Below are 72,089 nucleotides of genomic sequence, written 5' to 3' on the forward strand. Positions count from 1 at the left end.
ATCCACCGGATAAATAAATTTATCCACCTCAACCAGGACATCCTCTATGACACCACGAGGTACTTTGACAGACCTATCGGCTAAATATAGGTCATTTTGGTCGGTTTCAACATATCAAGACCTAGCTGGTTGTAAACATGATATGAGAGTAAGTTAAAACTGGCTCCTAAGTCAAGTAATGCCTTATCAACTATGTGATTACCAGTTGTACAAGATATGGTGGGGCATCCAGGGTCTTTATACTTAGGGGTTGTTTGGTTTAGAAGGATTGAACTTACCTGACCAGCTAAAAAGGCTTTCTTATGGACATTAAGCTTACACTTTCGTGTACAAATATCTTTAAAGAACTTGGCATAAGCAGGAATTTTCCTAATTGCTTCTAATAAAGGGATATTAATGTTCACCTGCTTAAATGTTTCCATTATTTCGTTGAAAGTGGACTCTCTCTTTGTTTGAACTAACAACTGTGGATAAGCGGCTCTAGGCATAAAGTTTGACCTATCAGGAACTGTATTGGCATCACCAGAAACTTTGACAGTCTCTTCAGATAGTGGTTCCTTTTGGGAACTAGAATGGGAACTAGAAGGTGGATCTACAGTATATCCACTATTAGGCATGTCTACCTTATTTTCTACCGTTTTACCACCCATAAGGGCTATTATCGAATGGATTCCTCTAGGATTAGGTATTGGTTGACTAGGGAACTTACCTTTTTCTCTCTCTTGCAAAAACTGAACAATTAGACTAACCTGGGTTTTTAGCTCGGAAATAGCGTGAGAGTTTTCCTGTAAACCTTTCTCAACTGATTTCTTAAACACTACAGTGTTATGAGATAAGATGGTTAGAGACTCTTCTAAACTCATGATCTTCTTATCTGAAAGGCTCTGAAATTGTGCTGGTCCGAAAGAATTCTTAGTATAGCCAAACCCTGAGAGAGCCTGAGAATTACTAGATTGGCCTTGATTCTGGCCCTTAGACCATGAAAAATTAGGATGGTCTCTCCAACCAGGGTTATATGTCTCAAAATATGGATCAAATATATGATGGTTTTCAAACCTAGAGTTGTTATAAAGAGCATGGGCTTGGTCTTCGTATCTGGCATGGTGTGACCCTTGATTCATTTCTAAGTCCTCTAGACGCCTAAGAATATCTGACCCATAATCGACTCTATTGACCATATGGATAGGATTTCTAGGTATTTCTGGGTCACTCATTGAAGCCCATTGCCTAGTTTTCTCAGCTAACTCGATGAACTCGTCAAAACATTCATCTGGATCTTCATGGGTAAATTCTCCACCACTAATTGTTTCTACCTGCATAAGGGTTTCACTATCAAGGCCCCCATATATAATTTGGGCCAAGTGGGCTTTTTCAAAGCCATGATGTGGACACTAGTATAACAATTCACTAAACCTTTCTACATAATCATGAAGTTTTTCACCTAATTTATGCTTAAAGGTTTGGATAGACTGCCGAACAGCTGCAGTCTTATGGTGTGGGTATAATTTCTTAACAAATACCTCTACAAGACCATCCCAGGTGGTAATTGTTTTAGAAGGAATAAAATGATACCACTCTTTGGCTTTGCCATCGAGAGAGAAATGAAACAAACGTAACCTAAGCACATCTTTGGAGACATTCAGATAGTTCATTGTGTCACAAATCATTTCAAAGTCTCTTATGTGGGTATACGGGTTCTTATTCTCTAACCCCCTAAAGGTATGAAGCATGCCAATAGTCTCAGGTCTAATATGAAATTGGACCGTAGAACCTGGTAGAACTACACCTGGCTCATGCACTACTTTAGACGGGTTCAAACGATCCCTAAGGGTTTTTATCGGGACCTCATCATCATTTCCTTTAACCATTTTGACAAAAATTCAAGTATCATCTAAATCCGTGTAACAGGTTGGAGTCAAATTAAAAAGGTCATTTTCTTCAAGTCTATCTCCTACACGTTTCTAACGGTGCATACACAAGCAGAATTACAAGAAAATTGTGCACATGCAAATGAAGGGTTTACTAAATTAGGTAAGATTGGGGTACCTCAGCAAAATATACCTACAGGTACGAGGCTAAGGCTTGTGGAATTTCGGCTGGTAACTCCCATAAGGCCCAAGGCACGGGTCGTACTTTTCCACAGGTTTCCTAAATTCGGTAGTTCTGACGATGCAATTGGTGTGTGCAACATATTTTTTTTTATAAATAATAAAATACTAAAAACAAACAAACAAACAAAAATTACAAAGAAATAAAGAAACTACTAAAAATAAGATAAAAGTCTAAAAATAAAATCTTCAGTTTCTCCCTTTTTGTAAGGCAAGTTCAACTTTCCACGTTTCGCTTCAAGCCAATCTTGCACAACAAAAACAAAAATACCAAAGATGTAAAATAGAAAAAAAATTAATCTAAAAAAGAATATTTACAAAACCTAAAAAAATGCAAAACCTAAAACCTAAACCTAACTACAAATCCGCGTCGGCGGCGCAAAAAACTGATGTAGTTTTACAGTGGTAAGAAAGGGTTTGATTCTCGGACTTGTGAAGTTGTTGATTTTATACTTAATTAAAGAAAATACTAAAACTAGCAAAAATATGTAAAAGAAGGAAACAAGAGTAAGAGTTACTGGGACTCCGGATTTCACTGTTTCTCATATTCATGTGGTTCAGAAATTAATCCTAGGATAATTATGGCTCAAATAATAAAATTTATTGACTCCTAATGTTTGCCAAGATAGATTTTTGAAAGCAATGACTGTAAATCTAAAGTATGGGACATCAAATCAATTGAAATAACAATCATTCAATAAAAATCATAAAACAATTAATAAACAGTGCAAAAAGTAAATAAGAATTAATTCAAGTTACCACATATATGAAATCCAGCTTCCTCCACTGTCCCAGTGATGGGGTTTAGCTCACCATGATAGAAACACGTTCAAAAGGTTGATTCATGGCTCAAAAGGTGTTTTTATTGAAGAAATATATGAAAAGGAAGAGAGCATCTCAATCGCAACGTTTATAAGCGTTACAAACTGTCTGTTACAATGATTTCAGAGATAATAAGACTGCTACAGAAACGACTGTTGGTTCTGCCGTTGATATGCGACGGTTCTCCGCGACTGACCTTGACAGGCCTTTTTTCTCCGTCTTCTTCTTCTCCTGAAAGTGCAGCAGCAAAAATTTTTGTAGCTTTGATTCTTCGTCCCTTCGTCTCTGCCTTCTGATCGAATTTTATATAGTGGTAAGAAGGTTGTCGTTCTGTCGGACTTTGTTGAATTGATTCTAGGATTAAATATAAAAATACTAAAAATGAGAAATTATATACAAAATATGTCACGAGATGAAGAATTTACTGGGACTCGGGATTCCACTGCTTTTCATGTTCACGGGGTTCATAAATTTATCCTAGACATTTATATCTCAAAACAAAATAAACAATAACTCTATTCTTTGCCAGAGTAGATTTCATAAAACATTAGTTATAAGTTGTGAGCATGACGCATCAAAAGTAATTAAAACCAAGCATGCGACATCAAACAAAATAACAAATAATTAATAGAAATCATAAAACAATTAAATTCTATGCAAATAGTTATACAAGAATTGTTTTAATTACCATATGAACGAAACACAACCTCCTCCGTCATCCAAGTGATGGGTCTAGCTCCGCATGGTGAAAACACACTCTAAGGAATTTTTCATTGCTCAAAAAGGTGTTTACATATGATGGAAAAGGTGAGAAATAATTAAAACCGGGTTTGTAACAATTATATTTGTTATAAACCAAACTTTTACAGAGAACGATAAATATGAAGTGTCGCTGGCACTTTAGCAATACGACTGTCTTTTGTGGTCTAATGTTTTTCGTGTTCTTCTTCACCAGCAAAACTGGTTCATCTTTGCAACTTGATTTTTATCTATCCTCAACCCTCTGTTCACTCCACTCTCACTCCATATCCCTTCTGCTTCTCTACGTACACCTTAAATAGCCTCCCAGAACCGAAAATAATCCTCCATAGCTCCAGCAAATCTTCCATTACTCGGTATTGAAGAAAAATATTCTCGGTAATATTTTCTTCCCCTATTTCACGAGATTCCGTGTATCTTCATCTTTGATCGAATTGAAAGCACTTACCAACCCTGTTGTAGTATAACAGGCTGGTATATATCCAAAACAAGAGAAAATACGACCAAATATCCATGAGTTTAATGGAGAATATCTTCCCATGCACGTACGCCTCTGTCTTCTTCAACACGAGAATCTAGCCAATTTTATCCGACAAAATAAGCCATACCATGTCTGTTAAGACCAGTCACATCATCCCAACAATTCTCAGCCATTGAGTATCTCTAAAATGTCCTCAAATCTCGAACAAAAAATTCTGCAGATGAGAAACAAGTTTCCCGCCAAAATTCAGTTTCAAATGAGGAAGATGATGGTTGCACCCTATCCAGAGTATGGGCGCCTTTAACAGCGTGCATGGGGGTTCCCTTATCCAAAATGAGGGTGCCATTAGTACTTTTCCGGGGTTCCCCGAGCAACTTTTCAAGCTGAACCAAAAATGTTTATATCCCAAAAATACCTACAAACACATAAAACACCATAATAAGTACGAAATCGAGTACCAACAATACATAATATTGAGGACAAATTAGACACAAAAATGTGCCTATCAAATATCCCCAAACTTATTATTTGCTAGTCCTCGAGCAAAACTAATCTAGAAAAATAAAATCCTAACTCGCTAGGTGGCCCTAGCGACCGAGATATAGTCTCGGGAGGGTTTACCAGAGGTGTACCCAGCAAACCATTACTCCAGACCCTAGTTATCTCCGCAGAACCTTGGAAGGCACTAAAGAATCTCCTTGGTTGGCATACAAACATTGACTATAGGAGGAAGTACCCTGATGCGAAATTCAAATTGTTTTACACGAGTTTGCACTCAGCATACTATAATTCATATATAAGTGACAGAGCTCTACTCAGGTAGTTTCTAGACATCATAACCGGAGTCAACCAATCACATGGAAAGATTAAGAAGATGGATAAAGATAAAATAGATGGTTTTGATGTTGACTAAGGTGAACCTATCATAATGGACTGAGATACCAGTCTGACTAATATCAACACAGTTGGCATATACAAGGGAACCAGCGGGTGATAATCCTAACTCGGTCAATACAACTGGCATATACAAGGACTCCAGTGATCGAATTTATTGAATTTATTCCGGTTGGTCTGATGGTCTGGTCTGGTCTTTTTTTTTTTATCTCAATCACTCTATTTCACCCAATCACTTATAAGAAAATAAAAGCAAAAGGTGAAAAGGATTCAACGAGATATGGCGAAACTACCATGTTTTTTTTTTAAAATTCTAACACCTGAGCTCTGTGCTTTTATGAATAGACTCTTTAGATGTTTCCATCTAATCAGATTGGTTCCTCAACTCCTATAACCAAGATGCTTCCATCCACTTAGATTGGTTAGTGCCATCCTTAATAAACATAAAATTCTAGGCTCTGGAGTTTATTTATTGCAACTAAAAAGTTTCTCCCATACCCTCAAACTTAAATCTAACATTGTCCTCAATGTTCTAAAGATAAAATTAAAACCATATGAACAAGGAGAAAATGTTACCATTTGAAACAAAAAAGTTAAGGAAAGATATTACCGTATTGCATGAGATTGGGTTACCTCCCAAGAAGTGCTAAGTTTAAAGTCTTCAACCAGACTAAGAAAGGATTAGTCACCTTATAGAATCATAAAGTAATAGCCGGAATAACTGCGGATCACCAAAACCAAATAGAGCTATCACAAGTAAAAGGAATCTGCACCATGCCAAGAAAGTTAACAAATAAAGCACACTCTTGTCTAGTTTCATGTTTAAGACAACTACATCTAGATGTGGTTCAGGTTCAGGTTCTATAACTGGGTCTAGATAACATATTTTTCTGGGTTGCATTTCCTCAAAAGTTAGATCCAAATGTTCAGGTTTTAGAGTCCGGAAAAACTCAAATAAAAACTTAGAAGCACATAATAATAACCTAAATAATTGCGGATCCTTAAAATCAATCAAATTTGACTTACACGGCTGACCACAAAGAGAGTGGTGGTCTTCCTTAAACAAATATATCGACCCTAATCTTCTAAAGTAATTAGGTTTAGTCTCGAAACGTAATATCTGACACATTTGAATTTCATAAATTCCCACAATTGGAGAAAAAGTTTTTGGTGGGAAAACAAAGTCAATCGAGGTATCGTAGCCTGGGTTAACCACATCAACCAGAGGATGGGTTTCTAACAACTAAATTTCTTTCTGGACATCATTAGGTTCAGGAAAACGTGTATGAAGATAATCTTGTAAAATGGTTGAGGCATATATGTTAAGTTCCAAGTGAGGGACCTTTGTAAGAGTTAAAGCACATGGAAAATAAAAATCACCCCCAAACTTAGAGTTTTCAGTGTCTCTATAAAGACTAGTCACAACTTCCCTAGTTTCTAGGTCATCAGATTCCTGAAAATGGTCAATTGATTCTTCTAAGTCAGGTACATCCTCACTCATCTCTACGATTTCATTTTGTTTTTCTAAGACTAATTTTTCTAAATCGCTAGACTCGAAAATAATATTCTCAGGACAAACCCGCTCCTTTAAACTATCATCGCCTTCGTAATCAAAAGGAAATACTACATCATCAAAGGAAGTCTTATCTTTAGTCAAATCCTTGTCCTTTTGAATAGGTGAGTAATTATTAAAATTATTTGGATTTGAACTAAAAATAATATTATCATTATAAAGCTCAGTTGGAGTAACAAATTCCTGATCATTATGCCTAAATATTTCAGATTTTTCATCAGCACTATCCTCATCATAATCATAATAACATGAAAATGGTTGAACCTCATCTAAAGTATTGCTTCCAATTCTATCCTTGTCATCTTGATTATGTAAATAAATTTTTTTCTCACTTTCAAGGTTGATTTTTGAAGCAATGTATTGGCAATTCAGTGTAATTCGAGCAATTCTTTCTTCCGTCTCTAACTCAAGCCTACGTGTTGACTCAGCAAACTCACGTGTTGACTCAGTTAACTTACATGTTGACTCAGCTAACTTCCTGAGATTATCTTCTAAAGAAGGTTCACTCATTGTTACAGTTCTTTTGTCTATAACTAAGTCATCTGTATCCGCTGACTTATGTGTCGACTCATGTAACTTACGCGTTGACTCAAGTATCTTACGTGCTTCATCTATAGGAGAGGAATTATAAGAATCTTGCTCGTATGACCGGTGGGCATGTGGATAGTAATTGGGCTAACCATGGTATGACCCATAACCTTCAAAAGTTTGGTGTTCCCAACCACTATTCACACTATGGTCATAAAAAGAATAATGTTCATGTTGCTCAGTCGAATAATCATTGTATTGGCTATACTAGTTCGACATCCTAACTGCAATGGAATTCTAAACAAACACAAAGAAGGCTGACTCGACCACAACAAGCCTATTTTATCTAGCAAACAAAAAGCATGATGGCTCCCTTAGATTGTTTCTAGACCGACTTTTATTCTTTCGAAAAGGAATTCGTTACAATCTGAGCAAACCTCTCTGGAATCAATCCGAGTTAAAGTAAGTTGAATAGAGACGAGGGAAGCTTAGTGGAGCTTTGATACCCAAGGCCTCACCGGCGTTACAAAGCGGCATATTCAACTCACAGAAACCATCATGAACTTCGAAGTATGCTCAAAAGAGTAACCAATATTTTCCGAACGACTTTCCTAATAAGATCGTTACCCTATCAGTCTCGTTCTATTCCAAATTTTAAGACTTAGGTTCGCGTAGGTTACGTGTTCCTAAGGCGGGCAAGAAGAAAACGGTGATGAAATCCGAGTCCTTATCCTGATTTGGCCAGGCCTTGCCCTTTACTAGAAAATTAAATCCGATTTCAGGTCCTCAACATATATGCATACGAAATCATCCAGTAAACCCGCTGACAGGGGATTCGCGGGTGTTTAGAATTCTTACCTCCCGTTCCAGACGGGGGATGAACCGTTGAAGTCGACTCGGGCCATGACTCCTACGTCATGTACGAACCCGAGGGGCCGAGGCGATATCGTAATCGCCATCCTTTTCTGCAAAAATTGATCGAATTTTATATAGTGGTAAGAAGGTTGTCGTTCTCTCGGACTTTGTTGAATTGATTCTAGGCTTAAATATAAAAATACTAAAAATATGAAATTATATACAAAATATGTCACGGGATGAAGAATTTATTGGGACTCGGGATTCCACTGCTTTTTATGTTCATGGGGTTCATAAATTAATCCTAGACATTTATAGCTCAAAACAAAAGAAACAATAACTCTATTCTTTGCCAAAGTAGATTTCATAAAACATTAGTTATAAGTTGTGAGCATGACGCATCAAAAGTAATTAAAACCAAGCATGCGACACCAAACAAAATAATAAATAATTAATAGAAATCATAAAACAATTAAATTCTACGCAAATAGTTATAAAAGAATTATTTTACTTACCACATGAACGAAACACAGCCTCCTCCGTCGTCCCAGTGATGGGTCTAGCTCCGCATGGTGAAAACACACTCAAAGGAATTTTTCATTGCTCAAAAAGGTGTTTACAAATGATGGAAAAGGTGAGAAATAATTAAAACCGGGTTTATAACAATTATATTTGTTACAAACCAAACTGTTACAGAGAACGATAAATACGAAGTGTCGCTGGCATTGTAGCAATATGACTGTCTTCTGTGGTCTAATGTTCTTCGTGTTCTTCTTCACCAGCAAAACTGGTTCATCTCTGCAACTTGATTTTTATCCATCCTCAACCCTCTGTTCGCTCCCCTCTCACTCCATATCCCTTCTGCTTCTCTACGTACACCTTAAATAGCCTCCCGGAACCGAAAATAATCCTCCATAACTCCATCAAGTCTTCCATTACTCGGTATTGAAGAAAAATATTCTCGGGAATATTTTATTCCCTATTTCACGAGATTCCGTGTATCTTCCTCTTTGATCGAATTGAAAGCACTTACCAACCCTGTTGTAGTATAACAGGCTGGTATATATCCAAAACAAGAGAAAATCTGACCAAATATCCATGAGTTTAATGGAGAATATCTTCCCATGCACGTACGCCTCTGTCTTCTTCAACACGAGAATCTAGCCAATTTTATCCGACAAAATAAGCCATACCATGTCTGTTAAGACCAGTCACATCATCCCAACAATTCTCAGCCATTGAGTCTCTCTAAAATGTCCTCAAATCTCGAGCAAAAAATTCTGCAGGTGAGAAACAATTTTCCCGCCAAAATTCAGTTTCAAATGAGAAAGATGATGGTTGCACCCTATCCAGAGTATGGGCGCCTTTAACAGCATGCCTGGGGTGCCCTTATCCAAAATGAGGGCGCCTTTAGTACTTTTCCGGGGGTGCCTCGAGCAACTTTTCGAGCCGAATTTTCCAAAAATGTTTATATCCCAAAAATACCTATAAACACATAAAACACCATAATAAGTACAAAATCGAGTATCAACAATACAGAATATTGAGGACAAATTAGACACAAAAATGTGTCTATCACCTTCACCCCAAGGTCTCGATATCCCCCTGTTTAGGTCCTCTCCACATATATATACACAACAGGGCTGAGAAATCCCGCAAAATTCTCTCCTTTTTCTTATCTCCAAGTTACGGTTTTTCTTCCCTTTCTTTTCTCTTACGCTTCTCCCGTCGATAGAATACTATCCTAATAGAGGATATTTCTTCTTCCCAAACAACACGTAACTTCCAGAATTATATCCAATAATTCCCGTGAATATCTTCACCTTCCCTGCTTCGGTAAAACTCGAGGATACTTACCTTATTTACGTGAAAAGTTCCCTTTCCAACTCTGATTCGAAAAAGGATAATATTAATCCGTTTTGTGAAAAAGTTCGACCAAATCTCTTCACATATCTTCCAAATATAGAACAGACAATAAACAGAAACCCGAAACCACCTCCCTGTTTGGTTTGAATCAACGATCCAGCCCAATATAGTCTATTTAATCATCCATACCACTGTTGTTTGGCCCAATCCAGTTAATCCCAATCGAAAACATCGATTCAATCTCATCAAGTATCTTCCAAAATTCGCACAGAAGATACGCAGGTGACTGGTTCAGTTTTCCCGAAAAATCTATACTTCAAACGGTGAAGATGGTACCCTCTCTAACCAGAGTGGGGTGCGAATATCCGTGGGATGCCCCTTATAACTGGGATTCCCCTTATCCAAAATGGGAGTCCGGATAGAAGGTGTCCTCCGGAGGTGCCTTTATCACCTTTTCGAACGGAATTTTCCAAAAATGTTTATTTCATAAAAATACCTACAAATACACAAAACACCATAATAAGTACGAAAATGGGTATTAACAAAACAGAAAATCGAGATGAAAATAGACACATAAATGCGTCTATCCAGCAGGAATGTGGACACTAGGGGTGTTGTCAGCACTAGTAACATCGGGATTTGTCGCCGATCCAGACTTAAGATCCACCATCTTGAATTTTGAGAAAATTGAAATGAAATTGAAAATTGATCTTGAAATCGAGAGATTAATCTCCCACTGTGGTCGCCAGTTGTTTGAGGGTAAAAACTGATTCTGCTGTTTTTGGTAAATTTAGGTGTGTTGATGAGAAACAAATTCAAACCCTAAACAAATGTACTGCATAGGAGTACTTTTGAGTTCGATAGATCAATCTGTAAGACTCTGGCTTAAACCAAGAAATGGCTGTTCCACATTCAATCCAGTCACAAGGTGAAGGAGAAGGGTTGATCATAGGGAGGAAAGCGGAGAAGGTGTTTGAGATCAGGATGTTGAATTATAACGGGTTTGGCTGTTTTATGACTTGTATCAGAAGATGGTTTTTGGCTACTTTTGTTGATAACACTTGTGTTTTTTCTCTTTCGAAATAGATTGAAAATCTATTTATACAAGTCATTGAGCGCACCCTGATATCTTAGGAAGTGAAGTAGTGGAGAAGTGGGTTTGTGCGGAAGGTAGTGATCATCGTGTCTCCGTTATGAGGGATGACTGATCGCACGTTCTCCTACTACTCTCATTACTGATAACCGTTTGTTTTTCCTGACACGTTCTCGTAATGGATGCGTTGCACGCCACACGCTATAAACCGCCAGATCAATACCCCAGTAAGTATCCCCCAGTTTGTGACATGTTTGATGTCTCGAATAAGTGGGTCAAGTCGTGGGACTTTCCGCGGAGAATGGAATATGGTGTTATTAGGTGAAACAACTAAGTTGTTTATGAAGCCGAAATTAAATATCGTATGTATTTGATGCATGTGAAGCATCTCATTTAAGCATCTCAAATTAATCGATGTGTATGAAGCATCGTTTTTTTAGAGCTTGATTGAATAAGTCGCGGATAAGAGTCTTAAAGGAGGTAGCATGATCGACCACCTTTGGGTGATCGTTTGGTGGCTCTAGGGACACGCCATCACTTGGTCGATCACTACTCGTGGAGGAGGGGTGACCGGTGATCATGGCATCACCCTCTTGACTATCTAGAATCTGATCTAAATCGTCCGACAAAGCTAGCAAAGTTGGTCGGACAAGATGATTTGCATCAGTTGAACGTTGCCGCTGATTATATTTTTAGAGTTCGAATCTGCACGGCCAACCCCTCTTTGGGCGAGCGTTCGGGACATCGATCCCTAGTTCGAACAGGCTGGTCGGCCATGTGTAGAGTTGGGTCAACGGTGATCACACTGACATCTTCGGGGTCTCTCAACTAGGCCATTGAAGATGGATGGTCGCGATTGATTTTCGACAGTAGGGCGTTGCCGCAAACGCAATTTAGGGTTTTCAAAGCAGCGCGTTCACCCTACTTCGGGAAAATGATTTTGATGCGCTATGGTTTTGCAGTGGTCAGGTTGATCGACGAAGGAGTTGGGCCAACGCTGAACACGTTGGCATCTCTTTGATCGCTCGAAACGCGATCCAAGCCGTCCAACTAGGCCGGCTAAGTTGGACGGACGTGATGCGTTTTGATACAGTTTTTGTCGGTCTCAATTCTTTTGAGTTATTTTATATAGTGTGAACGCCCATGTTTGGGTCGGCGTTCGAAGCACTTGTGAATGAAGGGAATAAGCCTCGATCGACTAGGGCACTAGTGGGCCCGCCGTGGTCATTATGGTGATTTCCTAGTTTCTCTAGGAAGAGTCTAAGCTTGTTAAATCGCCTGGCCAAATCGTGTGGCCGTGATTATTTTTTGAGACTGATATTAAAAGTCTAGATTTTCTTTAAGGAATAAACATGTGTTCGATCATGCTAACTTTAATAAAAAAAAGTGTGTGAACGCGTCGATCTCTTTGTCAGAGAGCGATGTAGCCTGTATGAGTATTTTTGTGCAGATCCCAATACTCGCACTTAGGGAGATTCATACTACTCTGCTGAGAGTGAGCATTGATCGTCATGTCATGTCAATATTGAGAGTTCGACTGGGAACATAGCATATGTAAATACTAGGCAAGTTATGCATTAGTTAATAATGCTTACAGAAAATAGAATTCATAGAATATTTGGGATTGCTACTACGCGCACCATTTTGAGTGAATTTCATATTTATACTGAGTTGTTCAATATATATATTTATATATATATATATATATATATATAAGTAGAGAGGTTTGAACACTCATTACTTTTTTTTAAATAGCCTTTATTCCTTTGCAGGATGACAGCGTATTAAGTATGGGATTTTACAATTTTAGCCCTAAATCGAAAACCACCATCAACATACCTATATTTTATACTTCGTGTGAGAATATCAAAAGTTTTTTTTTATCTCCCTCTTTATGTCTTTCGCAAATTGTGAAACAGAGTCATCAAAGTACAGATCGAGAATCTCAATCACAACCAGTCAATCAACATCATCAATTTATAAGATTTGCGACAAGGTATTTTGATTTCATACTTATTATTGCAAACTAATCTGTTGTTTATGATTGTTATCATTTTGAGTAAACTTTATTAGGGTTTTGATAAATTGTAAGCCAAATTTGGGATATCTATAAATTATGATTAAAATAAAAAATTACAATTACAATTTTGGGTGTTAACTAGAATTAGAATTGTGGTGTCCTGTGGATTATGGATTGTTGGGGTTTTGTTATCTTTGATAATTCATTGATTTTTTATTTATTTTTGATCACAAGATAATTCACTGTATGATTTATTTTAGTTTGACCCTTTTGCTTGTTTATGTACAAGGTAACAAGGGCACAATAGACCGACAAGACGACAATCATGGTTAGAAAACAGAAAAGTGGACACGCCACAGCGTTAATACGGCAAACAAAGGATGACGTCGAAAGATATCAAAATGGAGATATGTATAAATATTTGGTACCAACAATCATACATCATATAAGGGACAATAAAAGCAATTAAGGCGGGGAAAATAAGACTGATAGTGATGAGAATTATGAAAATTTGGTCAATATTATGTTAGAAGAGGATGCTTTATTGAATGGTTGAGAAGATGATGAAAATGACCAGGAAGAGCCAAGTGAACAAGAACAAGAAATAAATGATGGTGAAAATGAGATTGTGCAAAGATGAGGCTCAAAATGAAGAATACGAACCAATAGATATTCATGATCCAGTGAATTGGAATAAGATTAAGATTAACCAGTATTTGAGAGATTGTTTAGTAGATAATGGACCTGTAAGAAGAAATAACACTGATTTCTTTCCTAAATATGTCAAAAATAGACAGTTTGATGCTGACCACTACACAAGTTGTTTGAGCAATTGGGAAACCGAAGACAAAAGATGGCTAATGTATTCAAATATTTCGGATCGAGTGTTCTGTTTTTGTTGCAAATTGTTCAAGCAAGATGGGCGTAATACTAAACTGGATACGAATGGTAGTAGATATTGGCATATGTTGGGTGCTAAGATTTCACTTCATGAAATGTCTACTAGGTACTTCAATGCCATGCATAAATAGAAAAAACTTGAAATCGGACTTCGCAAGAATGAAACTATTGATAAGGAGATTCATGAACAAATCAATAGGGAGAAAGAATATTGGAAACAAGTCTTCATAAAAATAGTTGGTGTTATAAGAACTCTTGCTAAAAATAATTTGGCATTCCGTGGAGTAAACGACAAGGTTGCGGTAGCAAATGACGGTAACTTCTTAAGCTTTATTGAAATGATTGCAGTGTTTGATTTGGTAATGCAAGAACATCTTCGACATATTAAAGACCATGGAGTTTATCATCATTATCTTGGTCCCTTAATAAAAAATGAATTAAATTCATTGTTGGCACGTCATGTGAAAGATTAAATTTTTCAGAAAATTCAAGAAGCAAAATATTTTTACATAATACTTGATTGTACTCCGGACATTAGTAATGTAGAGAAAATGTCTCTTATCAGAAGATGTGTATATGTTTCCGTGTCTCCGACCAAAGTTGAGGTCTTGAGGAGTATTCTTTGGATTCGTAAAGGTGGACGACTCAATGGGAAGAAGACTTTTTAATAAACTTGAAGAACTCTTGCAGAACCTAAACCTTGATATTTGAAACGTTAGAGGGCATGGGTACGATAATGGAGCTAACAGGACCAGAAAAAAATAAAGGTGCAAAAGAGACTACTGAAGGTAAATCCTAGAGATTTTTATATGCCATGTGCTTTTCATAGTCTTAACCTTGCACTTTGTGATATGGATAATTCATTTCCTAGAGCAATTTTATTTTTCCAAGTTATGCAACATGTATATAATTTCTTTTCAGCATCTACAAAACGTTGGACGATATTTAAGAAACATGTAAAAGGTCTGACGGTTAAACCATTATCTGATACTCAACGGGAAAGCCATATTGAAGCTATCAAAGCAATCTGATTTCAAGATCCAGAAATAAGAGATGCCTTACTAGAGCTGTCAACTTTGGGTGATTTTGGTGTGAAGACAAGGGGTACTGCTTATTCTATATTGACCCGCGAGATTGATAATTTTGAGCTTATACTTGGTATGGTTGTTTGGCATATAGCACTCCTTGCGGTTAACTCTGTGAGCATTAAACTTCAAACTGAAGATATGAATCTTGATGATGTTGTTTCTAAATTAAAAGATCTTTTTTCTTTCTTTAAGGATTACAGAAAGAATGGATTTGAGGAGGCATTGGAAGAAGCTAAAACACTTGCAGCATCTATGAATGTAGAGCCTGTTTTCTATAAGGTACGAGAGTACGAAAAAGAAAGAAGCACTTTAATGAAATTGAGACAGAAGAAGTACAACTACCACTGCAAGGTATGGAAGCTTTCCGAGTTGAATACATCATCTATATAATGGACCAAGCTGTTTCTTCTCTCAAACTTAGGTTTAAACAATTTCAAGTATACGAGGAAACTTTTGGGTTTTTGTTTCATATAGAAAAATTAAGGTCTCTTGATAATAATACTTTAAGGGGTCTTGTGTTAAACTTGAAAAATACCTAAGCTATGAAATAGAATTAGATATTAATGGTAATGAGTTATATACGGAGTTGAAGGTTTTACGAAGTTTTTTTCCTTAAGGAAACTGGAAAAGCTATCCAAGAGTTGAATTTCTTAACGGATATGGGCGGATGCTATTCAAATGCGTCTATTGCATATACAATTTTATTGACAATCTCTGTTATAGTTGCGTATGTAGAGAGAAGTTTTTCGAAGTTAAAGTTGATCAAACCCTATCCGCGAGCAACGATGTCTCAAGAAAGATTAAACGGACTAGCGGTGTTATCTATTGAAGCATATATGCTAAGTAGTATTGACTATGACAATATTATAAATGAGTTCGCATCGGTAAATGCTGAGAGGTCGATCTTTACATCCATTACTAGCTTTATGTCTTCTTCAAAAAAAATGATAAATGTTTGTTAATATTACAATTGGATCATCATTTATTATGAGGTAACTATTTTGTTTGTTAGTATTATATTTGAATCATCATTTGTGTCAAGTAATTTTTTTGTTGCAGTGTATCAGTGATTTTGTAATACAGAAATGATCCTATTTTATTTTGTTCACCTAGGACATCATAATATTGTAAGACGGCCCTGCCAGCGCGCATTTCAAACCAACTCAGCATTTATACCCACCAACCACCTAACTCTATCTTCCACGTGGCGGGTTTCCAGCAGAACGAGCCATAAGAGGAAGGCGTAAACCACGATAAGCGACATTCAATTCCTGGTTTGGAAGATAGGGAAGTCACTTAACGGGCCCAATCAAGACTCTATAAATATACAACTTGGGTGTTGGAAGATTTACGTGGAGAGTTAGGAACATTGCAACTTAGAGAGTCTCCCTTGCATATGCGAAAAGATCATATCTCGCTGTAACCACCTTGATCAATCAAACTGATTATCCCGGTGAATGTAGGCTTCGGCTGAACCATGTTAAACACTTGTGTCATTTACTTTCCCATCATTTACATGTTCACTTGCACTCATAGTCATCACGATTTATAGGTTATTTATTTATATTAACTTGACTTGTGCAAAAGAATTTACTTGAATGTACTGCAAACCTAGCTAGATCCACCCGTTGGGTTTTCAACGGTTATATTTATCTTGGTTTTCGCAATCCGTATGTATATGACTGGCCAGAACTAACATATGATGGTACAGGAAGGAAGAAATAAGAACTTCCAAACAGTCTTATATGGTGTAGTATCGCATATCAATCGGTTAAGTTGTCGCATACACTTTACTATCATATGGAGTGCATTTGGTCACAACTCAATAGTATTACTAGCAACAAATTTCGCAGCAATAACAATGGCAACTATTGGATTTTATATAAGAAGAAAAGACCGACAAACATGCGGTCATTATGATCAGTAATTAACACCATCAACAACAATCACCGGACACAAAACATAACCGGCTGACAATGAGATGGCTGGAAGGATTTCCCCTTCCCTTCTAAAAAGAATTGTTAACAAAAACTGTACTACTAATTTAGTGTTTGGATTGTTGGAGTTATTTTGCTGCTTGCGCAATTGGAAAGAAAACAAGAAAATGTTCCAATAAAAAACTTGGGCCCTTCCCACCCAAGTACTCTCATCAAATAAAATTGCCCAACTTGATTAGCATCACGGTTATATCGTCGTTAGAACCTCGAGATACAGCCATGTCTGCAATCTTTTTGCATGCCGATAACAATGGCCGTTTATTGCCGTCAAAGCACAGAGCACGAACAACATCTACAGCTTCCTCGTTGGTAACCTTCTCCCATAACCCGTCAGAAGCTAAAATTAAGAACTCGCAGTCAGATTCGAGCCTAAAGATTTTAGTTTCGGGGTCTGCAATAACCCATTGTTTAAGATGTTGATCCCCAATCCCTCGAGATACCGCTAAAGAACCTTGTAGTCTCCATCCACCATGAACATAATCCACATAACCACCCAGAGCTTCAATTCTTTCTTTCTCGTCTGGTCTTGAAGGTTTATGATCATCTGTAAGGGGCGCTGAAATCCCTCCTCGACTCATAACAGCACGACAATCACCGGCATTGGAGACAACAAGATGACCATTTCTAATCAACGCAGTAACCGAACAACTCCCGCCACGCACATCCTCTTTCAAAAACTCCGAGTCTGTAAGTAAGTAACCAGATTTAACCGCCTCCTCAATTTGTTCATCAGCTCCTCTACTCGACAATTCATTCATAATGTTATTCTCCATATGCTTGGATGCAAATTCCGCAGCTTTTGCACCACCATGACCATCATATACACCAAAGAATGCCTGTTTAGGATCACCAAGTAGACCAACGGAAGCAGAATACCGATCTTCCATTGCAGCTTTTCTTCCTTTCTTACAATAAACAGAGAACTCTTCTTCTTCAACCTCGATCTCCCTTCTAGTAATAATACCATTGATATCATTTCCTTTTGGTGTTTCTAAAGATAAAAAACTCGACGGAACAACTGGTATATCAATTCTGGCTGGCCTGTGTCTCTTTGGAAGCGCAGACGTAGTTGTCGAAGAAGATGAAGTTAAAGGTTTGCAAAACAACGAAGAAGAAACTCTAGAATTAGTTGGTGAAAATACTGTAGACATTAAATTGTTCGAAACTGCAACTGCACAAGACATGATTTAAATTTCCTTTCTCTGTGATTTTTTTTCGTTTGTTTGTTTTTCAGTAGAAGTTTTCTGAGAGGGAAAGAATCAAAGAGATGAGAGTATTTATAGGAATTGTAAGGTTCAGGCAAATGAATAAAGGGCGGAATAATTCCGTGTTTTATGTGCGTGAGTAGGTCAACAAGTATTAATCATTCAAAGTCAGATAAAAATTAAGTGTGGTCAATGGATTTTGCTTAGCTGGGAGTTACTTAATTTGGTCAAAACCAGGTGGTAATTTATAGTTAACGACCGTGTAAGATCATGGATTAGTCGTTAATTAACGTTAACTAAAGTTAAATTGGAAATAGGAAGTCAACGTTGCAAAATGGCCGGTGCATGTATGAACCTAAAAATTGATGGATACATTTGTAGAAGTTATTAGAAGGTATGGACTTTTTCTGTTTCTAGCAGGGTTGGCTATTTCATTTTTGCCGACTTGGGATAGTTGTTGCTATAAGTTGGGGTTTTGAATGAGTATTGATTGGGTTGATTTGAGTATGCCAAAACTGTGGGAGCTAATGTTATCCATTTGTTCTTCTTTGGTGATCTAAAAGGTGCCGACTTGTCTTTATTTGGAAGATTGTGTATAGCAAGTGTCTTAAAATTTTGAAGTAGTAAATGGAAGGATCTAATTCAATTCCTTGTGGATAATAATTTCCTAACAATGTTTTTTTTCTTTTCCTTAAAAGGTCAGGGCGGGTGCTCAAAACTTCTAAACTAAAAAAATAAAAGTTCATCCTATAGCCAACATGACTATTCTCAGAAGGGACGGATCCAGAAGGACGGATTTTTCATTTTATATCAAGGCTAATACGGATAATTTAAAATTTAGCCAAAAAAAAGAAAAATTTAGGCTTGTGGACCGGAAGGTTGACCGGGGGCTAAAACTCCGGTTAGCTCTCTCATAAATCCATCAGGAATTCTCGTTGGTTACTCAAATAATAAAAACGCACAAAAACTTTAGATAGGATGATGCTTTATAAAGATGATAACACTAATTGTGTCAAGGATTGATGCATTAAGGATAATAAAAATACATAAATACATTGATGGATTGAAAGCTCATTTCTGAAAGACTTGACTTGAGTTCGAAATTCACAAACCTGAACTCTTTATCGATCAAAAAAAAAGAATTTTTTTCTTTTTTTTTTTACTTTTGGCTTAGAACTATTTCTTCACGGTACCTATCCTAAGTAGGCCACAGCAACCATCAATTTTGTTTCAAAAAAAAATAAAAAAGCAACCATCAATGTCTAACTAGTTATATTTTTGTGATCAATTGTTTTGTGATTTTCGCCATATTTTGGAGAGCATTTGCTATTTTGTGAATTTCACATACCCCTAGATCTGTGGAGCACTGTGATTTTAATTTAAATGTGTTGTAATGTGTTAGAAAATACGAATCTAAATGTAACACAATTACTAGACTTTTGATTCGAAAAAGAAAAGATTAAAATAAAAGAGAGTAGATATACCTGAATTTTGCTAAGTGGTCTTTGAATACCAATAGCTGCTGAGATTTGACCATTCATTGTCACCTTTTCTTCTTTTTTTTCTTTCTTAACTCTAAACAAAGAAAGAATACTGTACAAACTTGGTCGCAATGCTTTGTCTTTACCCTACAAAGTCAAGTGAAAACAAAGGAGTGTAAATGGTGATAGAGAACGCGAGAAAAAAACAAGAACTGGAGAGGTCTTGTGTGGTATATATTAGTTTGACATGAGTTGGCCGTACATGTAAGACGGAACTGTATATTTAAAACATTTGATTTGAAAAATATTTGGCTCATTAATATTGTTAGGTCGGGCCATTTTTGAGGATTTCAATTAGCAAAGTCATTAAAGGCTTTTACTCATGTAGTCATCTAGATTCTTATTCTGATCAGTGCCAACTTGCGTAGAGATAATAGAGGATTGTTTTGGCAACATATCTCTTTTAGGCATTCATTGTCATTAATCTCGTCAAAAATTTTAAACAAGGTTATGCAAATAATAAAAACAGCTTAAAATTGTTGGTTGAGATGTTGTTAGATAAAAAAAAAATTCTCCCAACGATAATATTTTTCAATGTACGACAGACTCTGAAATTCTTCAAAAACAAGAATTAGGTTTTAGGATGGAAAAAGTGAACCCATCAATAAATGAATGACATGGATTAAGCATAGATGCATTTTCACCGACAACTTTAATTCTTTTAGTTATAATTTAGATTGTTTTAACTGTTAACCAACTGTCTACGTAAAAACTGTCCAATTTAACAACTATATAACTGATTAACTGTGTAAATATTTTTGAACTTAAACTGAGATGTCATTTTTTGTGAATGTGGTACATCTTAACTCGAGCATATTTCATTGTTTAATGTTAGATAATCTTTAACTGAATATCCTTCGAGCCAAAAGATTGAATTTAGATTGCTTCGTAATTTATTCCCATTGTTTCCGCATTTAATTACATGCATTATCCATTGTATAATGTAAGCTTGTGCATTCCCTGAAAACCGGGTGCACAAATATGCATATTTTCACTGGAGGATTGATGTTGAGAACCACTACGTTATTGTATTTTCTTTTATTTTCAATACAAATACAAATAAAAACACAATACTTTTTATAACTTACTAATGAGAAAAGAAAGAAAAATGTACTTGTGCACCTTAGTTTTTTTTTGGGGTGCACAAATATAGATTGTCCATAAGATTGCATACAAGGATGTTAAAACGCAAACCGGTCTTTTGAAATGTAAAAAAATAAATAAAAAATAAAAGATTCTTTTTCAAGGGGAGCCCCCTAACGAGCTCCTAACTTTTAAGAGTGATCTGGAGTTTTGTGTCTCCTTCTTCCTAGTTTTTTCTTTTTTGAGTTTTCAGCTTCAGTGATGGCGTAGCAAGCGACCATTATTGAATCGATTTGATGATGTGTATGGGGGCGTAAATAACATAGTTTTCATGAAGCTGTCATAAACCAACAAAATAAAGGTCATGATTCAAAGGTGATTTCAGTTTGTTGCCTGAAATTATAATAATGGGTGATTAGCCGTCTTTTGAGCTAACTGATGGTCTCTAATAAGAAGTTATAGGTGAATTAAAGTTTAGTGTTATTGGACTAATCGATTTCTACAAGTTGAGGTTAGAAAATGTGATTTTTTTTTTGGTGAATCCATGATCAAAGGGTGAATGCAAGTTTGTCCCGAAGTCCAAAGGTTATTTTACTATGATGTTTTTTACTGAAAAATTAGAGAATAGTTTAGGGTGACAGACCATGGAATTTGGAATCCATTGTTGAGAAAAAAAAACATCTGCAACCCTTATAACCGCTAAACTGGGTTCCAAACTTTGATCCTGAGAAAAAAAAAGTTATGCACTTTAATGGTGCAGGTGCAACTTCGAGGATTAAAGCCTTAATACTGGATGAAAATATTTTTTTAATCAATATGGAAAACCTTGGAAAAACCTATCAAGGTGGATGAAGTTATTATGTGTAAGGATTTTGGTTTCTACGCAAGTTTTTTGTGCCTAATCTTAACAAGGTTTGGGGAAATCAAAGTTTAATGCAAGTGTTTTTTTTCAACCTGTATAGATTCTTAAATCTCCTAAGTTTTTCTCTCATTACAAGAACATAGGCCCTCTGATCTCTAAATGTAAATCAGTGACAGAAACTAGAAGCTTATTGAAATTCTTGAAGATAAAATTTCTTAAGGCCCGAAGAGAAAAAGAAAACCAAGGAAACATAAAGGGAACAAACACAAGAAAACCTTATATGAGGACGAGGCAAAAATATTGGAAATGCAGAGCTTGATGCTAAAAAGGACATTAATTCGCAATTTTATCACCTATATTCAAGAGAAACATGTGGCCAATGAAATCAATCACATTGTATAGACTACTAATAAGTTGATGTCATAGAGTTTATCTCGTAGAAAGGACAGATATGGTGCTTTATATGATGAGAATGACTCAGAAGCATAAAGTAAATAAATAATGTAGATACCTTAGTTATAGTGAACTGATGCGTCCGATAATAGTGAACACGGCCAAGGATCAGTCTACTTTTATTATGAATGAAAATCTTCTGATAAGTTTTTGTATAATCTATTAGAAGAAGAGGATGAAAAGAAAAGACAAATATTAGGGGGAGAGGGAACGAAGGAGATAAAAGAGATAATACTGAAATTTATGACCTTACAGAGAGGATGCTTTAATCAAATGAAGTCCTACGTGTGTTTAAATTTTATGTTATGAAATTACAATTAAAATTACTTTCATAAGTTTGTTTCTTCCTAGTTTTTCTAGTTTCATTTAACTATTATATATATATATATATATATTGTAAAAAGAATTACTTTTTCGATTCTAAAAAAAGTTGCATACTCTTTACTTGATTTTTTTCATAGGAGTAGTGTAAATAGTAACAATAAGAACCGCCTCTTTATATATAGTAACAATGGAAAATTTGAGTCATTTGTCCTTGCGATACATGTTTATTTTATCATATCAACAAATTATGTTATGTCTTACATATGGTGAGTCATTAAATATATCTAAGTCATAAGAAAATTCTAAGATCGAGAAGATTTTGGGTCACAATGACAATTATGCATATTTTGGTTAAATGGAAGATCAAGAAGGGATCTCTTGATAGGCTCTTAATAGATAATATTTGACAATCCAATTTTGACCATTAGATGATTATATAAAGACAGTCAAGATTTTTCAACTGAATCCAAGCTACCCGATTCCAAACTCCCAACTTTCCTTTCTTTTTCTTCTCGTACGCACGTTTTTCTTGTTTTCTCCAGTGAAACCGAGAGAATTTAGATTTAAGATTGATTATTTTGAAAAATATCAACATCGAATAAAGATTGATTATTATATCAAATTTCTCTTCTCGTCTTAAGTTGAATCATTAGAGTTTTGATTGTAAACGAGCTTTTAGAACTTAGATTAAGATCATTAGTGGGATTTGAATTTTTTGGAAAAGATATAACTGAGTCAATATTATACTAATTATTCGTTTGATCTTCATTATGTAGAATACTGATATATGGTTTAAATAATGAACAAAACCCTCACTAAAATGATGTTTTACGATCTGGTTGGTTAGGAAGTAGAAGATTGAAATAATTACAATTCGTTTTAATTTTAAGGTTTTGTTATCACATATTATCAGTAGTTGGATGGGAAAATTTTTTCTCGATCAATCAAATGATGTAATTTTGAATATGACCATTGACTTGTAAATCCTAGATTTTGACATTATGTTTGGAATTAATTGATTCTTTGAACCAGAAAATGTGAAATATCCAATGCCCAAAAATCCATAAAATATAATTTATTTGAGATTCTAATGATTTTTAATGATTAAGTCTTCTTTTTTTTTTTTTGCATGATTCAAGAGCTTTCATTTTGAAGGAAGGCGAAAGAGAGAAAATCCGGGAGAGAAAAGAGAGAAGAAATTAACAAAATCACTTAAGTAGTATCATATTTTAATGTGGGTATTTGGTAACTCAGATTCGATGAGGTTCCCAATGGTTAAAGTGTGGCTATCAAATCCTATTTAGTATGAGCCTGTCAAAGAATCTTTTTTTCTGGAAGATTATGGGTCATGTGACAAATTTTAAAGTCACAATAATAGGTTTTGAGTTATATCCCACATTTATAAGTTACAAAACTAATTTTGCGTATATTGGAAACTTTTGACTATTTCATGTGAATTCGGTATCATGAGCCAAAAATCTGGTCGGTGGTATATTTTTTTGTCACGTATCAAATTTTGAGTCATTAAGGTAGATTTTGGTCACAAACTACAATAAAACTGAAGTTTTTTTTTTTTTTTTTTTACGATACAAAACTCTATCAAAGCTTTATATTCATACCTATTTTTCAAAAAAATGTAACCCGATTACTAATTAAGTGCCAATTTTCACATTTGAGAAACTAATTTTTCTTTCAGATATGCCGACATGGCGGAAGTTATGTCTATGACACACACTGTATGGATGTTTAAACATCCAGTATCTAAGGTATGAAAGACTGGATTTTTTTTTTTGCATCCAAAGGGACGAGTTTCAATTTACTTGACAAGCTAAGACTTTACGATACGCCACTTGAGGAACCAACTTTACCAATTTTCACTGAAAAGTTTGTTTTTCTGTCGAATAGACTGTCTTTCGATTTCATTTAAACTGTTTTATGAGCAGACAAGCATGATACTAGCATAGAGGGTCATCGAATCTGTCAAACTGCTTTTCATTTTTCCATTACTGATATTTATGGCAACCAACAAATGATATGAATTACCTCAAATGGTAACAATCATCGACAAGCACGATACTAGCATCGAGGGTCATCGAATCTGTCAAACTGCTTTGTAGTTTCTGATTCCACTACTGGACTTATCCCAACCAACAGATGATATGAATTATCTCAAATGGGTAACAATCATCCTCAGATGATGTGAGTCACTTCAACATGTTATAACCATCTCTTTCGCGTCATTTGGGACAAAGGATTTCAAACACCTCATAGGGTACAATCACCTTCCAAACAAATTTCAAAGATTGGATACAAAGATCTACTAAATATGAATCTCTTTGATCCAAGGATTCGAGTTATCTAAGCATATGTCCATACCATGGTACTCATAAATCCACAATGGTTCCCGACTCTGTCATGAACGTCGATTAGGACCTTCTGAGCATACATCCATATCATAAACCCATTAATCCCAAAATGGGTTCAAAATATGTTGTGAACATCAGTTAGGACCTTCAGAGCATACTCCATACTGTAATAACTCAAAGATAATTACAGCTACCTATTTCTTCAAGTTGGAAAAATTACAAGACTTATAGTGAAATATTCATACTTTTGCAAAATGTTATTTTTATTATGAAATACGTATCTCAATCACATTACCATCCAACAAGAAGTCAATAATAATAGCAACTCAGTGATTCTCTAACTTTAACATCCTTTAATATTTGTCACCAATTGCTAGAGTTTGACAGATAAACGAAAAATTACAAGGAGAGAGTAAGAGGAGAAAACAAATTCCCCCTCCCACCACCCCAAGAAAAGAGAACTTAAAAAAAAATATTTTTCTCTTCTTCCTTTTTTTTCCATTTGGTTGACAAAATAACCAAAATACCCATGGATTATTTTGTATTTACTAACATGTCTATGATGATGTGTCCTAATGCAAGCAAGTATGATAAGGAATTTATACTTTATATAAACATTGGAAACCACCATTTATGGATTATATTTCGAACATAAAAAAATTATAAATGCATTCACATGTGTATTTTTGGGATTTCCCTAATGCAAACATTAGAATACTTCCCAAATGGGTTGATTTACTCCCCAGAAAACGTTAAGGCATTACATAAGGATAGTTCCCATTTACAAGAATAACAAGAGGGTTTGTGAAAAAAATTATCAGTAGCTTCACATAACTTATGGACTCAGCTTACATCCTAGGATCACAAAAGATATAAAGGTGTCTTATTGTTATGGATGATGTACCATCTAATGAGGACTATGAAAAGATAATATCTAGAATACATAGCACAGTTTGGATAACTTTGCCTATGTAAGTGGCGGTCCAGATTTGCCTAGGAAAAAGATAAATCAACGGCCGTGGTTTGTTCAACTTTAATATTACTATAAATGTTTCATTAATTGGTGGTCTCATTGGTTGCTCACAATGAGTGGTTTATTAATTTTTTTCATTTCCCTTAATTAATTTAATAAATGCATATTGTTTGATTATTTGGTGTTGTCTCATTAATTGTCCATAATGATTGGTCTATTAATTTTTTATTTCCCTTAATTAATAAATAATATATACATATTTCATTAATAAATAATATATACAATACAAATTATATCAATAAAAATTATTTGTGGTATTGGAATAAGTAGAGGTGGTAGAAACGGTGTGGGTGTTAGTGAGTGGTGGATGCGGTCGAGTGGTATTGGAGGTAACATTTGTGTTGGTGGAAGAAATGGTGGCAATGGGTGTTTTTTGTGGTGGTGGATATGGGTGAGTAGTAGTCGACGATATTATTTATGTGTTTTTACAACATGGATAACATTATATTGTGAAAGATGTAATCGTTTATTTTTGGCATGATTGACTAAGACAGATACCAAAAGTTTCAAGGATATTAACAGATCATATAATAAACAATAATCATGACTATTGGATCACCCAAATAGTATTCTTGATATCTTTAGTACCTGATTGTATAAATCTTTGTTTTTACTGTTAAAATAAAATTGATTACAATACAAAAGAGAATATAACAAGAAAATATATAATGGAATAAATTAATTGACAGCTTAATTTTGTTCAATATAAAGTTTATACATGATGTTGGTGATTAAAATTAAATGTAAGCCCAACAGCTTACAAGAGGTAGGCGAAGCTGGTGGTGGAGAAATGAGTGGTAGCATGTGGTTTGTGGTAGTAGATTATGTTAGTTATGTTTTGCCACAAAATGGGTAACTTTATAAAGTTAAAAATGTGGTTCATCCTTCTAATAATAAAATAAACTTGGTTAAAATACATGACATTAAAAAAAATACCGGAATATCAAGTTATATAATAGCTACAGATGAGCGGCATAATTAAGTCACAAAAAATTACTTATTATTAAGTTGTACAGTTACGACACAAATAATATCTTAGCTAGGTCATCTTTTCTCCATATTTCTTTGTTATGTAGGAGGATGAACCACAAATGAAGCTTGACTAATTAGGCAAGATAAAGAGCGGTCTTGTGGTCGATTCGATGAATAAACGCTTTAATTGAAAAATAATACATTAGATATTTCCTCTTCCCACCTCAAAAGTCAAAATCAAAACGGAGAAAATTTGATGGGCTGAAAATAACAAACCTATCTTCCCATAAAACTGAACAATTGATTCTCTCTGTCGCACACAAATCTAATTCCCCAGTTTTGAATAAACAAAATCAGAAATAAAATTGGGAAGGATAGAGAGGAAAACTTCAAAAACATATTTCTGCTCAATATTCTATCCATGTTCTTTCAATCTTCTTCCACCTAAACATATATCTCTGACCAATCAAACTACTCTGGGATAACAATTTTTAAGAAAACATTTTCTTTTTCTATTACATCATGTAAGAATTCTAGGGGTTCAATCATTTTATTGAATTTCATTTGTTGTGTATTTAACTGAAAGTATAGATTTCCAAAGATAGGCTAATTGATTAGAATAATATCATTGTTAAAAATTGAGGGTGTGTTTATAATTTTTCATTTGCCAGATTATGAGAATTTGGCTATTGAAGGGCGCTGGATTTTGGGTTGCAATATATTCAGAACTTTTTGGTCTAGAATGGTGGGAATTTCTTAAGTAACAATGTTTCCTTTCTACCATGCTTAAACTTTAGTGGGAATATCATTTTTGTTTTATCTTGATAGAGACATAGAGAAAGACTTTAAAGATTATTCTGGTTACACACTATAATTTGGAAATTGGTTGGTGTTTACAAAATGATTGCGCGTGTACAGACATGCACAAATATCTGGCTAGGGTATCTGACATCGATGAATAGTAATTAACATTAAATTAGGTCAGTATTCCACAATGTTGCATATTTCCCTTTCGTAGTTGCTCTTATTGCTTAGTCGAGAAGAAAATATAATTGTAGATAAACTTCACTGCTTTTATTTTTTTCACTTTTCAATTTGGTTACTTAAGCGTTTTAAGACCTCCAATTTTTTGTTTTTGATATCGAATTATCTATTTGCATATTTATCTGCTATATTTCAGTATTCAGTGATCCAATTTGTTTTCTAGATTGAAAGCTAAATTGAGTCTTCTAATTATATCAATTTTATTGGTTCTACAGGGTTGGGAAGACTCGAATAAATTTAGTGTGGCTCTAAACGGTAACAATTTTATTGGTCTTCTTAATAACCTAATGATTTTCCTAAGATCATCCCATTCAATTATTATTACCTTTTGTTTAGGAAATCAACAATTTTAAAATGACTTTTAAATTATGTCCACCTAGAAAAACACAAAAAATAAGAATGAAAATTAAAGAAAAAAAAATGACGTATAACACAACTAATTACCATCAGTGCCATTAAAAGATTTCTTGATCTTTAGCACGCATCCAACACAATCCTTTCATTACTGTATATATTTCAGTCACTTGAGGTTTCTATATGATTTTTAAGAAACACAATATCTCTTACACATATTTCTCCTACATTATATCGAAGTATGATCATACTATTTGTTGGAGAGATGGTTTTAAAAAAAGTGAATAACTCTAATCCAGATACCATGAGTAAGCATAGATAACAACTTCATACTCAGTAATGTTATATACTTTGTGTTGGATGAGAGAAGCAATATCTGAAATGCGAAAGGGATAGGTCAGTTTAGCAATCGACCTTTAAGAATAGAGATTTTTTTTTTGTGAGAGACAAGAACCTTGAGCACCACATTGATTGGGTTCAGTAAAAATGTAACTAAAAAAGGGAACTTATACGCAGGTACTAATATTTTGATGTAGCGTAAAACCGTTGTAAAATACTTTGATTTTCTTTCCCAATTTTCTACTTTGCGAAGTATCATGATGAAGTGTCTATGTTCTCCACTATTTTTATATTCAGTAGTAGCATCACAAAGATTTGATTACAACGTAAAAACCGATAGTCAGAGTAAGAAAGTTACTTCCACTTAAAACTTTCCATTTTTTGAGCATATAATTGTGAATTTCAGTTTCCAAAACCAATATCTCCCATACGAGAAATTATATACATTAAACAATTTGTGTCAAAGAGATGTTACTTGGGTTAGGCGCGCGTATTGATCAGTTATTGATCCTTTTAGTGTATTAGATTTTTATACTTTTGAATTGCATTTGACAATTAGTATAAATATGTAAAACTAATCAATCATTAATTGATCACGATATCTTCCGTTGTAGTATTCATAGTGAAAAAATGTTAGGATTTTGAATTGCATTCACTTATATTTTGAATTCCTGTTTCAATGGACTGTCCTATTTAGACGTTAGGGGTCTACAAGTGAATTTCACAGCCAACTTCTACCACCTTTCAGTTATATGGTATGAAATTTCTGTGGCTTAATAAGGAAGTTCATAGGTGAATTGAGTTACTTCTTCGACATAACGTAAATGGCTTAAATTTGTTTTTGATTAAGTACTATTGATTCAAGCGTCAGAAAGCTCCTTTTTTCGGGCATCATTTAAAAATTCAGGAGGATTTAACTAGAATTCCAGTATTATTGGTAAATAATCTAACATATTATCTAGAATTTTGTATAACGCACGGGTTCAGACCTAGTAATTGTATAAATCTTGCCACATTTCCTGTAGGTATATCAACGTGTGTTTTGAAAAGGCCTAAAGCCAAATGTTATATTAAAGTTTAAACTCATTTTATAAGAAGTCTATTACCTACAAACACGGGTTCACCATTCAATACAGCTTCTCTAGAGCCCTCTAGTTGGTTACTGTTGAAAGCTATGAATCTATGATCGTCGGCATCAGTCTCTCAGAAAATGGATTAGCTGGTTTGAAGACTATCCACAAGACTTCATAACTGAAAGTGCGATCAGAAAAGAGTTACTGTTGCCTGGGCAATCTGGAATAAAAGATGTAAAACATTCTTTCAAAGCAAGGAAGTCAACATCTAAAGTGTTGTGATTAAAATCATAGTTTTATGAATTCTCAACCAATTTCAACTTCCAATCTTAATTATAATAGAGTGAAAATAATTAGCAGGGATAACTTGTCTAGAATTTCCCTTTTCCCTGAACTTCAACTACTAATTATAATCCTACTTTTCATTAAATGATTAACTATGATGGTAATTGGTCTAATCATTCACTATTTTGCAAGTGAACCTAACGGAGCAATATGTGCTACCTCAATAAATCAATAAACCAATAAATGCAACGCATGCTGGGTGAAGCGGTTTAGTAGACAAAATACTTGATGGATATGCGAGTTTCCTAGATGTAAAAATATCACAACTTTTAGAGAATGTAGTGACGAAGGAAAAATTTAATATCACGTGGGATATTTATCATCAAATTTCAATCAAATTTCAGAAGTTATTATTGAATTTTAAAAAAAATCTCCAAGGTGTTTTTATATACTAAAAGATAAAAATAAAGTAGCTGACACTCTCTCAAAGGTTGCTAGAATTGAAAAACTTAGCGGAGAATGGAGTAGCTCTATCTCAGCTTCGTTCTAAATCAAGTTCTTCCAGAATAAAACAATGTAATTCATTTAGTTCTTTATAAATTCTTTTTTGCATAAATAAAATAAAATAATTATGGGTAACTAGGATGGCTTGGGTTGATCTAGCTACCCCCAAATTTATAAAGCTTACTCTACATTCAATTTTTTACGTGTAATTTTGTTTCTCGAAAATAAATAAATTTCTTAGAAATTTTAGTTTTAGTTCGCACAACCATCTTATCATATTGCAGAAATTAAGTATAGATTTACACAAGTTTACCAATATACTATTAGGCACGTCTATAAGAAAGGATTTTCTTTAGCAAATGTTCAATTCTATTTCCATTGTGGCCTCTTATGGACTATAACACGATTTTCTTTGTTGTGTTTTTTTTTTGATGGTTATAACACGAATTCGTATAAGTAACTTTTTACCTAAGCAGAGGCGACGAACCATTGCAGAGCTCATCCGTTTACGAAAATCATCTACTCGCTATATAGTAGGTAGATCAAATGCACATCTAGTTTTCAAACTAACTCCCAAGTCTCAAGGAAAAGACTAATCAGATTACACCATGGTTGCAAGGAACATGTATTTTTAGTTCGGTGTGCTACCTTGGCTGAAAACAAATACTTTTTTAATCATACGTCATTCCTTACGTCATACCCACATTCAACGTGCTGTTAATATACCAACGACGACTAACTAACGGCCGTTGTTCGTAATACCGCAACACCTTGGAAAAAATGATGACTTGAATCACTATCCACAGCTTGCAGCCCTTAGCTGCCGCCATTGCAAAATTGCACTACAGCTGGGGGGAGACACAATTGAGTCACGTGGTACTTGTGAGGAATCAGAGTATCATCAGTGTGTTGAAAAATCAAGCCAGAAGATGCCAGAAAGGTTAGGTTTACTACTGAGCTCTTTACTTGTCTAGACTATTGAAGTCAAGAAGACAAGTGTCCCTCTCATGGGGTCATGAACATAAACAAACTGCACATTATATTTGTGCGTGTCATCCATGCTCTGAATCTTGAATCTAAGACGTGTTTTATGCGTGGCAGGTTCCTCGATGATTATAAATGATTATCCGATGTTTTCACACTTCACTTATATTAAATTATTATAATCATCTCTATCATTGTTTTTGGTCGGTAGAGTATTCCGAGTGAGCTAACAGTGAACTGTGAACTGTGAAAGTCTAATAGAGAGCGTCTTCAAAGGTTTTGAAATTACAGCTGAGCTGATGGCATCTGGACAGCAACAGCCGAGCAGGTCGGAACTTGATGAGAAGGAGAGACAAGGAGAGACTGTTGTTCCTGGTGGGACTGGTGGAAAGACGGTTGAAGCTCAACAGAATCTACCAAAACCGGTTGTTTGTTAAATGAGTAATAAAATTTTAATGTAGCACCTCAAGGGTCCATAGCTCAGTGGTAAAGCATTTGACTGCAGATCAAGAGGTCATCGGTTCGAACCCGGTTGGGCCCTTTTTTTATTTTTGATTTTTCTTGTCTTAACTTTGTTTGATTTTTTGATATTTGTTGATCAAGGACGAAGCCGTGGAGGGAAGACAGGGAAGGAATAACTAGGGACTGAAGGGTACCAGGAGATGGGTCGAAAGGGTGGTCGCTCCTCTCAATCCGGTGGTGCAGCTGGAGGGGCAGAGGCGCAAGTCTCTAAGAATGATCTTGATGAAGATCTAGATGTAGACGAGTCCACAATGTAAAAGAAGAGGGTAGTTTTTGCTTATGGATGTTCTAAATAAAGCCTTTGTTGGCAGCAAACTAATTTGTACCGAGTAGTTTATCCGTGTAATAGCAATGTTCTCAATTGACAACATTGCACCTGGTTAAGATAGTAGGTTGAACTCATACAAAACGAAAAATATGCACCTAAAAGGAAATTCAATTTACATAGCACCTGGTTACCCATACAAATTACAACATAGGTTGAACTCTGGAGAAGATTGTTTGATAAAAAAGCTTATTCTGAGACTACTCTTTTACAAATATCTAAACAAAATTTATTTATTAGAAACCTACCCTGAAGCTCTCCAGGACTCGGTCTTGATCTTACCTATCAGCATCTCCACACCCGAAGATTAGTGACTTGTTGCTAATGCAGTAACCAAAAGACCCAACACAAGGAAAGGTTGTGCACTAGCCTGTAAATCAAAGATTCAGTTTCGAGCAGATTTTCAAGAAAGTGTTTAGCATTTTTTACCTAGTTAACGGACTCGTATGACCCATACCCACCAAAATATAAAAGTGGCATTGAGGTTAAACACTAAACTTAAAACAAAGGCCATGGACATCTGTTATTGATTCTCGAAAATTACCTGGTATTTGACATCATATCTGATAGGGTCCTTCAAGAAGTATTGGAACTGCAACAAAGATGAAACTAGTAAGGATACACCCTATATTTGGGTTCTGTAGTGTTGAAATCTGAATTAAGCTGGCTAACTGATCACGCAGTGTTCTACATATATATCTTGAACTGAATTGGACTTGGTACAGTAGGGGCAAAAGTGGTCGATTTAGAAACATCAAACATCAGGTTATAATTGTTCGGGACCACAATAAAGATTTAGATAAAATCCAGCTGAACATAATTTACTGGTATTAGGCAGTGAGGACATAGCCTCACAGGCTAGGTATGAAAAGCCTGTTCTGGAATCATTTTGAAGTGATGAGGTCATATGCTCAAAAGTTAGTTTTCTTACCTGAAAAACCACTTGAGGAATTATCAGACCAAGTAGAGCCAATGCATAGTACAGTTTACCAGCATATAAAAGATAACCTGCAATAACCACAAAATAGTACATAAAAACAGAGTTGCGGAAGCAATATGGAGTTTCAAGCAGTCAAGTGTGACTCGGTAAAATCAGCAGATACAGATAGGCAATTGTAAAGTTCGAGCATGGTTGTAGCAGCATACCAGCAACAGATAACTGAGTTATGTCAATGGCACCAACGCAGATCCATTTGGCAGCATCAACACCAAAGGCCACAGGAAGTGACTGGTTCAAGGAGCATGGTGGTGAAATTAGTTAGTTTAAATGGCACACGAGGGGACACTCGAACTTCTACACTCAAAAAGATGGTGGGGAAGTATATGATACCTGTAATCCCATGGCTCTGTCTCCTTCAATACTTTTGAAGTCATTAATGATGGCGATACCTAGCTGACATTTGAAATCAAGAAATTACGTAATATTAGGTTTGGTACTTGGTTATGCTGGATCATAAGTGTCTGAAGTGCTAGACTGGAGAGCATACCCCAGCTGTGCTGTACAAGATTGTGAGGACAATTATGTCTGGCGTAAGAGTTCCAAATAAAGCTTGGCCAGCCCACCTGCCAAATACAATGGTTTGGTATAATCATGTCAGTCGGTTTAAACGTGCTTCTAAATCTTACGGACAAACAAGTCTACATAAAAAATCCAATGTTGCTCTCAGCCGAACAATATCTGTACTGTAGGGTTCACAGAAACCCAAGTTGGGTCATCCAATTGGTTGGTTCCAGCTTCCAAAAGGAGGATCTACTATGTATAATATGCGTAGAGAACTGACGAAGTGCAAAATAAAGTGTCTTCCTAACCCAGGTTTGGAAATAAAACAAACTTCACAAAGCAGCATGGGAGGTACAACAATTTTGGGTTTTTCAACGACGACCAAAAAAGGATTTGTGTGCCTCACTAGGTCACTTGTCTAATATGTCCTATGGCTGTGTAATATCTGCAAGTCCTGACCAGGTTCCTTAGTTAACAAAGTCGATAATATAAGTCAGATAGCGTACGCAACAACGCCAAACATCAAACATCTTAAGTGTCTGTTCTGCAAATGAAATTTCCTTAGTTAAAAAAAGACACACCATGGTAAACTGATATAGCTCGCTCCTAGTGCAAAATTTCCAATCCATCCATTCTGTTTTAGCTGCAATATTCGAAGCGTAGGTAGAATATAAGCTACTTGGATTCTTTAAAGTAAATCTTGACAATTTTAGTAATGTAGCAGCAAGAAGAAAATGACTTTACCTTCAGAGGTGGAGCAGAATATATGTATGATAACAACGATCCACCAACAGCAAGGTAAAAAATGGTAGGAAAATTGTGCCCTGCCTACAAAGAGATGGAATGTAAGACTAGTCAATTATTATAATTTATAAATATAATAAGGAAAAGCCAAGACTAGTTAAGAAACCTACCCACACGTCTAGAACACCAGCGATCCCAAGGCCTCCTAAAAGTAACACCCAAATCTGGGTAATCACCTGAAATAACAGTTGCGTGAACAAATTAGTGACCCTATTTGAGAGTCATTTGGCATGGAAACAACCAAGATGATGTGTAAAAGTTGAAGTGCTACATGAGGGAAACTGTAAAAGTTAAAAGCCTCACAAAATAAGAACAAGTCAAATGGTATGAACATATAATGGATTGCATGGTTAATAATTTAAGTACACACCTCACTTTCAGATATCGCTCCTGAAGGAATTGGACGGTAAGGTTCATTTATCGCATCAATATCTCGATCATACCAATCATTAATTGTCTTCAAGATAAAATCAGATTTAGGAAATCATTTAGTACGAGAAATTTGAATCTGACCAAGCTAATATATGAATTATACTAAGAGGAGAGACAAGTTACCTGTGTATAACCGGTGAGACATGGTCCAGACATAATCATGCATAGAATTGATTTAGCAACATCTTCCACTCCCCAGTGGAAGTTACCTGCAATGTAAACATACTATGAGGTGAAAAAGAGTCTGAATAAAATCCCTTAAAGTTATACAAAGAGCACTAGCAGTCTAGCACCACTAAGTGAGTGTAATGAATGGAGTCATAATCCATATCTTTCCATTGTTATATTCGGCTAAGAGTATCGTAGCAACTAGGAATTGATGTCAAGAAATAAGCCAAACATATACTGTACACAATTGTGAGGCGGATTCCATCATACACCAAATACAATCATAACAGCATTAGATAAAATTTTAAATAGAGAGAATGATTACCGGAAGCAGCAGCACCACACACCACTCCCCAGATTAAAGGTGGCCAAGTAACAGGCTTCATAAGTTGAACTCGAATCTTCAGTTTATTCTGGATACGACATAATCGAACAATATCAAAGTTTTAGTATCCATATCTGTCTTCACTTGTCTCCATGGTCAGCCGATCTACAACTATATATGCTTTGTTGATAATTGGAAAAATGAGTCACTATTTAAATCATAAAATGATAAATGCCCCTTTAAAACACACTGGCCTCACAACAACACATGCTATCTCAACTGGAGAATTCCCTGCAGCACACTTGCGAGAAGGCTCCTTACAAGCGAACTACCAGTGGGCAATTCAAATTCCCGCATACTCAATAATCACGGGGAGCGGCCAAGGGTCAGATAACACTAGACTAACCAAGCTCTCATTGACAGTCATGATCCATGTGGTAATAGTAAACATAAGTACAAATATGCATGAAATGGAAGCTCATATAAGTAAATTAGATTATTCTGGGTCTCTCAGTCTCATTGTCCATCCCACAATTACAAGAACTAATCTAGAATTTAAGCAATTTCCAATAGAAAACAAAAATCAAAAGACTCACAGTTTCTTGTGCAGCTCCCTTAATGCCAAGAATCTGATTGATGCTCGAACCACCATCACTTGGTGCCTTATCAGGTGCCTTAGATTTAACTACCACACAAAAAGGAAACCAAAACCAAAACCAAAACCAAATCAAAATTTGAGTACATTGGAAATATCTTACACCAAAGAGAAAGAGAGAGAGAGAGAGAGAGAGTGTGAACCTTCGTCTTTAGCATTTGTTTCTGCAGCTCTGATGATAGATTTTCTTCCTGAAAAATGAATGAGAGTCAGTTTTCTGAAGGAGATAAACATAGCTTAAAATTGCAAGAATATATGGTGTACTTACTAGTGAGAGAAATAGAATTTGGTCTGAAAACAGAAGAAGATTTATTTAAAAGGCGAACAGCTCCTCCTTTGTTTGATACTCTTATAGATGATAAGTTCAGTACGGTCGCCATTGACGACCTTAACCTTTACAAATTCAGTTCAGTCACTAACTGTGTAGATAGAAAGAGAGGAAGAAGATTTTAGCTGGAGAAAAAATAAACGGATAACAGAAGAGGATAGCTTCGGGCTTGTGTGACAGGTTGCCCATGAGGCCCATGATGACAGAGCTCTCCTATCGCCGTAGGATTTTCATTCCGTTTGGTGTTGTCAGGTTTGGATATTTTTTCAGATTTGATTATTTTCTCTTGACTCCGATGTTTGGCCAATCGAAACTTGTGTGCGGAGCTCCATACGGTAAGTTTTGGGTACCTAGAAACATTGAGATTTGAGAATACCAATTCATCTCCAGGATTACAGGCAATGGCTCATCAGAAATGTGGAAATATAGCCATAGGCCCAAAGCCCAAAGGATAGATCCGCTCTCTGGGACACTTCTAGGTTCCAACATGCATAATAATAGCTCTGAGAGATATCACAAGCTGAGACAAAGTTCAGGCACTCTCCATTTCAGATGGAATTCAGTAAAGACAAAAATACAAGTAAACACCATGTAGAAGAGCTATTCAGAAAGATAATACATATCCATGGCGCAACCTTTTGTCACTAAAAAAATGATGGTCAATTATTCTTTGTAAATTTCTGTTGTATAACATCAGTTCTAACAAATGGGTAAATAAGCGAAAGATAATGTTGGTCATTCATATCAATCTCATAACCTGACAAAATTTAAGGAGGAAGCCATCATCCCTGTGATTCATGAGAATCACAAATTGAAAAGACGCGCAAAGAGACTTTTACTTTGGCTGTACATCTTAACCTCGTGAATTATGCCATCAGTAAGTGAATCCACATTTTCATTCTTTCCAAAATATTTTGTGAATTCCATCTCAGGGTTCATCAAATACCTGAAATTAATTTTGCATAGATACTGTCAAATTGAAGTCAAGTCCACCTACTCAAGGTTACTCAAGTGGTTCAACTTAAATAGAAGTAAACAGATAAACTTGTTTATCCATCATTGAAAGCTTATTAATCAGCACACAAGATGTTGAACAAACAAGAAAACATCACCCATAATTATAACACAGAAGGCTAACTATAAGGAATGAAAGCTAACATGCAATAGGTTCCACACGAAGTATTCTCCCAAATTTCATTCAATAATCCACGGTCCTAGTTGCATTTTCAAGATTTTCACAGATAACACCATTTAGGATTGGCATAATTGTATGACTGCTCTCATCTTAGCACTTATATTATGTTCGCATTTCACCTCTACATTTAACAATACACAGCTCATTCCATGAAAGGATAGAGCATTACAAATATTTGCACATGCCTTTCTAGTAGCCAAGAGATATGGACAATTGGTGATGGCTACATATCAGTTTCTCAAAATGATAGGAACAGATACTGTACCACAAAAAAGAGATTCGCCATTGGGTGTTACTTACAGAACAAAGTTCATTTAAACCTATCAGTTCTACCATTTTGAAGAGCGGATGTAAGGATAGCATAATCATGTAGACCTATAATCCTAGAATCATAAAGAAGACGAAGGTGGCATAGCTGATTACTCTCATCTTACTTAACACTTATATTATGTTTGCAGTTTTGCATTTCACCTCTACATTTAGCAACATACAACTGACTCCATGAAAGGATAGATTATTACAAATGTTTGCACATGCCTTTCTAATAACCAAGAGATAGGGACAATGGGTGATGGCTGCATATCAGCTTGTCAAAAATGATATGAACAGACACTGTGCTACCAAAATGAGACTCACCATTGGGTGTTACTAGCAGAACAAAGCTCATTTAAACCTATCAGTTCTACCATTTTGATGAATGGATATAAGAATAGCATAATCATGTAGACCTGTAATCCTAGAAATATAAAGAAGACGAAGGTGCTTGGTGCTTGGGTTGAGGAGTGAGGAACAAACATAGAAAACAACGAAATACACACACAATCACAAGAAACTCAGAAAACTCAAGGCTCAAGTTAGAAAGTAACCATTAAAAAAGGTGAGATGTAAACATAATTAGACTTGAACAGGCAAAAGGGTGGACATACATGATAATAGAATGATCCACAAGGTAGTCTGAGCCTTCCTCTTCTGTTTTCATATAATAAACTCGATAAGCACGAGCAGCTTTCTTTACTTCATCCACAGTACCAGTTAACCCGATTATCTTAGGATGGAATTCTGCACAACAACAGAATGTAAGCGATGTTGTACATGGAAAGTTATTACAAAGTTGCTGACATACCATGCATTTAAATTGAAGTGTTGCAGTGAAAGTGTATAAGATGATACCTTTGACATATTCACCGACTTGCTCAACAGTATCTCTCTCAGGATCGACTGATATAAATATAGGTACAATTTCATAACCTGATTTTTCCTCTGCAGGTAAGAAGAAGAAAGGTCAGACCATTGTTCCATACAAATTATGTCTCTAAAAGTATAGTTCAAGCAATTTGGGAATGGCAATTCAATATATGTGTTCCGTTTGTGTCTAAGGGGTAATGTAACATGTTCATATAACATGTTCATAAATTCTAGACACTGATTAACAAAAACAGTGTTCCATTGGCAAAAATTAAAAACCACTTACTTATTTTGTCTATTGCAGCTGAAAGTTTTATTAGCTCATCTGGACAAATATCCGGACAATGAGTGAAACCAAAATAAATCAAATTCCAGTTTCCCTTAAAATCCTTATCCGTGACATATTTTCCATCTTGGTTAACAAGCTTGAATTCACCACCAATATTTGCTTTTCCAGCTGATGGTCCTTGTTGAACGGCAGTGGAGGCTTTATGTATACCTGAAAAATAACATAAAAAGGATGATTAAGGTGTTGCATTTGGGAAACCCTAAAAGTTGCCTGAAAACCAGATTACAATGGGATTATGGGAATCAAGGTACAACGTGAAATCCGCGAAAAAAGAAATGAAATGGAAGTGTTCAATTAGAAGACTTGAAATGAAATTTTGATTCTCGCATCTCTCTTCCAGTACCAACATTCTGATATTACTAATCTAATCCTACTCACCGTAGTAATCTACCTTCTATATGCCGTTTCTTCTCCTGCTCAAAATAATACAGAACTCCTCCTCCAGTTACTAGCAGTAAGAAAAAACTCAACCATGAAACCGGCTGCAAACATGAAAGAAATCACCCAATTCAACAAAACACAATAAAATAATTCCCAAGTACAAAACAAAAAATCTCCACATTTCCATCAAAAAATGAAATATCTCTATTCTCTTACTGTCTTGCAGTAATCTGTTCATAGCAGATAATATTATATTCCCAATTTAATCAAAGCCGAAATGAAACCAAACTAAAACTTACAGCGCCTCGTACTGACTTCCTAGCATTTTGATCAGTCTGCTGCTGCTGGTGAGATGATGAATCATCAGTTTCACCTCCATTTTCTTTACTCTTCCCAGCATCTTCTATAAGGTTCTTCAATTTAGGGGTTTCAGGCTTAGTACATAAGTACCTATTATACAAACTCAAAGCACCATATTTTTGTCCAATTAGAGAAACAACCTGCAAATCAGTAGAATATTAGGGCAAAATCAAAAATATGAAACCCAAAGTAAAGTAAAATTAAAAAAAAAAAAAAAAAAAAAAAAAGTTTTCATACCGGTTTAGATTGTGGAATGAGACCATCAGAAACCCTAGTTAACATTTCACTGGAAGGTAATACTGATGATGATGGGTTCAGCAAAGAACTCAAATGATGATGAGTGCTGGTTACTAAAGTACGACCGAAGCACCGAATATTATGTTGATTTCTTCTAATTACGATAGACGAAGCCATCACGAATTCTTTCGAGATCACTTCACAGTGAAGAGGACGAAGGCGAAGAGGAAAATAAATTTTCAGGGGAGGAAAACCCTTTGATCTAATTATTCACGGGCTTTGAGAAGAAAGCCCAGTTAGGTTTTAAGTCGGTGTATAATGGCCCCAAGCCCATGTAATGTCTGCCTATAAATACCAATATACTCCCTCCATCCCACTATTAGATGAACGATATTTTTGGGACTACTCAAAAAATGGGGGGACTACTCTGAAGTTTTTGGGGTGGTTATTGGTAGTAATTTCCAATTACCCCTTATCTGATTTTTTTTTAAAATACCTACTTTACCCTTAATGATTAACTTAGTTAGTGTGATGATTAATTAGTGTTAGTGTTATGATTAGTAACTTATTAATTAGTGATTAGTGGTTCCATTAGTGGGATTGTTTTGTTCTAACATTATTATTGAGAGATAAGAAGAAGAAGAAGAAGAAGAAGAAGAAGAAGAAGAAGATGATACTTCAGAATCAGAATCAGAACCCCCTTTACCTCATTGTGTATTTGTCAATGCTTCTAATGATCCAAATATGAGTTATTTTTTAGATGATGAAAACTTTTTTCCCCAATCTCAAGCTAACCAAACAAATGATGGATTTTATCAGCCACAACCTGAAAATGAAGCTATGGGTACTCAGGTATGCCTCATATTTAGTTAATGTAGCTTGAATTGTGCAAAATTTGTCCAAACTCAAAATTTCTGGAAAAAGTTCGGTCAGGTCAACCTAGTTCAGTTAACAAATTTAGCTTACGAGGTAAACGAACCGTTCTTAATGTGTAGTTCGGTTACTAATCTTAGCAGACGCAGGTAATCGAACTACATGTTAATGGTGGTTTTTTAGAGTTCTGTTATGCTTTTCCAGAACATGTAACCGAACTATTTTTATAGAGTTTACAGTGCATTGTTCGGTTGAGTCGATATCATCACTTTTGTTACCGAACCTCCTGTTCGGTAATGTCACAGAATATATGTATACAGTGTTTCTAACCGAACCCATGATTTCGGTTTAGTCGAGTTTTTCAGTTTCATGGCCGAACTTTTACATAGAAAATCTAAATATCGAGTTCGGTAAGGCCCAAATATATTTCTGGAAACTACATAACCGAACTTGTTGTTCGGTAGGGTCGATAAAAAAATTTAGATTACCGAACTTTAAGTGTTAATTGTTTATGGTACTGACGTTGTGTTATTACCTGTAGGTTGCATGTGATCCAATTGAACCAATGGAAAACCAACCTTCCCTAGTTGATATTTTGTACCATGACACATCCCATCACTACATGAATGACTTGGTATTCACAAATCCGGAAGATGCAAGGAGTTGGGCTAGACAACATGCACAAAAGGACATGTGCGTCTTAGTATTGAATGGGAGATAAAGCAAAACTCGCTTTGAAATGGTTTGTGAGAGAAGCGGTGATCCCGAGAAAAGCCACAAGAGGAAGGGTTATGTTTATAAAGAAAAGACAAATAGGAAGAACAAAACTTTCTCAAAGAAGATTAATTTCCCATTCAAGCTTGCATTTAATTTAAACGAAGATAATTAAGGGTGGATGGGTTCTCTACAAGGTTATGAAAGGTTGTCATAATCATCCTCGTCCGGAGCATCTTGAAGGACATTTCATGGCGGAAAAGCTAACTCCTAAAGAGTTGGACAAGGTAGATAAAATGAGGACAATGGGTATTTCACCGGTTCAAATGCTCCAAATACTAAAGGAGGATAACACGGATAACCACTCATTTTTGTCCACAATTTACAATGCAATTGAGACAATTAGAAGGAAGGAATGGAGAAATAGACAAGTAATGCAACAATTGTTTTTTTTGGCCCAAGAGAAAAACTACGCGGTTCAAAAGGATGTGGATTCGGAAGGAGAGATAACACAACCCTTTATTGCGTATCCGACGAGTGTTCAATTGGCTCAATGCTTTCATCAAGTTCTAATAATGGATTGCACTTATAAGACGAACAATTACGAGATGCCATTGTTGAATATTGTGGGGCGTACTTCGACGAAGTCACCGTTTACCGTGGCGTTTTGTTTCTTAAGAGATGAGCAAGAACCTAGTTTCACTTGGGAACTAAAACAAGTTAAGGAAATCTTACGAGGTTATGATATTCCCGGGGTTATAGTGACGGATAATGATGTCGCATTGATGAATGCAATAGAGGAAGTGTTCCCACTATCACATAATATGCTTTGTACGTTCCATATATGGTGTAATTTGATGAATAGGTGCAAGCCAATAATTTTTCCATCCAAGAAAATAGGATATGAAGAAATTAAGATACTACCGGAAAAACATCGAGCGGATACAAAAGAGAAAGTTAAAAAACAATACGATATAAATTACGCTAAATGGGTTGCATTCAACGGTGAATATGAATCATTGTGTTGGTCCCTTACCGAGGAAGAGTATTATCTAAATCTTGCGGAGTTTATCTCCCATTGGGATACTCCCGATTGCCCCGGTGTTACATCGTATGTTCTTCGCCAATGGTTGGAACCACACAAATATAAGTTTTTTTATGCCTATACCAACCAGTATAAACACTTGGGAAATCAAACGACAAGTTTAGTAGAGTCGGCTCACCACCGGTTGAAGAAGAATCTTTTTGGATGTGTTGATAACTTCGTAACCGTATGGAGTGCTATGGAATATAATTAAAGTGAAGTTCCAAAAAAGCCGTATATTCAAAATGAACGGAAAATATGCCGATCACCCATTGTTCAAGGGGATCCATTACAACGTATCTCGGCAATGTATGAAGTTATTGATTATAGAAGTCGAGTTGATTGATAAGTGGGAAACCAAGGAGGATGAGGTGGTGTATGTAACATGAATAAGTCTATGGGACTCCCTTATCGACATATGATAATCAACTACGAGCAAGGCGTAATACCTTTAAGCGACATTGATCCATTTTGGAAGCATCTAAGTTTCATCCCTCCTCCAAAGGGAGAAGAAGCCTAAGAAGAGTTTGGTGATAATGAGATGGGTAGAACCGTACTAAAGATGTATCGTGGAATGAACAACCTCCAAAAACAAATCTTTTGGGATTACATGAGGAAAATTATATATCCACAAACGCAAGAGAATGTCTTTAAACCGGCAAAGGGCAAACCGAAAGGTAGACCAAGCAAAAAAGAAACTGAAAAGCAACTACGAGAATATGCAAATGTGTTATGTAAGAAGAAAAGTGAGCAAAACGCAAATACTAGAGATCCTTGTAGCCATGAATATACCGCGGAAAGGTACTTGGAGAAAACCAAGAAACGAAGTAGGAGTGTTGAGGAGAAAGGCGAAACAAGTGAGCGAGATTTGAATAAAAAGGATCTGATGTGTCCATCACAACCAATCCAACCATCTTCCGGCGACGTGAAGCTTAAGTCTCCAATGTGCCCCATCCAACCATCTTCCATAGACGTAAAACTTGAGGCTCCAAATAAAGACTATTTGAATGAGCTACCTATATACATTAGAGAATATGTTATATCCACCAACGACGTTCCTCCGGATGGTAATTGTGGTTTTCATGTTGTCAATCAACAACTTGGGCCTTTCATCGAAGGTGCCAAGCGAAATAATGGGTGTGCAATCACTCATATAAGGTAAAGGTTGTTGTCCAAACTAAAAGAGAATACGGCCTTTTACAAGACAATGTTGTGTGATGGGGAGGGTAGTCTCAATGAGCAATTTTTTATGTATCAACTTCGTCTTCATGGAACCCATCCGATGACATCGGATTATTGGATGAGCATGCCTATATGTGGACACTTAATCGCCGAGGCATTCAATTGTGTGGTTCATTATTTCTCAAAATATGCTAGTTTCACCTTCACCCCGAAAACAACTGTATGTGTCGAGCAACTAAAACGAAGGAGATGTGTGATGACATTGATTAACAACAACCACTTTATACGCCTCCGGTTAAAACCCCATTGTCCATTGCCTCCAATATGTGGAACCTCTTATTGACCTGCATTTAATCCGGATAGAATGTTGGGTTGATGTATCATGTATGAGCCTAACATGCAGATGCGGAATGCTTTGAAGAAGTCGGAAGAAATTGTACATGAAGGTCAAATTTCACTTGCGGATGATTAAATGACACATGTAATGGAACTAAGTATGCTTATCAATAGAATACTATTTTTTTTTTGAAAAGTAGTATTAATTTTTAAGAAAATGTTAGTATTTTATGTAGTTGCCAGATAATAGTTCGGTTGGAAGATTTTAATACAGAGATTGACGAACTCCTTGTTCGGTTAGCTGCCCAAATATTGCAGGTAGCCAAACACATGTTCGGCAACCGAACAAATTTTACCAGGTTCTACAGTTCAGAAGCCTAACATGTTAACTGCTGAATTTGACATTGAAGTTCGGTTAGGAACTGAAATTACAGGACAATGCCGAACTGTACGAGATAGAAGTTCAGTTAGGAAATGAAATTACAGGACAATGCCGAACTGTACAAGACAGAAGTTTGGTTAGGATATGAAATTACAGGACAATGCCGAACTTTTACAGGACTTTCCAAAATAAAATTACGTACCATCTAATATCCGAAACCCGTTATAAAAAAGTCTTTAAGGAGGCGGAAATGATATTCATATTTGAAATCCTTTCTCTTCCATCTTCGCCATTCGTTTTTTTATGTTAAAATGATTTCGTCGAATCCTTCACCCCTTAGTCGATACCGCCTTACAATATGAAATAAAGCCATAAATTCCGCAACTCTATCTCTAATATTTCCAAATCGAATGAACAAAGCTAGATGATCACGATTATAAGGGTTTGTTGTGTCGGGGATGAATTTCTCATGAATTTCCCCCAATAACTTTGACTCATAATACCATTCATTCTTCGTTCTTCACGCCTCTTTGGATAGTATAATATGTAGTTTCTGTAAAGAGAAAGATCTTCATATAGAGTAAATTTAGGAGTAGTAGCTGCCATTTGTAGGAAATTTTGTAACAAAATGTTAATTATGAAACACCATATATATACCACTTGGGTTAACGGCTATAAAACTAGTCGTTACTTGATATATAGATATATAGTACATAATTTTAAAATTATGTACTATATTTGTGTCAGCTAAAGGACATTTTAATTTCAAAATTACAAGTTCGGTTAGGAGAGAAAAACTTGCGATCCAACCGAACTTGGAGTTCGCTTACATGACAAATACAAGTGGTCACCGAACTTTTTTGTGGAGGCTCACAGCCAAACTAAGCATATACACGATTCAAAAAACACTCCAAAACAAACCTAAGAGTTGGTCTATGTGATTTCTGCATCAAGAGAATGAGTTTTCCAACATGTGCAATGGCAAAAATTTGAGTCTCCAGAGAACATTTCGGTGACCTAAGAAATAATGGTCGACTAACCGAACTGCGAGTTCGGTTACAAGACAAATAAAAGTGGTCACCGAAATTTTTTGTGGAGGCTCACAGACAAACTAAGCATATATATGATTCCAAACACACTCCAAAACAAACCTAAGAGTTGGTCTATGTGATTTCTGCATCAAGAGAATGAGTTTTCCAACATGTGCAATGGCAAAAATTTGAGTCTCCAGAGAACATTTAGGTGACCTAAGAAATAATGGTCTGCTAACCGAACTGCGAGTTCGGTTACAAGACAAATTATGTTCTGCTAAACGAACTAATATCATATGGATGAAGGCTAACTGCTTCAGCCTACAGGAAAGTTCGGTGACCAGTGAAAATGTTGCGAGGCAACCGACCTATGACTTCGGCAACCTGGTAGAATTTTACCAGGTAACCGAAAAAAGAGTTCGGTGACCAGTAATTTATCACAGGTAACCGAATTGCAAGTTCAGTTACAAATTTAAAAATTGCAGGTCACTGAAAACATACTGTATTTCAACATTTCAGTCTTATAACATTGAAAACACAAACAAGGTTCTAAAACAAATATAAAAGTGTTATACATACCAAACTACGAAATCCTCAAGTAATTGTTTAAAACACACAAACATACCAAATTAAATCATACGAAATCCATAACTAAGATGTCTTTTGAAAATTAAATCATACGAAATCACTAATGACAAGTTTTACGACCCGTCTTGCCACCTCCTTGTTTACCAAGAGTTTTAGGTAGAACTTCTTCATCACTTGTGGTATCATCTCCCTGACCAATTTCCTCCACATCGCGACTTGAACCTTCTCCTTGTTGTCGACCCCTTTTACCACCTCCTTGTTTAGCATGAGTTTTGGGACGAACTTCCTCATCACTTTGGGTTTCATCTCCTCCACCGGTTTCGTCCACAGCGCGACTTGAACCTTCTCCTGGTTGTCGACCCCTCTTCAGTTGCTTAGACCTATTTGGCTTCACCATTCTTTTAGTTATAAGACCCTCCCACTGCTTGTAGTAGGCGGTTTGTTCCTTAGTCTCCATCGACTCTCCACTTTTGATTTTAGTCATCCATTTCTTCAACAATTTCGAACCCTTCAATACCTAATTCCAATTTTAAGCACAAGTACATAATTTTTTCAATAGTTTGAAACAACCGAAAAATATAAGAGAAAGAAATTTTCTTACCACATTATCTCATAACCGTTTTGATTCTTCTCCACAAATAGGCATTTCCTTCTCTCTTAGCCTCCCTCTCTTTTGCCTTTGCCGCATCAGCCTTAGCTTGTTATTCTTTATTTATCACAAAAGGATGACTAATTTCTTCATAAAACTCCATATAATCTTCCTCACATGCATTTACATCTCCCTCACAAGGTACCAAATCACCTCTTGGTATGTGGTAGGTAGTAAGTGCATTCCAACGTTCTACCGCATGAGTTGGTTCATGATTTGGCTCAAAATACTTCTCGGTGTTCTTTTTTCCTTGAACCAGCAAAGTGAAATTTTCATTCTCCACGTCGGGATCCATTTGGACGCAACAAAGTTGTCTTAGTATTCTCCTTGGATTATATGTTGCGTAGCCGTTAGGATACCAAATTGGTCCATAGTAAGGCGTGATGCTAGAGAAAGCATTCAAGTCGTCTTCGTCTACAGAGACATCATCGGGTACGGCGTATGGGTGAAATACCACAACGTTCACCGTAAGTTCATCTAATTTGTCCCTCAACAAAGTCAACTGCTCTTCTTTAGACTTCTTTTGTGCATCCAAAAACAACTATTTTCCTGCTGTAGGTTGGTTATAGGGATAAGGGTCTTTTGCACTAGCCAATCCCAATTTAGGGAAGTGGTCGTAAATCCAAACCTATGCGAAAATACGAAAATATCCACGTACATGAAAATTGAATTGGAAGCAGAAAAATTTTGCGAATAATTTTCTAATTAACAATGTAGAAAAACTCACCTGAACAAGAGTTAAGTAACCTCCAATTTGATTACACTTAATCCTCGACCCTTTGATAATCTCTTGTAAAACAAAAGCAAGCACACCAGTGGCCCAAGAATATTTGTTCATCTCATCGAGATTCTCCAAAATTTGTAGATAATGTGCATCCACCCTATTTCCAGAAGTGTCGGGGAAAATGACAGTTCCTAGCATATATAACCAAAAAGCGGTGACATGATGCCTAAGGGTCTCCCTGTCCATCACCAACTTTCCTTTCTCCACCTTCTTTTTCGTCCCTCCAAATGCTGCCTTCAATTTTACCAACTTGAACTTCTTGACCTTCGTCTTCAATGTTCCATTTGCCTCTCTTGGATTATACTCATCTCCACTTTGAGGGGACCTCACAGAACGTCTAAACTCACATTGATACTTTCTTGCATCCCATCCTAGATATTTTAGTGCCAAATCTTTAAGAGCTTCATAACTCATTGAGGGGTTGCAGCCTTCTCGAAGACATTTACCTTCCACTGGTAAGCCGGTGATATTATGGCAATCATCGGGAGTAATTCCCATCTCGCCGATTGGAAGATGCATAATAAATGTCTCGGTATAATGCCTCTGGAAAAATGTGGATACGGAAATAGTGTCAAATTCCACATGTGCTAACTCAATAGCTTTACATAACACACATTCTTTAACCTTTGCTACAAACTCGTCACACTCCAAAGAAAGATCCCATGTGGACGCCTTTTGACGTTTAATAAGACGAACTGCATCGTTATGATCCTACGAAAAGAACATAACACTATTAATACTTGACGAAACATTATTAATACGAAAAGAACGTAACATTACGAACTTAAAGAATACCTTTGTCGCATAGATCTTCGCAGCCCATGAGTGTTTGTACCCAAACAATGTTGCCCATCCATCATTTGGAGTACCATAAGTTGGGTCCACTGGTGGCAAACACAAATCAGCATGGGGAATGTGTGAGTATCTTTTGCTAGGAGGCTTCGGCTTCTTTTTCTCTTTAGCAGGAACAATTTCTTCCTCTTCCTCTTCTTCGTCATCATCCTCTTCCTCTTCTTCTTCCTCATCATCCTCTACCTCTTCTCCGTCATCTTCCTCTTCTTCTTCATCATCATCCTCTCCTTCTTTTCCATCATCTTCCTCCTCTTCATCGTCTACCTCCTTTCCCTCCTCTTCCTCCTCTTTCCCTTCTCCTTCTTTGTCGGGTTATAGTTCTTCTTCTTCTACATTTCCCTGGTGTTATTTTCCTTTCTCTTGTCCAACCTCTTCATTTCACTGGTCTTCATTTCCTTGCTCTTCTTCATCATCATTCTCTTCTTCAATAACATTATCAATTATATTCTCCATCACCTCTTCATTGACATCTTGGATTATATCACGAAAATTATCTTGGTTGACTTCCGGTAACAATCCCCCTCCATGTTTAGCATTTGTGGCACCACGTTTTTGGAAATCTAAATGTTTTGCTCCACGAGGGGTGGGAATTTTCAAATCTTGATCTAGTTGTAGTCTCAATCTTTTTCCTTTGTTCCTAATGAACAAAAACCAAAGTATTAGATAAACATAAGAGAATATTGTGTTATCAAATCAAATAGAACTAAAGAATAAAGTAAACACAACACTTGAAGTTAGCATACTACAGTTCGGTTACCAAAAAAATTTGCATCGTAACCGAACTACATATTTCAAAAGTTCGGTTAGCCTTAAAAATTATCGACAAAACCGAACTCATTCTTAACTTTTGAAAAATTTAGTTCGGTAACGAGAGTTTTTTTTGCGAGCACATCGAACTAAATATTTCAAAAGTTCGGTTAGCAAGAGAAATTATCGACAAAACCGAACTCATTATTTCAAAGGAAAAATTGAGTTCGGTTACGAGAGATTTTTTTGCGAGCAGACCGAACTATGTAGTTCAATCACCTGCTATTTTTCAATTTTTGCGAGCACGCCGAACTTTTCTTGTTTTTGGAAGTTCGGTTAGCAATTCTAAGGTTACACAAAAAAATCTCCTAGCCGAAATATCAACTGTAACTACCATTTTCAATGGGTTTTGATGATTTCTAATCGATTTCTTCAACAAATAACGAAATAAAAAGAATGGGTATGAAGGAAATTACCCGCGGATTTGCATTTCACTTGAATCGAACTTCTTGGTTGTTGTTGGATGATTGATTTTGCCTCTGAACGGTGGTTCAAGTTCTTTTTGTATTAGCAATTGTTTTGGGAGATTCACTATATGTGGGAGTCCCGGACTCAATCCTGGAAGTCTGGATGTTTGCTTGGCACGCATTGCTTATAAAGATTGATTAATCGACGATGAAATTTTTTCGAATCGACGATTCACGTCGATGTCTACGAAGAAGAAGAGGAAAAGAAGAGAAGAAGAAGAAGATGTAGAAAGAAAATAATAGAATCGGTTTTGAAACTGATTTTTTTCTTTTAATTTAGGTTTTAATTAAATTTTAATTAGTGGGTTGGATTAGTGGGTAGTGGGTTAGATTGGTGGGTTATTAGGGTTAGTTATAACGTTAATTAGAATAAGGACAGATTAGTCTTCCCTAATCTTTTAGGACACTCCTTATAATGTAGGGTGGACATTTATATCACAAAGTAGTCCCTCACCTTTTTTGAGTAGTCCCCAAAAAATCGTTCTATTAGATGTCCTAGTTGAAGTTTGCACAATTCTTAAGGCAAAAAATGGGAAGGAGTACTTTTAAGTGTTCTTTACAATTATACCTTATTGGTAACAATTTGTAAAATTTAGAAATGATTTATCCCTCAAACTATATCATGGATTTTCGTAAACTTTGTATCATTGGAAAACATTTTAAAACACCTACATAACGAGTATAAACATGAATATAAAATTATATACATTTCTTATACTAACAATAATCAATCAAAAGGATAATTTTAGAAATATTCCCTTGTTTAATGAAATAGGTCAACTAAGGTCTATTCCTATGCACATACCAAAACATGAAATTTGACATATATGCACCCACTATGGGTATGCCAAACTGCCAAACTTGTATGCATATATGCCAGAACGACAGAGTTTTCATCGAGTGATAAAGATTCCATCGCTCGATGGTCTTTCCGTCGCTCGTTGGTCTTTCCATCGCCAGCGCTGGTCTTTCCATCGCTCAATAATTATATATATATATATATATATAAATGATCCTTCTCTCCTACTTTTTTATTATTCTAATATATTTTTATATTTAAAGGGTCCCACTCAATATATTATAATATTAAAAAATTTATAAATACCTCACCACATAAACACAAATATATATTTTATTCATTAGGGTCCCAACCAACACAATTAAATATATGTTTTTAATCAAATTTGACATATCTATCATAGTAGGGAAACTCATTTGCTATGCCACGTGGCATGCCAAATAGCATTTTTTTGGCATGTCCATAGGAATAGACCTAATGGTGGGACAAAACTTTAAACTAAGTAGGTCATCTAATAGTGTGACGGAAGGAGTATTTTTTTCTTTCAAATTCCCTACTAAACTTTCTTTAAGACGTGATTAATTTTTTTCTTTTCTTGATTAAGATTTTTCATCAATGTCTAGCTTACCAGAAGACATCATCGTAAACATACTTATGAGGTTACCGGTGAAATCCAACATACGATTCAGGTACATATGCAAGTCTTGGTTCAATTTAGTTAGAGACCCTTATTTTGTGAAACTGCAACTTAACCATTCTATACAAAAGCATGACTCTAATTTCCTGGTTGTGGAGGTCCCGCACCTATGAGGACCTCAACAGTATTTACTCCATTAATATTGATCCGAAACCGATTTATTCCATGGGTGCTGATTCAGCATCGTCGTCGAAACAAATCGAGATGATTCAAGTTGATTCTGCAATTAAACGGACACAGTATTTACAAGTTTTGGGTTCTTGTAATGCCTTAATTTGCTTAAAATCTGGGGGTGAAAATTTGATTTACGTTTGGAATCCATCTACTAAAGAATTTAAGGAAATAGCCAATCATCGTGTCAAGATGGATCACATCCTGCTCGATACCGTTTTGAGTTTGGTTACGATTCCAAGACGGGGGATTATATGCTGGGAAGAATTTATGCTCTTCCTGAGGCTTATAATGAACTGAGTATCTATTCATTAGCCTCAAATTCATGGACGACCTTTCTAAACATCATTCCTTTTTTATTCTCAAGTTCTATACAACAACTTGTGATTATTGATGGGAATTTATATTGGATTGTACATCGTGGTACCTCCGAGTCAGTAAGTTCCTTCAGTACTGCTGATGAGAGTTTTCAAGAATTTCCACCACCCAGAGATCTTCTCAATCAAGAATTGTGCGTGATTAGAGGTTGCCTTTACCTCTCTGGAGTTCTTCGCGACGACAACTCTCGTGGGATAGGATTATGTCAGAGTATGGTGCAAGAGAGCCCTGGACTAAAATGGTTGACATTAAAACCTTCGATTGGGAGGAGAGTCTTATACACGTTTTAAAAAATGGTAAGATTCTTTTAAAGAAGTGGCGGGGATTAAGTAGTGATTTTTATCTCTATGACCCATCTCGTGGAAAAGATAGCTATAGGAAAGTGGAGCTCAATGCCAATGGTACTGTCAATATGGGTGAAATGTGTCTGTATGTTGAGAGCTTAGTTTCACTCAAACCAGACACCTATTTGGTATGAAAACTTTGCTATTAGTATACTATTTTTCAAACATATCATGTTTGCAGGATTTGGTAATCGCATTAATATATGAGCTTGCTATATCAAATTGCAGTGATGCTTTTATTTTTGTTGTCAGCCCCCTTCCATTCTATTGTGACTTCCTTTCATTTTCTGATAAATCTACAAATGAATTCTTGGCAACTCTGGATCCTGATCAAGTACAACCTATTTGTGGGTATTAAAAAATATAGATGTAGATTCTAAGAGCAAGTCTTATGATGGAATTCATCCATCTCCCATCTTCCATGCCACCTCATCACTTGGAATTGTAGATGGAAGCGCAAGTGTAACGATGGCGTTCGGATGGATTCCACGAAACCGTGGAACCTTACTTGGATTTTTTGTGGAAGACCCCAACTTGAAAACCACTAGACTTGACATTCCATGGTTTTTCCACACTTGGAATAGTTTGGATTCCACCATAAGACTTGCTCTAATTAGAAGAAAGGAAACAAAAAGAAGACCATCTGCATCTACAAAAAGAAACCATCATAGTTTGACACTTGCTCTGTTAATCAAATTTATTTCAGACACTAAAAGGAACTACATCTGTTCAAAGTCTTGAAATAAGTCACATCTCAAGGTCGAGTTTTGGTATAGTTTAGGTTTAGAGAAGACACTGGAAAGTTTAGAGAAGAGACATAAGAGTTTAGAGAAGTATAACTTCTTATTAATTTCAATGTGTTTGATCATATAGGGAGAACATATATATATACAGACTCTAACGATTTGTACCTCAAGTATTCCCTATATTAAGCTTTCCTAGAATACAAACATTCTACATAAGAATAATCATGAAAATTGATAGCTTAACTATCAAGTCACAGATGTAGTCTTAACATCCTTCCGCAAGCATAATGGGTCATCTTGAACCGTAAGCTTGGTTCTAAGGGAAATAAACCTATCTTGGGAAAGAGGTTTTGTAAATATATCTACAACTTGATCTTTAGAAGAAATGAACCGAACATCCAACTGGGTTAGAAGAAACTTGATCACGAACAAAATGATAATCTATTTCAATGTGTTTTGTTCGAGCATGAAATATAGGATTAACGGTAAGATAAGTTGCTCCAAGATTGTTACACCATAACACTGGAGGAGATTTAGTAGACACTTGTAATTCTGAAAGAAGAGATTGTATCCACATAATCTCAGTAGTAGCAATAACAAATCCACGATATTCAGCTTCAGTACTGGAACGAGACACTGTCTTTTGTTTACGAGCACTCCATGAAATAAGATTACCACCTAATAAGATACAATATCCACTAGTTAAGTGCCGATCATCCAAAGACCCATCCCGAATCCGTATAAGCAGTAAAAGATAAATGTAAGGTGGTTGCTGGTCGAAGATATATTCCAAACGTAGGTGTATGTTTTAAATAACGTAATATACGTTTGAATAAATTCCAGTGAAATTAAGTTGGGTTATACATGAATTGACAAACCTTGCTAACAACATAAGCCAAATTAGGACGAGTAAATGTCAAGTATTGTAAAGCTCCAACAATGTTTCTGTATTCCGTAGTATCAGCGAGTGAACTACTACGATCAGATGACATATCTCCAGTTGTACTGAGTGGAGTTTGTATTGGTTTGACACCATCCATTTTAACTCTAACAAGAAGATCATGAACATATCGTCGTTGTGTAAGAAATAAACCAGAAGACGTACGAGTTTCTTCAATTCCAAGAAAATAAGACAAAGAGTCAAGATCTTTAATTGCAAACTCATGCTGCAAATATGTACGAATAGATGCCAACCCTGATGTACTGGAACCAGTAAGTATGATATTATCAACATACACTAGCAAGAAAACAATCCCTGTATCATCACGTTTGATAAATAGAGATAAATCACATTTAGAAGTGAAAAAACCATTGTGTATCAAGAAAGTCCTAAGCCTATGATACCAGGCACGAGGAGCCTGTTTCAAGCCATAAAGAGATAGATGTAACTTACACACATATGTAGGAAAATTAGGATCAATATATCCTGGAGGCTGCTTCATATAAACTTCTTCCTCAAGATTTCCATGTAAAAACGCATTTTGAACATTAAACTGATTGATAGACCAATTATGAGAAAGAGCCAACGTAAGAATCATACATATAGTGCAAGGTTTGACAACTGGACTATATGTTTCACCATAATCAACACTTTCTTGTTGATTGTATCCTTTGGATACCAAACGAGCTTTATAACGTCCAATGGTTCCATCAGCTTTACGTTTGATACGAAAAACCCACTTACACCCGATAAGATTCATATATGGATGATAAGGAACTAAAGTCCACGTACCATTTTGAAGCAATGCATTGTATTCATTATCTGAGGCTTTACGCCACTTCGGATCTGTTTGAGCTTGTGAATAACAAGTTGGTTCAAAGTCAGCTATAAAAGATACTTGGAATTTGGTTTGTAAACACCATCTTTAGCTTTAGTAATCATAGGATGACCAGTAGAAACAGAAATATGAGATGAATCAGTCTCTATTGATGTTGTTGAATCAGTATTATATGAAACATGGGCATCTTGAATAGAAGAATTTGGCGCAGTAGCAGCAGATGTAGTAATAGGCACCTCAGTTTGAGGACTGACGAGTGATGCTTCAAGAGAAACTTGAGTTTCAACATGTGGTATATCATTACTAGGAGAAGACTGTTGTGGTAAAATATTATGAGTGGAGATTATAGAGAATGGAAAGATGTTTAGTGGAGTAGATATTACCTGATCAGTGGATGGCAGAGAAGGTGTTGTCGACGCAGCAAAGGCAAAGACAGTCTCATTGAACATAACATGTCGACTAACATATATACGACCAGTATGGATATGTAGGAACTTATACCCTTTATGTGAAGGACTGTATCCTATCAAAACACGTGGAGAGAGTAATGGTTCCATTTTATGGGATCTATATGGACGAAGATGAGGATAGCATAAACACCCAAATACACGCGATGAATTATAATTAGGTGGTGTACCAAATAGAACCTCATAAAGAGAGGAGGTTTTGCAAGTGCAGAATATGGAGCACGATTCATTAAATAACAAGTAGTAAAAAATGCATCATACCAGTAAGATGAAGGAACTAAGGCCATAGACAAAAGAGTAAGACATGTCTCACGAATATGACGATGTCGTTTTTCAACTAAACCGTTTTGTTCAGATGTATGTGGACATGAGAATCGGTGAAAAATACCATGTTGTTGAAGATAAGAAGTGAGCTTACGATATTCAGCAACATTGTATGACTGTTTTTTTTATTTTCCTATTAAAAATATTTTCCACATGTTTTTGAAAAACAAGAAAGATGGAAGATACTTCTGAGTTGTGAGATATATGACACATCCAGGTAAAATGATTGTGTGCATCAATGAAAACAATGTAATATCGATATCCTTCATTAGACAAAACATGAGACGGACCCCAAACATCAGAAACAACTAAGTCCAAAGGATTCAAATATTTAGTTGTACTAGAAGGAAAAGACAATTTGTGGCTACGATGCTCATGACAGGAAGAGCAAAAATTGATAGTGTTACTAGAAACAGTAAGAAAACTTAGAAATAATATGACGCACGGTTCACATCATAGGATGGCCTAACCTAGAGAGTCAATTATGTAGACTAGTACGTTCACCAACATAGGCTGCTGGAGAGACTGACGGAGCATCAAGTTCATAGAGACCACCTTCCATATGGCCGCGTGGAAGTACCTTCCCCGTACATCGATCCTTCACAAGACAAAAATCAGGATCAAATTCAAATAATACATTGTTATCAGTTGTTAGTCGAGAAACAGATAAAAAAATGTGAGATATTTGAGGAGTATAGATTGTGTTTTTAAGATATAACTTACGATCAGAAGCTTATAATAGAAGAACCAATATGAGAAATTGGAACAGTAGACCATTACCCAATCTGATCTGGTCAGGACTGGTGTATTCAGATGGAAGACTTAGCCAGGAAAAATCATTAGTGATATGATCAGAAGGTGGTCTTGGTGCTTGAGCAATATATGCACGAGGAGCATTAGCAGGCTGAGCAGGTGAGACTGGTGAACGACGAGGAGGTGGTGGTCTAAAATTGCGATCAAAGCATTTCCAGCAGAGGTGAGCAGGATGTCCAGCTTTATCACACAGTTGACAAGGCAATTTATCACGAGTACCACCAGGTTGGTGTCCATAGCTACTTCTAATGTTGGACATTGTCGATCTTGAAGAAGAAATAATATTAGCCACAGGTTGAGAATTCAACGTTTTGTTTTGTTGCTCAACACGCGGCTCAAAAGTAAGAAGATATGTAATAAAATCTTCAAGCTTCATGGTTCCCGTTGATGTTGTAAGAGACGTTACTATGGCATCATAAGATGAGTCCAAACAACCAGAATACAGTGTCGTAGCTCGGTATTGGTAACTGTAGTATCAGCATCAACAAGATTGTCGATAATATCACGAGCACGATCTATATAATATCTCATAGAAATAGATCCTTTCTTCAAAGCACGAAGTTCACATTGGAGGTGATGAATATGTGCATCAGATTTAGAAGCAAATAGGGATTCTAGAGAAGACCATACTTCATGTGAGATAGTAAGACGATGAACTTTTCGTAAAAAAGTAGGAGTTAGAGAATAAAAAATCAAACCTAGAAGAATTTTGTCTTGTTTCATCCAGGTAGCATATGGCGGATTAGGGTTTTCAGTATTTTCAAGAGTAGCAGAAGGACATGGGTTTTCACCAATAACAAAGCCATCAAGATCGTAACCTTGAAGATAGGGAAGAAACTGAGCACGCCAAATGGAATAATTTGTTTAATCAAGTTTAACAGTAATAATATGATGAGGTTGAGAGAAAACAGATGAAGCCATCATAGATTGAGAAGAGTTCAAAATAGTACAGAGTGTTGAATCTGTTGAAGATGCGGAAGACATGGAGAACGAACAAGGATGATACTAAGTGGAGTTTTGGTGTAGTTTAGGTTTAGAGAAGAGACTGGAGAGTTTAGAGAAGAGACAAAAGAGTTTAGAGAAGTATAACTTCTTATTAATTTCAATGTATTTGATCATACAGGGAAAACATATATATATATATATATACAGACTCTAACGACTTGTACCTCAAGTATTGCCTATCTTAAGCTTTCCTAGAATACAAACATTCTACATATAAAAAATTCTAGAATATTCATGAAAACTGGTAGCTTGACTATCACGTCACAGATGTAGTCCTAACACTCAAGTCCTGAACTGGCAAAAAAAAGGGATAATTAGTAACGTATGATCTCTGTAGTTGTTGGACATGTACACCGAAAAACTAAAGTTGATAAAAAGAATCCCTTTAAAACTGATTCACAGTCCCCCTATCTTTATTTAACAAAGATAGCTTCACTGGTCTGTCGAGGACTGCAAGACAGATGAAGCAGAGCAAGATCATTATTGAGACAACCCAACTAAAAGGAACAAAAAGGATACGAAATTTAAAAAAATGCTAGAATGCTACCTGGAAAAACTCCTTGAAATTCTTAAAGTTTCGATTCCTCCTTGCAGCTGCAAATAAAAAATTCAAACAACTTATGAAGCATCACACTAGGAAAATCATAATTAATAGTTATGGGAATAGCAATGGAGGCAATTAGATATATAGAACATACAGTTAAACATCGATAAATGATGCCATCGGAACCAAGAAAAAATATTCGTTTAGTGGGATTATTTATTTATCGTTAAATGAATACATTATTCATTTATAGATAAATGAATACATTATTCATTTATAGATAAATGAATATTTATTTATTTAGACGGTATTCTTTTAATTAAGATGTTAAAATATATAAAAAATGATGTACAAGTTTACCTAGAAGGTATTGGTCAAAATTTTTATCAATAGTTCAATGATCATAGAACAAAGATAACCAAGGATTAACTGGTGTCATTTTTCATTTACGTTATAGAAATGTGACCGATGGAAATCGAACATCTTTTAAACTATCCTAACGAAAATGATGCAATTTTTGAATCTCCAACATGCGAAGAAATTATTGAGTCAGTAATATATGTTGAGAATGATCCTGAACCAGATGATAGTAGCATCGTACCAAATCTGTCTTTCAAAGATGCCTTTCAAGCGATGATCACCATAAAAAATTACTTGCTACAACATGAGCAAAATATTTCAGAAATTATGCAAGCATTACGTAAGGATGCAGTGCATTTTGGGTTGGGTGGAAGAAAAAAACAATCAACCATAGATGGAGAATTTAACTTCACATTTTAGTTTAGTTCTACATATATCTTTATGTAAAGTTTACTAATTATGTGTATTGGTTTATTCTCATGTATATTTTTTGAACCCACAATTGGAGGATACCACTAGAAATTGGGGGATACTTAAAAAAACAAAAAAAAACATTATGAAGTAATTTGAAAAACCCCTTATCAAAAAAAAAACAGGTAATGACTAAATCATTCTTGAGTATCCCCTTTAAGATTAAACTTTAGATATTGATTTTATCTTTTTAGTTAATAATAAAATAGAGAGAGAATAAGAAGAACGCCCCGGCTACACATTTTGTATGTGGTCCCTCTTCATTTTCTGACCCCTATTTAACTAAAAAACATGCCCCTCCAAATTCCTTTAACTATTTCATTTTTCCGAGATAAAGTAGGAAGTTATAGAAAGAAAAAAGAAAAACAAATTAACACCGGAAGAAGAAGAAGAACAGGGTAATACAGATAACCCTTTGAACATTTTTCCCTTCACTGGAGGAGCTGACGTTGCCTGGAAATTTCAACTGGAGTTCAGAATAGGGTAATACAGATAACCTGAACTAAACATCTAAAAACGGTAAAGCAAACCTGAATTTCAGGAATAATTCCATTCCCAAAGGTGGTGGCAATAACGGCAACGGCATTAAAAATACTAAACACCTTATCGACGGGATCACCCTTAATCGTGTAGTCCTTTGCTGGTGCATTTGAAGAATTCCCTATTATAACATAAGTAAAGGCGTGTATGTTCTTTGGTGTCTGTTATACACAATATCAATTAAGTTTCTTCGCATACTTCTCTCTTCTTTGGTGTCGGTTGTATTTTGATCATATTTTGATAAGAACTTGTTTGTTTGCAGCTGACTCGGCGTCTGAATCTGAGTCAACCCCTGACTCGGACCGAGTCAGCAGTCAGACCGTTTGTTTTCCATTTTGAGTCAGATCTGACTCGACTTCTGACTCAGACATAACCCCTTCCTCGGACTCATTTGAGTCAGGTAACAAAATACCCCTGACTCATGGGACCAAACCACTGACTCACTTATTTCCGAGTCAGATGAGTCAGATCTGACTCAAAACAAACATATCGACTCAGATCCAGATGAGTCAGGTGATTTCACTCAGATCCAGACGACTCAGATGAGTCAGGAGTAAACAAACATGGTGTAAGCAACCAAAAACAAAGCAATACCGATTAAATTGTCGGCATTACCGGGGAACCCAAAAACAATACCGAAAGCTACTTGAAGAAATATATACTAACACTCTTATGCTGCAATTCATTCCTGGACAATATCTTGCAGGGTCTAGTTGTAGCTTGAAGATCTGACTTGTACAACTGCAGTTCAACTAAGAACTAAGAAGTGATGAAGTAAAGTAGAAAGTAGAATTCAGGTTGTTGAGGGTTACAAGCTACAACTACCAAGAAAAACACATACAGTACAAACAACAAGACGGGCATCTGGAAGACTACGCATAGTTCTGCTGTGCCATCTTATTCTGATCCCCTGGAACTGACAGTATAGGCAGATTTCCAAGATTCTCCAGTATATCATCAAGTCCTTCAAAAAATCCAATACCAGGAATGGGTCTTCATCTCCAATAGATACTTCAAACTGATGCTTGAGTTTAACAATATTCAATTACTCATACTCTTTGTCGGTATTGTCAAACGGAACTTTCGGTATTGTCTTCAAATACCTACCAGTACCGACAAACCAAAATCAATACCGATAGTTACAGTCGGTATTGAATTCATACCCTAAGTAATACCGACAGCTAAAATGTTAACCTAATTTTTGATTAAAGCGTATCAAAAACGTATCAAATACAATCAAATCAATACGAAAATGAATGGGTATCACTCATCTTCTAACCGGAGCCATTGTATTGAGTGGTTGATCGTCGGAATTGTTTTTTTCTTCTTCCACAGGCTTTGCTTTATTTCGAGCAGAAATTCCAATACCAGGATCTAATGTTCTTCTCTGACATTGTTTGTACTTCGGTCCCGTCATTACAATAGGATTTAATGGATGAAGAAATTTTTGGAATATAAGAAGTTACGGAAGAAGAGAAGAAGGATAGAAGAGGTGAAGAAGAAGTAGAGGAGCAGTGGAAACTAGAAATCGTGAAAAACGAGGGGGATACTTTTAATGTTTTCTTTTTAGTTTATATTAAAGTGAAGGATATTGTTGACTTTTCATCACTAGAAAAAGTACCCCTTAGTCAAAATCTAGTCCATATAACTGTGACTATCCCTCAATTTCTGGTGATATCCCCCAATTGTGGGTTCTACTTTTTTATATGAAATTTAGTGATTATTCGTTTATATTTCTATAAGGCTTTTAAGGATTCATTTTTTTTATTCATTAATACATTAAGAGAGGTTATTCATTTATCTCCTTGGTCCAAATGGGGACCGAAAAAATTATTCATTTGGCGAGATTATTCATTTATCGAGGTTCGACTGTACCAGATAGAACAACATCTTCTATTCGTTTGTTAGTACTAGTTATTCAGGGGAGGAAAACCCTTTGATCTAATTATTCACGGGCTTTGAGAATAAAGCCCAGTTAGGTTTCAAGTCGGTGTATAATGGACCCAAGCCCATGTATTCTCTACCTATAAATACCAATATTTTTTTGGGAAACTTAGACGCAGGCCCTGCAAAAAAAATATTCTTACCACCAGGCCCACGATTAATTTTTTCTATAGTCGCACCCAGATTTATTTAAAAATATTTAAAAGGTGTGGACTGAGTCTATTACCCTTCAGCGGTTTTTGGCAGTTCATTAACTCCCGAAAACGGTCACTCCATTTATTATTTTCACCCGTTATTACTTTTCCTCTCCGCCAACTTCTTTCCTTATTCCTCCACTAATATCTGTAAGCGATCTGCAAAAAATTTCTTTCCCTATTCCTCCATTCAATCATTTAAAATCGATGATTGAAGTTGATTAAACCCTAGAAATCAAAATAAACAAAGCCCTAGAAACTACTTACAGTTCAACCCTAGAATTCAGTTCATCAAAAATGGATGAAACACCAACAAAAACTCGTCTCCAGAAATCGAAAGAGAAGAAATCAGGTATGAAAACTAGTTTAAATCATGGTATTCATGCATGCATTCAATAGATTTGTTTTTTTTTCTTCGATTTTAATTTTTGTTCTTGATGTTGATGACCTAAAAGACGAAGAAGACCAAATCAAGTCGAAGAAACAGAAAAAGAAATGGTGAGATTTAACATCTTCTTCATCTGTTAGTGTTTGATTTTGTTTTTTTTTTATTTAATTTTAATTTTTGTTGTACCAAAAGTCGGAAATCCGGAAAAAAAGAAGAACAAATCTAAGAAGAAAAGTGCTTCTGGTGAGATTTTCATCCTAAATATGTTTACCCCTTATGCTCTATAACTTACCCAGTCTTTGATTTCTTATGCTCTATAACTTACCTAGTCTTTGATTTCTTATGCAACTTACTCAGTCTTTGATTTTAACATCAATTTTACCTGATGATGTTGAAGATGAAAAAGGAGAACGTGATAGTGACCAACCACTGAAGGATATGCAAATGAAGGCAAAGAAAGATTCTGTGAAGAGAAAGGAAGTTTCAGGTATGTATCTTCACTAGTTCATATGTGATTCATGTTTGCATAACATGTTATCTAAACAAAAAACATCTGAATAACATGTTATTCAGAATAAAATAATTGTGCATAACCTGTTATGCAGATGCATAAATAACAAGTTATACATATTATGCATAAATAACTGTCAAAAATAACAAGTTATGCAGATAAAATAAATGTCCATAACTTGTTATGCAGCCGCATGACATGTTATGCTTACCAAAGAAACCTTCATAACATATTATTACTTCTGTATAACCATATTATTACAGGTTATGCCCATATTATTACTTCTGCATTATATATTATGCAACTAGTTTTGAACTGCATAACAAGTTACTTCTGCATAACATCATTTTTACCTGCTAATGATGATAACCTAGAAGATGGAAAAGGGGAAACTGATGTTGACCAACAACAAAAGGAGACTAGAACCAACGTAAAGCACGACGCTGCGAAGAAGAAAAAGAAAGTCTCTTGTATGCATTTACATTCCTTCATTGTGTTTGCAACAAACAAAATCTGAAGAACATATAATGCATAATAAAATAAATGTGCATAACTTGTTATGCAGATGCATGACAGGTTATGCTTACCAAAGTTACTGCATAACCTTGTATGAATAACAATTTTCTGTCTAGATCCTGAAGCAACCACACCATCAAGGAAGTCGCAGAGATTGAAAGATCAGGTATCACCTAGTTCACCTAAGCCTGAAGCAGAAAAGAAAACAAAGACTAAAAAGAAAGCTGGTGAGAACTTAACTTGCCTACATCTTTCATGTTTCTGAACATAACTTGATCAAACCTAATTATGCATGATTTTGTTCTTGTTTGCTCTTAGTTTCTGATCGGCAAGCTGAGGATCCTCATAAAGCTACTAAAAGAAAAAAGAAAGCAGAGAAAGCTGCACCAAAGGAAGCTGGTAAGATTTGCTTGTGATTTCCTATTTGTGTGATATATTGTTTGTTTAGTGTGATTGATTTGTTTCAATGTTGATTTGGTCTGTTTCAGTCAAGCAAGCTGTTGATAAGCAAAAGAAAAGAAAAAGATGTGAACCCAAACAATCAGAAGACGTGAAAAGGAAGAAGAAGGAGAAGCAAATTGAAAGCTCTGAAAGTGAAGAAGAAGATGAAGAAGAATAAGAACCTGGTCAGCAATGTGTCGTCTATAAACCATGTGATCATTATTTACCTGTTATTTTTGTAGTTAACAGCTTCTAAAACACATAATGCTTCTTTTAAAAAGTGCATAATAGGTTATGCAGACAACTGGGTGTGCATAACAAGTCATCATAAGTTATGCAACATAATAAATCTGCAAAAAATACATTTTAAGAAGTAATGCATTATAGATTATGCATGGAAAAAAAATGTGCATAACAGTTTATGCATATGCATGAATAAGAGGCATAGGAGGTTATGCGGTCAAAATAGCGGTTCTAACTTAGTAAAATGCAATTTTTTGCTCTTCTATTTATGCAGTTAAACCTAAAACCAAACCTACAACTCAAAATGGTACCTATAAAGCAGGATTTCTAATGGTAAGTACATTGTTCACAAAAATAAAGGAAAGAGGTGGTTTTACTCCAATGCAGGCTAGTATGATGAATGTAGGTCCGTTTGGGAAATTCTATAAGTGGGTATCTACTGCTGACATGGCATTGTTTGATGGTAAGAGCAGTCAGATGATGGATGAGGTCTTTTTATCATATAACCATGATGATTTGAGTCAGCATTCATTCAAGGTGTCTGAAAACAAGTGTATACCGTCAACGGCCAGTGATCTTGCTGCTACTTTTATGATTCCAAGAGTCCAAGGAGATAGAGGAAGAAATATTCTGACTTCAAAGGAAGAGGTAGAGCTGACTCAATCACTTGCCTTGGTCAAGAAATTCCCACTCAAAACAGCTATAGGTAAAGCGAGTACAGATCCCAAAGCACGGGTAACAAAGGTGTGGGTAGATGATATTCAAAGGATGGTGTTGGAAAAACTTGATAAGAAAGGTTGTGAAGAGGAAGTTGTCTGCCTCTACATGCTAGTCATCTTGTTCTTTTGTGGGTCAATGGGAGACAATTTGGACGTCAAATATGTTGGTTCGATGAAGAATTTGCAAGCCGTGGACTCTGTATCATTTCCTGATTTGATTCACGAACACCTGATGAACGACATCAAAACTGTGAAAGAAAAGAATCTTCAGATCAGGAATTGCCCTGGTTGCACTATATATTCTCTTGTGAGTTGTTGTTTTTTTACTTAATCTCTTTCAATAAATCTAAATCTATATAATATCTTACATATTAGTTTTTGTTTTTTGCGGCTTTGGTTGGCTGAGAAATCTAACATAGCTGAGTTGGCATCCGACATCAAGGTCAGTGACAGTGCTACTACACCAAGAGCTGGGAGGTGGGAATTTGCAGCAATGATCAAGAAGCATATTACAGACTTACAGGTATTTGTTTATGAACCTTTATAAATAATTACATAAGTCTAATGCATATACAATTGTGAATGCATAACCAGTTATGCATTATTTAATGTTTATGAACCTTTGTAAATAATTGCGTAACATATTATGCATATACAATTGTGAATGCATAACCAGTCATGCATTATTTAAAAATGAAGTGTTAAGCAGGGTTGTGAAATATGAGTGCATAATATGTTATGAACCTTTATAAATAACTTCATAACATCTTATGCGTATGCAATTGTGAATGCATAACCAGTTATGCATTATTTAAAAATGACTGTGTTAAAGAAGGATTGTGAAATATGAGTGCATAATATGTTATGCAGCTCCAATGTTTAATGCATGGTTAGTTATGCGTTGTTTAAAGGGTTATTTTGTTTTTGGTACTTAGGTTTTTTCCAGCTTTTGAGTTTGGTCTAACATTTGTCCAGATTGGTGTTTGGTACTTGAAAATAACGTTGACCCACGTTGACTCTTGACTTCTGTTTAAGATTTATTAAAATTAATATAAAATATAATATTTGACTGGATTTACTATTATGCCCTTCAATTTAAACTGAAGGGGAGTAAAGTTTACCATATGTTTCCACCGAGTTTACATGATGTGTCGTCCGCCTCTCGCCATCCCATCCCATCACCGCCTCCTCCGCCACCACCACCACCACTCTACCGCAATTATCACCATCAAGTTATAATGAAACCTTTTAAGGGATACTAAAATTCAGTTACAACCCTACCAATCATTACCAAATCATTCCTACCATCATCCATCTCACAGTCATTTCAGGAAATCAATTAACACATTCAAGATCCCAAAACAAAAATCAAAACTTAAAATTTCAACTCCTAAAGCAAAAAAATACAATTGAATCGAGATCCAAATTACAACAGCAACTCACTACCATTTGCAGCTTAAGTTCACCTGCACCATCGGGCAAATTCACTTAGACCACCTCTGCAATACTACTACCAGCACCAATACCCATCAGAAATCAATCACACACAAACCAAAATCAAATCTGCAACCCAATTTTTTAATCAACAACACCAGCGTCTTGTTCTTCTCGATCTCAATTTCATGTTCTAATTCGTCACAAACCCTAACCTTCATTCTTCCCATCGATTCAGAAACACCCACTTTTCTGCTCTGTAACTTCAAGAATCATCTGTTGAGTTTAATTTCTTGTCGTAGAACTAAATCCGACAACCTATAATCGATTCCATTACAACCATCTCCTCTTTGTGTTCTTCGAAATCAAATCTGCAACCCAATTTTTTAATCAATAACACCAGCGTCTTGTTCTTCTCGATGTCAATTTCATGTTCTAATTCGTCACAAACCCTAACCTTTATTCTTCCTATCGATTCAGAAACACCCACTTTTCTGCTTTGTAACTTCAAGAATCATCTGTTGAGTTTAATTTCTTGCCGTAGAACTAAATCCGACAACCTATAATCGATTCCATTACAACCATCTCCTCTCTGTGTTCTTCGATTGCAGAAACCATCATTATTACCACCTGTATCTTCTTGTTACTTCGATTCTTATCTTCTGTTCTTCAATTTCATCTTCATTCAACCAACAACAACTTCAATCTCCCTGCTAATATATGTTCTTGATCTTCTTTCATAATTCCACTCGATTTCTCATCATAAATCTCCCCTCTCTCAATCTCTCTTTCTGTTCTCGATTTACTTTGTTTTGATCTAAGTTAACAGTAGAGGCGGAATAAACGAAGTGAAGAAATGAAAATAAAAATTTAGGGTTAATAGATTGATCATGACCGTAGACTAAATGGGTTTATTAAAACCGTTGGATCTAATGTAAATATTAAGAAAGTGATGGGTATGATAGTAAACTCATCGAATAATTATATTTTTACCATTTTCTAAAAATGTATTTATTAATTCATTAAAAGAAGTCAAGCTATAACTGAGTCAATACGGGTCAACGTCTTTTCCAAGTACCAAACACCAAGCTGGACAAATGTTAGACCAAACTCAAAAGTTGGACAAAACTTGAGCACCAAAAACAAAATAACCCTTGTTTAAAATATCTGCATCACATGTTATGCATATAAAAAATGTTGTTATATTTGGTTATGCATTCCCTGATGAGTGTTATTAATCATGTTGCAGTTTGATGAGAACTTTAGAGATGCATACAGTCCAATGGAGTTGGAACTCTGTGAACCAAGAGAACCAAGAAACATGAAAACTATATATGAACTCATCACAATGGATCTTGAGGAGAACATGGACAAGCATGAAGACGCATTTCAGGATGCGTTACAGATCATTGAAGAAGAAAAGTTTCCCGATAGTCCTGGAGCAAGGTTGAAGAATGTCCAACAAATATTAAAAGACATCAGACAGACTCATGAGAAATATAGACAGACTGGAGGAGACTTCAATTCTCAGCTGTATGATAAAGTGAAGGAGTTGCTCGTCGCCTCGGGCATAAAAGAAGAGGTGCGGGTGGAATCATCAGCTGACCCTAGCGTCGATGCATCATCAGCTGAGCCTAGCATCCCAATGAGTCAGAATTTTCCAAGGAATGAGACACTTGTTGAACTGGTATCTTCAACTGAACCACCTACACAAGAATCATTTCCGAAAGTTATCAGACTTGACAGCCAAGACCAAACTTCTATTCAGGGAATCCAGTCTTCACCTTACAAGTTCATGGACCTGGAAAAAGTTGTTAATCTCTCCAGCGACAAGGAAACATGCATGCCAGAGGAATTGCAGACAACACCAAATCTGGCAACAACTCAAGAAAGAATTGAAGCACAGGAAAAAGAATTCCTTGATGGTGATGATGGTGCTGGAGGAGAAGATGGTGATGATGGTGCTGATGGTGATGATGGTGCTGGAGTACAAGATGTTGCTGGAGGAAAAGATAGTGATGATGGTGCTGGAGTACAAGATGTTGCTGGAGGAAAAGATGGTGCTGGAGCAGATATAGTTGAAGGGCCCACATTTAATCTCCATATTTCACAAGAAGAAGTTGGTGTTGGAGGACAACAACAGCAAGTTGTTGAGATGACAGAAGAGCAAGTCGCAGAAAATCCCCAACAACCCACTATTGTGATGCCAGAAGAGCAAGCCGCAGAAAAGCCGCAGCAACCAGCTGCTGAGACGGCCGTTGCTGAAAGCAAAGAAGAAGATTCAAATGCAGCAGCACAGAATCCCTCAACTCCAGCTACTGAAGAAGACTCTAATGAAGATGCGGATAAGGAGATCGATACACGATCATTGGTACAGAAAATATAAAACAGAACTGCTTGAAAAAAAAATTAATGTATTTGAAAAATCATCAACTGCTTGAATTTTTTAATGTCGAATCAACTATATACTTTTGATCAACTATTTATTATGTTGTTGTTTTGTTGTTTAATCAACCACTATTTACTTAATGTCAAAATAAATTGGTTATATCTAACACATTTTGGTTGCATGAATCTGTAGGAAGAAGAACTAGCAGGGGAATTTGTTCCAAAACAGAATTTGAAAAGAAGAAACCTTTGAAGAAATATGCCACTAAAGGGAAAGAAAACAAGGCAGAAGAGGATGGGAACTAACCAAGCAAGGTAAAAAATAATAAAGAAAAGGACAGCATGCAATCAAAGGACAACCAGTGTACTACTCAAAGATTGTGAGCTAGGGAAGCAACAGAAGCAAAAAGACAAGCCTGATGAGAATAAAGTTGAAGAAGAAAATCTTCGTACGTCTACTGGCGGGACGCTCAGAAAATTACCTCCGCTGGAAACAATGGAATGCTTTCAAGATTACAAGGATACAATAGAACCACACTAGTAGAAAATGAGTTTTTTTAGTCTGCTTGGGCCTTATAAAAACGTCTTCCTATGCCTTTCTTAATAGAGTTTCGCAAGGAAAAGTAAATCGAGCTTTTGCGGAAGACGTAATATTAATAGTATTTTAAAAAAAAAAGTAGATCTCCCTTTACATCCCAAGATTCTCTCTTCGTTCATTTACATCTACGCCTCTCTCCCCAAACAATCTCCTGTATCTCTATCTCTCTCGATCTATCAGAGATCTCTTCTTTTATTTAATCCGTGCTATGAAACCATTAATCCAATTTCTTCTCTCGGCAAGATGAATCGGGAAGATCAAAAGAAACCCAATGTTTCGGCAGAAATCCAAAACTCTACTTCAAAATCAAAAACCATGTATCAGAAATCAATGGAAAACATTGTAACCCAAGATCTACTTGCTTTTCTCCTGAAATCATCCAGGTAATTTCAATCTTGCTCTTCTTTCATAAATTTGATGGACTTGTAGTATTATTAACGATTTTAATTTCTCTATCTTCTCTCATTTTTGCAGTAAGGTGTTCCCTTTTTTATTTTTCCCTTCAACAGAACTCCTCAATCGGGTAGTAGATCTCTTCTCCTCCTAATGTAAGAAACAAAACCCCTAAATCTCATTTTGAACATAACTATAATTTTATTTTGATCTTTAACCCTGACTGATGTTTTTTTTTGTTTGTTTTTTTTGAGTCTCTTAGGTCATCTGCAAGTTCATAAAGAAGGGTTTAACCGCATCATGATTGGTATTAGTTTCATGATTCTCATGGTATTTCTAAGTTTGTATTCTCTTGGTATTTTTTCTGTTTTTTTTTCTAGTTGATTTGTCTGTGTTTAATGTACAACCATTACCTAACTTTGCTGGGATTTTGTTGTAGGATCTCATGAGAATATTTACCAAGTTGCAAAGAAGGGTTTAACCCACCGGGAATTTTGTCAATAAACTACTGAGCAAAGAAATGGGCAAGAGTCGGGAGTGGATTTTTTATGGTGGAGGAATGGGTAATTGCAAATGGCTAATGGTACTCTAGTTTGACGTGAATGGGTATCATTTGGATTTAGGTAATTTAAACCCATTACATATAGGAATCTGATGAGTACTTTCAATGATTTATTGAATACATACAAAATGTTTGTTAAAAAGTTTTTGTGATAAATTGGTCGTTCAGATTCATTAGACTGCACTTTTGACCCACTTAGTGTTCCAATTATCCCTGGAATATTTTTGAAGACTTTTGTAACCGTTTACTGCCTTTATTTGATTGGGGTGTTAAAATTTGGGTTTTGACCAACTGTGTGTGCTTAAAATAAAAATCAATGTTATCTCTAGTTTAGTGTTTAACTACATATGATAGTAGGCAATGATCATTTTTTTTTCTTTTCCTTTGAAGCATTCATTTGGGTTATATCTGGTATAATGTTTAACTGTATCTTATCGCAGGAAAATAGGCAACCTGGGTGAGATCTTCCCTCCCAAATTCCTGCTCAAGTTTAGCCCTGAAGATGTTCTTCGGCAGGTAACATAACTGTCTTGAAAATTTGCTAGTATTAATATGCATATACAGTAATTTCTTCTTGCACAGTATGTTTATTATGGGAAATTATTGATAATTTCTTGCACATGTCCTGTATTGAAATTTCAAGCATCAAGTATTATTGGTTATACAAGTATTTCCTGATGGCTATCTGTATCTACTAGTTAGATCCCTTTGGTAGTTATTATGGAGTGATTGGTCTCCACATAAAGTTAATGGGCATTGTTCTTAAACTTCAGTGATTTCTAACTAAACATATTTCATCTTTTCACGATTTTAAGTTCTAGTAATTTTTTAAGTCGTGACCGTTTATAAATTACTTCTAAAGTTGAAATTTTTTTGTTGACTTATTTTATTCGGTCCTGCAATAGATCGTATACACTAAACTACTTGTGGTACAAAAGTTTCGTTACTTGAAAAAAGAAAACCCTAACTTTCAAAAATTGAAGATGACATGAGAAAATTTCATTTCTCTTCTCTTCCAAGAGGAGAGTCCGTATAGAAAATATTTTTGGCAACTGGTTCTTTTATCTTAATTAATATTAGTTTTTTTTATATGGAAAGCAGGTAGTCTTTCGTTTTTACATATTTACTCTTGTTTGATCAGAGATGAATTCAAAGTAATCTCATATTAGTAACTAAGGATATCATTGCCAATGTCTGTATTTCAACCTTTTTTTTTCCTTTTTTAGAGAAAGAATATTTAATACTTTGAGTCTTAAATCATCAGTGTTTGCAATAGGTTTTGAATCATCAATTTTTTTTGATATCTCTACATGTACAACACAACTATTATGGTTACTGGAGACATCGAGCAGTTTCTAACCAAGGGATCTTTAAGTGGAAGCTGAGACTACAAAGAGATTGGGTTACTGAATTTCGATCTCCCGTAAGTGGCGATAGATTCCCCTGGTCTTTGTATACCTATACATGATATTTATAGTACTGCAGCTTGTATTTTGAATGAAATCATGTACTTTCGTAGTTACCAATTACAACAATCAGCCATACTTATGAGCTAGTAGTATGGCTTACGTAGTACATGAGCCTACAGTATGGTTTTTAGTTGACTAGATTTCTGAAACTCATGTTTGGCATAATTAGATAAGGCTCTTAAGTGTTACCAGTTGCATTTACTAATGTGTGCTCTATTTGATACAGGGTAGGTTCCAGCGGAATCATACAGTTTGGATATGAATCTGACTATGAAATGATATATAATAACAAGATGCACTTGGGTGTTTGTTTTATTCTTGTCCTAACAATTTCAAATATGTCGTCGAGGTAATCTTTGTTGTCGATGCCCTTGAAAGGTACACCCAGCTTTCCATCCATCCCGTTCACAACATTAACAAACCTGGCATTTTGTTCGTTGGTATACATCCATCCAAGGTACAATTATACGCTTCCCTAGTGCCATGGTCTTACGATTGCAGTAATAACTCTGTTTTTGGACCTTAACTAATGTCTTGTACGTGTGTCTGTAATTTGAACCACATTATGCAATAACATCATTACTCTGTTACATCTCAGTTGGGGTTACTGTTCATATTATTAATTTTATTTATTAATTTAAGCGTTAACCAATGTAGGATAACTCTTTAGGCATCGACTGTAATTTTTTCTCAGTTTGTGCTCTTTCTTGTCTGCCATAGTCGTTCTACACTTTTTTTTCTCCTGGTATTTGACTCTCATAGGTTGTCTTCTTTTCTTCCCAGGATGGCTCTCTTGCTCGTTGCACTCTCATTCACCACTGACTTCTGAAGTGTAATAAAGGATTGGTTATTGTTATCAGGAAAGGCTTGATACTTGCTGAGATAATAAACTATTTGGCATTAATCTAGCTAACTCTTTGTTAATCTTCA

General features: G+C 35.7%; 3 protein-coding genes, 1 long non-coding RNA gene and 1 other non-coding gene across 9 annotated transcripts in view; 2 read left to right on the forward strand and 3 right to left on the reverse strand.

Annotated features, from left to right (window-relative positions):
- Positions 1 to 16,832: 16,832 nt before the first annotated feature.
- On the reverse strand, positions 16,833 to 18,240 carry LOC113338287 (probable protein phosphatase 2C 25). Its single transcript, XM_026583731.1, has one exon. It carries the CDS (start codon positions 18,166 to 18,168, stop codon positions 17,137 to 17,139), a length of 1,032 nt encoding a protein of 343 aa, XP_026439516.1. The 5' UTR covers positions 18,169 to 18,240; the 3' UTR covers positions 16,833 to 17,136.
- A 13,635-nt stretch (positions 18,241 to 31,875) lies between these two features.
- Positions 31,876 to 31,947, forward strand: TRNAC-GCA. Its single transcript has one exon. It is a non-coding gene; the product is annotated as a tRNA-Cys (tRNA).
- A 385-nt stretch (positions 31,948 to 32,332) lies between these two features.
- Positions 32,333 to 36,640, reverse strand: LOC113338745 (chlorophyll synthase, chloroplastic-like). The gene is made up of 15 exons (XM_026584133.1): positions 36,407 to 36,640; positions 36,282 to 36,329; positions 36,080 to 36,168; positions 35,484 to 35,571; positions 35,114 to 35,199; positions 34,929 to 35,015; positions 34,669 to 34,734; positions 34,499 to 34,582; positions 34,336 to 34,397; positions 33,741 to 33,816; positions 33,584 to 33,646; positions 33,400 to 33,481; positions 33,185 to 33,261; positions 32,798 to 32,845; positions 32,333 to 32,623 (listed from the first exon to the last, which is right to left on the reverse strand). Exons 1-15 carry the CDS (start codon positions 36,516 to 36,518, stop codon positions 32,561 to 32,563), a joined length of 1,131 nt encoding a protein of 376 aa, XP_026439918.1. The 5' UTR covers positions 36,519 to 36,640; the 3' UTR covers positions 32,333 to 32,560.
- On the reverse strand, positions 36,406 to 40,386 carry LOC113338746 (protein SCO1 homolog 1, mitochondrial-like). The gene is made up of 7 exons (XM_026584134.1): positions 40,174 to 40,386; positions 39,876 to 40,076; positions 39,587 to 39,677; positions 39,133 to 39,345; positions 38,832 to 38,921; positions 38,588 to 38,720; positions 36,406 to 37,412 (listed from the first exon to the last, which is right to left on the reverse strand). The coding sequence occupies exons 1-7, from the start codon at positions 40,348 to 40,350 to the stop codon at positions 37,271 to 37,273; spliced, it is 1,047 nt and encodes a 348-aa protein (XP_026439919.1). The 5' UTR covers positions 40,351 to 40,386; the 3' UTR covers positions 36,406 to 37,270.
- Positions 40,387 to 68,812: 28,426 nt separating this feature from the next.
- The window catches only part of LOC113339009, a 4,338-nt gene continuing 1,061 nt past the window's right edge, over positions 68,813 to 72,089 (forward strand). Inside the window, exons 1-8 of one of the 5 annotated variants that reach the window (XR_003354912.1) lie at positions 68,815 to 69,118; positions 69,210 to 69,283; positions 69,391 to 69,458; positions 69,568 to 69,751; positions 70,131 to 70,206; positions 71,032 to 71,113; positions 71,386 to 71,616; positions 71,943 to 72,089. The exon at positions 71,943 to 72,089 is cut by the window's right edge and continues 411 nt beyond it. This is a non-coding gene — a long non-coding RNA (uncharacterized LOC113339009). Of the gene's footprint in view, positions 69,119 to 69,209; positions 69,284 to 69,390; positions 69,459 to 69,567; positions 69,752 to 70,130; positions 71,114 to 71,385; positions 71,617 to 71,942 lie in introns of all 5 variants that reach the window. The other 4 variants (XR_003354913.1, XR_003354910.1, XR_003354914.1 and 1 more) reach the window with 4 other exon arrangements.

This window comes from Papaver somniferum, unplaced genomic scaffold, assembly GCF_003573695.1.
Source record: "Papaver somniferum cultivar HN1 unplaced genomic scaffold, ASM357369v1 unplaced-scaffold_19, whole genome shotgun sequence".
Classification (NCBI taxonomy): domain Eukaryota; kingdom Viridiplantae; phylum Streptophyta; class Magnoliopsida; order Ranunculales; family Papaveraceae; genus Papaver; species Papaver somniferum.

Bases quoted from the DNA above. Each gene is read 5' to 3' on its own strand.
- LOC113338745 (XM_026584133.1), bottom strand. From the start codon at position 36,518: ATGGCGACCGTACTGAACTTATCATCTATAAGAGTATCAAACAAAGGA. The intron at 35,200-35,483 runs GTAATCATTCTC...TTTACATTGCAG, and splicing joins GTGTGGTGCTGCTGCTTCCG to GTAACTTCCACTGGGGAGTG. The intron at 34,735-34,928 runs GTGTGTACTTAA...CTGTTATTTCAG, and splicing joins GAGCGATATCTGAAAGTGAG to GTGATTACCCAGATTTGGGT.
- LOC113338287 (XM_026583731.1), bottom strand. From the start codon at position 18,168: ATGTCTTGTGCAGTTGCAGTTTCGAACAATTTAATGTCTACAGTATTT.
- LOC113338746 (XM_026584134.1), bottom strand. From the start codon at position 40,350: ATGGCTTCGTCTATCGTAATTAGAAGAAATCAACATAATATTCGGTGC. The intron at 39,678-39,875 runs GTAAGTTTTAGT...TCATGTTTGCAG, and splicing joins GGAAGTCAGTACGAGGCGCT to CCGGTTTCATGGTTGAGTTT. The intron at 38,922-39,132 runs GTAAGTGGTTTT...TCTTACCTGCAG, and splicing joins AGCTGCAATAGACAAAATAA to AGGAAAAATCAGGTTATGAA.